The following is a 72,089-nucleotide window of genomic DNA, read 5'->3' as shown; positions in this document are numbered from 1 at the left end:
TGAGGGACAGGAGACACACCCAGTGAGGGACAGGAGTCATGTAGTGAGGGACAGGAGTCACACCCAGTGAGTGAGAGGAGTCACACCCAGTGAGGGACAGGGGTCACACCCAGTGAGGACAAGATTCACATGTAGTGAGGGACAGGAGTCACATGTAGTGAGGGACAGGAGACACACCCAGTGAGGGACAGGAGTCACACCCAGTGAGGGACAGGAGTCACATGTAGTGAGGGACAGGTGACACACACAGTGAAGGACAGGAGTCACACCCAGTGCGGGACTGGAGACACACCCAGTGAGGGACAGGAGTCACACCCAGTGAGGACAAGATTCACATGTAGTGAGGGACAGTTGTCACATGTAGTGAGCGACAGGAGACACACCCAGTGAGGGACAGGAGTCACACCCAGTGAGGGACAGGAGTCACGTAGTGAAGGACAGGAGACACACCCAGTGAGGGACAGAAGTCACACCCAGTGAGGGACAGGAGACACACCCAGTGAGGGACAGGAGTCAGACCCAGTGAGGGACAGGAGTCACACCCAGTGAGGGACAGGAGTCACACCCAGTGAGGACAATAGTCACATGTAGTGAGGGACAGGAGACACACCCAGTGAGGGACAGGAGTCACACCCAGTGAGGGACAGGAGACACACCCAGTGAAGGTCAGGAGTCACACCCAGTGAGGACAGGAGTCACATGTAGTGAGGGACAGGAGACACACCCAGTGAGGGACAGTAGACACACCCAGTGAGGGACAGGAGTCACACCCAGTGAGGGACAGGAGTCACATCGTGAGGGACAGGAGTCATGTAGTGAGGGACAAGAGTCACACCCAGTGAGGGACAGGAGTCACACCCAGTGATTGAGAGTAGTCACATGGAGTGAGGGACAGGTGACACACCTAGTGAGGGACAGGAGTCACACCCAGTGAGGGACAGGAGCCACACCCAGTGAGGGACAGGAGTAACAACCAGTGAGGGACAGGAGTCATACCCAGTGAGGGACAGGAGACACACCCAGTGAGGGACAGGAGTCATGTAGTGAGGGACAGGAATCACTCCCAGTCAGGACAGGAGTCACACCCAGTGAGGGACAGGTGACACACCCAGTGAGGGACAGGAGTCACACCCAGTGAGGGACAGGAGACACACCCAGTGAGGGACAGGAGATACACCCAGTGAGGACAGGAGTCACATGTAGTGAGGGACAGGAGTCATGTAGTGAGGGACAGGAGTCACACCCAGTGAGGGACAGTTGTCACACCCAGTGAGGGACAGGAGACACACCCAGTGAGGGACAGGTGACGCACCCAGTGAAGGACAGGAGTCACACCCAGTGAGGGACAGGAGACACACCCAGTGAGTGGACAGGAGTCACACCCAGTGAGGGACAGGAGTCACACCCAGTGAGGACAATAGTCACATGTAGTGAGGGACAGGAGACACACCCAGTGAGGGACAGGAGTCACACCCAGTGAGGGACAGGAGACACACCCAGTGAAGGTCAGGAGTCACACCCAGTGAGGACAGGAGTCACATGTAGTGAGGGACAGGAGACACACCCAGTGAGGGACAGTAGACACACCCAGTGAGGGACAGGAGTCACACCCAGTGAGGGACAGGAGTCACATCGTGAGGGACAGGAGTCATGTAGTGAGGGACAAGAGTCACACCCAGTGAGGGACAGGAGTCACACCCAGTGAGGGAGAGTAGTCACATGGAGTGAGGGACAGGTGACACACCTAGTGAGGGACAGGAGTCACACCCAGTGAGGGACAGGAGCCACACCCAGTGAGGGACAGGAGTAACAACCAGTGAGGGACAGGAGTCATACCCAGTGAGGGACAGGAGACACACCCAGTGAGGGACAGGAGTCATGTAGTGAGGGACAGGAGTCACACCCAGTGAGTGAGAGGAGTCACACCCAGTGAGGGACAGGGGTCACACCCAGTGAGGACAAGATTCACATGTAGTGAGGGACAGGAGTCACATGTAGTGAGGGACAGGAGACACACCCAGTGAGGGACAGGAGTCACACCCAGTGAGGGACAGGAGTCACATGTAGTGAGGGACAGGTGACACACACAGTGAAGGACAGGAGTCACACCCAGTGCGGGACTGGAGACACACCCAGTGAGGGACAGGAGTCACACCCAGTGAGGACAAGATTCACATGTAGTGAGGGACAGTTGTCACATGTAGTGAGCGACAGGAGACACACCCAGTGAGGGACAGGAGTCACACCCAGTGAGGGACAGGAGTCACGTAGTGAAGGACAGGAGACACACCCAGTGAGGGACAGAAGTCACACCCAGTGAGGGACAGGAGACACACCCAGTGAGGGACAGGAGTCAGACCCAGTGAGGGACAGGAGTCACACCCAGTGAGGGACAGGAGTCACACCCAGTGAGGACAATAGTCACATGTAGTGAGGGACAGGAGACACACCCAGTGAGGGACAGGAGTCACACCCAGTGAGGGACAGGAGACACACCCAGTGAAGGTCAGGAGTCACACCCAGTGAGGACAGGAGTCACATGTAGTGAGGGACAGGAGACACACCCAGTGAGGGACAGTAGACACACCCAGTGAGGGACAGGAGTCACACCCAGTGAGGGACAGGAGTCACATCGTGAGGGACAGGAGTCATGTAGTGAGGGACAAGAGTCACACCCAGTGAGGGACAGGAGTCACACCCAGTGATTGAGAGTAGTCACATGGAGTGAGGGACAGGTGACACACCTAGTGAGGGACAGGAGTCACACCCAGTGAGGGACAGGAGCCACACCCAGTGAGGGACAGGAGTAACAACCAGTGAGGGACAGGAGTCATACCCAGTGAGGGACAGGAGACACACCCAGTGAGGGACAGGAGTCATGTAGTGAGGGACAGGAGTCACACCCAGTGAGTGAGAGGAGTCACACCCAGTGAGGGACAGGGGTCACACCCAGTGAGGACAAGATTCACATGTAGTGAGGGACAGGAGTCACATGTAGTGAGGGACAGGAGACACACCCAGTGAGGGACAGGAGTCACACCCAGTGAGGGACAGGAGTCACATGTAGTGAGGGACAGGTGACACACACAGTGAAGGACAGGAGTCACACCCAGTGCGGGACTGGAGACACACCCAGTGAGGGACAGGAGTCACACCCAGTGAGGACAAGATTCACATGTAGTGAGGGACAGTTGTCACATGTAGTGAGCGACAGGAGACACACCCAGTGAGGGACAGGAGTCACACCCAGTGAGGGACAGGAGTCACGTAGTGAAGGACAGGAGACACACCCAGTGAGGGACAGAAGTCACACCCAGTGAGGGACAGGAGACACACCCAGTGAGGGACAGGAGTCAGACCCAGTGAGGGACAGGAGTCACACCCAGTGAGGGACAGGAGTCACACCCAGTGAGGACAGGAGTCACATGTAGTGAGGGACAGGAATCACTCCCAGTCAGGACAGGAGTCACACCCAGTGAGGGACAGGTGACACACCCAGTGAGGGACAGGAGTCACACCCAGTGAGGGACAGGGGTCACACCCAGTGAGGGACAGGAGATACACCCAGTGAGAACAGGAGTCACATGTAGTGAGGGACAGGAGTCATGTAGTGAGGGACAGGAGTCACACCCAGTGAGGGACAGGAGTCACACCCAGTGAGGGACAGGAGACACACCCAGTGAGGGACAGGTGACGCACCCAGTGAAGGACAGGAGTCACACCCAGTGAGGGACAGGAGACACACCCAGTGAGGGACAGGAGTCACACCCAGTGAGGGACAGGAGTCACACCCAGTGAGGCCAATAGTCACATGTAGTGAGGGACAGGAGACACACCCAGTGAGGGACAGGAGTCATACCCAGTGAGGGACAGGAGACACACCCAGTGAAGGTCAGGAGTCACACCCAGTGAGGACAGGAGTCACATGTAGTGAGGGTCAGGAGACACACCCAGTGAGGGACAGGAGTCACACCCAGTGAGGGACAGGAGTCACACCCAGTGAGGACAGGAGTCACATGTAGTGAGGGACAGGAATCACTCCCAGTCAGGACAGGAGTCACACCCAGTGAGGGACAGGTGACACACCCAGTGAGGGACAGGAGTCACACCCAGTGAGGGACAGGAGACACACCCAGTGAGGGACAGGAGATACACCCAGTGAGGACAGGAGTCACATGTAGTGAGGGACAGGAGTCATGTAGTGAGGGACAGGAGTCACACCCAGTGAGGGACAGTTGTCACACCCAGTGAGGGACAGGAGACACACCCAGTGAGGGACAGGTGACGCACCCAGTGAAGGACAGGAGTCACACCCAGTGAGGGACAGGAGACACACCCAGTGAGTGGACAGGAGTCACACCCAGTGAGGGACAGGAGTCACACCCAGTGAGGACAATAGTCACATGTAGTGAGGGACAGGAGACACACCCAGTGAGGGACAGGAGTCACACCCAGTGAGGGACAGGAGACACACCCAGTGAAGGTCAGGAGTCACACCCAGTGAGGACAGGAGTCACATGTAGTGAGGGACAGGAGACACACCCAGTGAGGGACAGTAGACACACCCAGTGAGGGACAGGAGTCACACCCAGTGAGGGACAGGAGTCACATCGTGAGGGACAGGAGTCATGTAGTGAGGGACAAGAGTCACACCCAGTGAGGGACAGGAGTCACACCCAGTGAGGGAGAGTAGTCACATGGAGTGAGGGACAGGTGACACACCTAGTGAGGGACAGGAGTCACACCCAGTGAGGGACAGGAGCCACACCCAGTGAGGGACAGGAGTAACAACCAGTGAGGGACAGGAGTCATACCCAGTGAGGGACAGGAGACACACCCAGTGAGGGACAGGAGTCATGTAGTGAGGGACAGGAGTCACACCCAGTGAGTGAGAGGAGTCACACCCAGTGAGGGACAGGGGTCACACCCAGTGAGGACAAGATTCACATGTAGTGAGGGACAGGAGTCACATGTAGTGAGGGACAGGAGACACACCCAGTGAGGGACAGGAGTCACACCCAGTGAGGGACAGGAGTCACATGTAGTGAGGGACAGGTGACACACACAGTGAAGGACAGGAGTCACACCCAGTGCGGGACTGGAGACACACCCAGTGAGGGACAGGAGTCACACCCAGTGAGGACAAGATTCACATGTAGTGAGGGACAGTTGTCACATGTAGTGAGCGACAGGAGACACACCCAGTGAGGGACAGGAGTCACACCCAGTGAGGGACAGGAGTCACGTAGTGAAGGACAGGAGACACACCCAGTGAGGGACAGAAGTCACACCCAGTGAGGGACAGGAGACACACCCAGTGAGGGACAGGAGTCAGACCCAGTGAGGGACAGGAGTCACACCCAGTGAGGGACAGGAGTCACACCCAGTGAGGACAATAGTCACATGTAGTGAGGGACAGGAGACACACCCAGTGAGGGACAGGAGTCACACCCAGTGAGGGACAGGAGACACACCCAGTGAAGGTCAGGAGTCACACCCAGTGAGGACAGGAGTCACATGTAGTGAGGGACAGGAGACACACCCAGTGAGGGACAGTAGACACACCCAGTGAGGGACAGGAGTCACACCCAGTGAGGGACAGGAGTCACATCGTGAGGGACAGGAGTCATGTAGTGAGGGACAAGAGTCACACCCAGTGAGGGACAGGAGTCACACCCAGTGATTGAGAGTAGTCACATGGAGTGAGGGACAGGTGACACACCTAGTGAGGGACAGGAGTCACACCCAGTGAGGGACAGGAGCCACACCCAGTGAGGGACAGGAGTAACAACCAGTGAGGGACAGGAGTCATACCCAGTGAGGGACAGGAGACACACCCAGTGAGGGACAGGAGTCATGTAGTGAGGGACAGGAGTCACACCCAGTGAGTGAGAGGAGTCACACCCAGTGAGGGACAGGGGTCACACCCAGTGAGGACAAGATTCACATGTAGTGAGGGACAGGAGTCACATGTAGTGAGGGACAGGAGACACACCCAGTGAGGGACAGGAGTCACACCCAGTGAGGGACAGGAGTCACATGTAGTGAGGGACAGGTGACACACACAGTGAAGGACAGGAGTCACACCCAGTGCGGGACTGGAGACACACCCAGTGAGGGACAGGAGTCACACCCAGTGAGGACAAGATTCACATGTAGTGAGGGACAGTTGTCACATGTAGTGAGCGACAGGAGACACACCCAGTGAGGGACAGGAGTCACACCCAGTGAGGGACAGGAGTCACGTAGTGAAGGACAGGAGACACACCCAGTGAGGGACAGAAGTCACACCCAGTGAGGGACAGGAGACACACCCAGTGAGGGACAGGAGTCAGACCCAGTGAGGGACAGGAGTCACACCCAGTGAGGACAAGATTCACATGTAGTGAGGGACAGTTGTCACATGTAGTGAGCGACAGGAGACACACCCAGTGAGGGACAGGAGTCACACCCAGTGAGGGACAGGAGTCACGTAGTGAAGGACAGGAGACACACCCAGTGAGGGACAGAAGTCACACCCAGTGAGGGACAGGAGACACACCCAGTGAGGGACAGGAGTCAGACCCAGTGAGGGACAGGAGTCACACCCAGTGAGGGACAGGAGTCACACCCAGTGAGGACAATAGTCACATGTAGTGAGGGACAGGAGACACACCCAGTGAGGGACAGGAGTCACACCCAGTGAGGGACAGGAGACACACCCAGTGAAGGTCAGGAGTCACACCCAGTGAGGACAGGAGTCACATGTAGTGAGGGACAGGAGACACACCCAGTGAGGGACAGTAGACACACCCAGTGAGGGACAGGAGTCACACCCAGTGAGGGACAGGAGTCACATCGTGAGGGACAGGAGTCATGTAGTGAGGGACAAGAGTCACACCCAGTGAGGGACAGGAGTCACACCCAGTGATTGAGAGTAGTCACATGGAGTGAGGGACAGGTGACACACCTAGTGAGGGACAGGAGTCACACCCAGTGAGGGACAGGAGCCACACCCAGTGAGGGACAGGAGTAACAACCAGTGAGGGACAGGAGTCATACCCAGTGAGGGACAGGAGACACACCCAGTGAGGGACAGGAGTCATGTAGTGAGGGACAGGAGTCACACCCAGTGAGTGAGAGGAGTCACACCCAGTGAGGGACAGGGGTCACACCCAGTGAGGACAAGATTCACATGTAGTGAGGGACAGGAGTCACATGTAGTGAGGGACAGGAGACACACCCAGTGAGGGACAGGAGTCACACCCAGTGAGGGACAGGAGTCACATGTAGTGAGGGACAGGTGACACACACAGTGAAGGACAGGAGTCACACCCAGTGCGGGACTGGAGACACACCCAGTGAGGGACAGGAGTCACACCCAGTGAGGACAAGATTCACATGTAGTGAGGGACAGTTGTCACATGTAGTGAGCGACAGGAGACACACCCAGTGAGGGACAGGAGTCACACCCAGTGAGGGACAGGAGTCACGTAGTGAAGGACAGGAGACACACCCAGTGAGGGACAGAAGTCACACCCAGTGAGGGACAGGAGACACACCCAGTGAGGGACAGGAGTCAGACCCAGTGAGGGACAGGAGTCACACCCAGTGAGGGACAGGAGTCACACCCAGTGAGGACAGGAGTCACATGTAGTGAGGGACAGGAATCACTCCCAGTCAGGACAGGAGTCACACCCAGTGAGGGACAGGTGACACACCCAGTGAGGGACAGGAGTCACACCCAGTGAGGGACAGGAGACACACCCAGTGAGGGACAGGAGATACACCCAGTGAGAACAGGAGTCACATGTAGTGAGGGACAGGAGTCATGTAGTGAGGGACAGGAGTCACACCCAGTGAGGGACAGGAGTCACACCCAGTGAGGGACAGGAGACACACCCAGTGAGGGACAGGAGTCATGTAGTGAGGGACAGGAGTCACACCCAGTGAGTGAGAGGAGTCACACCCAGTGAGGGACAGGGGTCACACCCAGTGAGGACAAGATTCACATGTAGTGAGGGACAGGAGTCACATGTAGTGAGGGACAGGAGACACACCCAGTGAGGGACAGGAGTCACACCCAGTGAGGGACAGGAGTCACATGTAGTGAGGGACAGGTGACACACACAGTGAAGGACAGGAGTCACACCCAGTGCGGGACTGGAGACACACCCAGTGAGGGACAGGAGTCACACCCAGTGAGGACAAGATTCACATGTAGTGAGGGACAGTTGTCACATGTAGTGAGCGACAGGAGACACACCCAGTGAGGGACAGGAGTCACACCCAGTGAGGGACAGGAGTCACGTAGTGAAGGACAGGAGACACACCCAGTGAGGGACAGAAGTCACACCCAGTGAGGGACAGGAGACACACCCAGTGAGGGACAGGAGTCAGACCCAGTGAGGGACAGGAGTCACACCCAGTGAGGGACAGGAGTCACACCCAGTGAGGACAGGAGTCACATGTAGTGAGGGACAGGAATCACTCCCAGTCAGGACAGGAGTCACACCCAGTGAGGGACAGGTGACACACCCAGTGAGGGACAGGAGTCACACCCAGTGAGGGACAGGAGACACACCCAGTGAGGGACAGGAGATACACCCAGTGAGAACAGGAGTCACATGTAGTGAGGGACAGGAGTCATGTAGTGAGGGACAGGAGTCACACCCAGTGAGGGACAGGAGTCACACCCAGTGAGGGACAGGAGACACACCCAGTGAGGGACAGGTGACGCACCCAGTGAAGGACAGGAGTCACACCCAGTGAGGGACAGGAGACACACCCAGTGAGGGACAGGAGTCACACCCAGTGAGGGACAGGAGTCACACCCAGTGAGGCCAATAGTCACATGTAGTGAGGGACAGGAGACACACCCAGTGAGGGACAGGAGTCATACCCAGTGAGGGACAGGAGACACACCCAGTGAAGGTCAGGAGTCACACCCAGTGAGGACAGGAGTCACATGTAGTGAGGGTCAGGAGACACACCCAGTGAGGGACAGGAGACACACCCAGTGAGGGACAGGAGTCACACCCAGTGAGGGACAGGAGTCACATCGTGAGGGACAGGAGTCACACCCAGTGAGGGACAGGAGTCACACCCAGTGATGGTCAGGAGTCACACCCAGTGAGGACAGGAGTCACATGTAGTGAGGACAGGAGACACACCCAGTGATGGACAGGAGACACACCCAGTGAGGGACAGGAGTCACACCCAGTGAGGGACAGGAGACACACCCAGTGAGGACAGGAGTCACATGTAGTGAGGGACAGGAGACACACCCAGTGAGGGACAGTAGACACACCCAGTGAGGGACAGGAGTCACACCCAGTGAGGGACAGGAGTCACATCGTGAGGGACAGGAGTCATGTAGTGAGGGACAAGAGTCACACCCAGTGAGGGACAGGAGTCACACCCAGTGAGGGACAGTAGTCACATGGAGTGAGGGACAGGTGACACACCTAGTGAGGGACAGGAGTCACACCCAGTGAGGGACAGGAGCCACACCCAGTGAGGGACAGGAGTAACAACCAGTGAGGGACAGGAGTCATACCCAGTGAGGGACAGGAGACACACCCAGTGAGGGACAGAAGTCATGTAGTGAGGGACAGGAGTCACACCCAGTGAGTGACAGGAGTCACACCCAGTGAGGGACAGGGGTCACACCCAGTGAGGACAAGTTTCACATGTAGTGAGGGACAGGAGTCACATGTAGTGAGGGACAGGAGACACACCCAGTGAGGGACAGGAGTCACACCCAGTGAGGGACAGGAGTCACATGTAGTGAGGGACAGGTGACACACCCAGTGAAGGACAGGAGTCACACCCAGTGCGGGACAGGAGACACACCCAGTGAGGGACAGGAGTCACACCCAGTGAGGACAAGATTCACATGTAGTGAGGGACAGTTGTCACATGTAGTGAGCGACAGGAGACACACCCAGTGAGGGACAGGAGTCACACCCAGTGAGGGACAGGAGTCACGTAGTGAAGGACAGGAGACACACCCAGTGAGGGACAGAAGTCACACCCAGTGAGGGACAGGAGACACACCCAGTGAGGGACAGGAGTCAGACCCAGTGAGGGACAGGAGTCACACCCAGTGAGGACAGGAGTCACATGTAGTGAGGGACAGGAATCACTCCCAGTCAGGACAGGAGTCACACCCAGTGAGGGACAGGTGACACACCCAGTGAGGGACAGGAGTCACACCCAGTGAGGGACAGGAGACACACCCAGTGAGGGACAGGAGATACACCCAGTGAGGACAGGAGTCACATGTAGTGAGGGACAGGAGTCATGTAATGAGGGACAGGAGACACACCCAGTGAGGGACAGGAGTCACACCCAGTGAGGGACAGGAGACACACCCAGTGAGGGACAGGAGACACATCCAGTGAGTCACAGGAGTCACATGTAGTGAGGGACAGGAGACACACCCAGTGAGGACAGGAGTCACATGTAGTGAGGGACAGTAGACACACCCAGTGAGGACAGGAGTCACTTGTAGTGAGGGACAGGTGACACATCCAGTGAAGGGCAGGAGTCACACCCAGTGAGGGACAGGAGTCACACCCAGTGAGGGACTGGAGTCACGTAGTGAGGGACAGGAGTCACACCCAGTGAGCGACAGGAGCCACACCCAGTGAGGGACAGGAGTCATGTAGTGAGGGACAAGAGTCACACCCAGTGAGGGACAGGAGTCACACCCAGTGAGGGACAGGAGTCACATGTAGTGAGGGACAGGTGACACACCCAGTGAGGGACAGGAGTAACAACCAGTGAGGGACAGGAGTCATACCCAGTGAGGGACAGGAGACACACCCAGTGAGGACAGGAGTCACATGTAGTGAGGGACAGGAGTCATGTAGTGAGGGACAGGAGTCACACCCAGTGAGGGACAGGAGTCACACCCAGTGAGGGACAGGAGAAACACCCAGTGAGGGACAGGAGTCACACCCAGTGAGGGACAAGAGTCACAGGTAGTGAGGGACAGGTGACACACCCAGTGAAGGACAGGAGTCACACCCAGTGCGGGACAGGAGTCACACCCAGTGAGGACAGGAGTCACATGTAGTGAGGGACAGGAGACACACCCAGTGAGGGACAGGAATCACACCCAGTGAGGGACAGGAGACACACCCAGTGAGGGACAGGACTCACACCCAGTGAGGACAGGAGTCACATGTAGTGAGGGACAGGAGACACACCCAGTGAGGGACAGGTGTCACACCCAGTGAGGGACGGGAGTCACACCCAGTGAGGGATACGAGTCACACCCAGTGAGGGACAGGAGATACACCCAGTGAGGACAGGAGTCACATGTCGTGAGGGACAGGAGTCATGTAGTGAGGGACAGGAGTCACACCCAGTGAGGGACAGGAGTCACACCCAGTGAGGGACAGGAGACACACCCAGTGAGGGACAGGTGACGCACCCAGTGAAGGACAGGAGTCACACCCAGTGAGGACAAGAGTCACACCCAGTGAGGGACAGGAGACACACCCAGTGAGGGACAGGAGTCACACCCAGTGAAGGACAGGAGTCACACCCAGTGAGGACAAGAGTCACACCCAGTGAGGGACAGGAGACACACCCAGTGAGGGACAGGAGTCACACCCAGTGAGGACAAGAGTCACACGTAGTGAGGGACAGGAGACACGCCCAGTGAGCACAGGAGTCACATGTAGTGAGGGACAGGAGACACACCCAATGCGGGACAGGAGTCACACCCAGTGAGGGACAGTAGTCACACCCAGTGAGGGATAGGAGACACACCCAGTGAGGACAGGAGTCACATGTAGTGAGGGACAGGAGTCACTCCCAGTGAGGACAGGAGCATCACCCAGTGAGGGACAGGAGTCACACTCAGTGAGGGACAGGAGACACACCCAGTGAGGGACAGGAGTCACACCCAGTGAGGGACAGGAGTTACATGTAGTGAGGGACAGGAGTCATGCCCAGTGAGGGACAGGAGTCACATGTAGTGAGGGACAGGAGTCACACACAGTGAGGGAGAGGAGTCACTTGTAGTGAGGGACAGGAGTCACACACAGTGAGGGACAGGAGTCACTTGTAGTGAGAGACAGGAGACACACCCAGTGAGGGACAGGAGGCACACCCAGTGAGGGTCAGGAGACACACCCAGTGAGGGACAGGAGTCACATGTAGTGAGGGACAGGAGACACACCCAGTGAAGGACAGAAGTCACACCCAGTGAGGGACAGGAGACACACCCAGTGAGGGACAGGAGTCACACTCAGTGAGGGACAGGAGACACACCCAGTGAGGGACAGTAGTCACACCCAGTGAGGGACAGGAGTCACATGTAGTGAGGGACAGGAGACACACCCAGTGAGGGACAGGAGACACACCCAGTGAGGGACAGGAGTCACACTCAGTGAGGGACAGGAGACACAGCCAGTGAGGGACAGTAGTCACACCCAGTGAGGGACAGGAGTCACAGTCAGTGAGGGGCAGGAGACACAAACAGTGAGGGACAGAAGTCACACCCAGTGAGGGACAGGAGACACACCCAGTTTGGGACAGGAGTCACACCCAGTGAGGGACAGGAGTCACGTAGTGAGGGGCAGGAGTCACACCCAGTGAGGGACAGGAGTAACACCCAGTGAGGGACAGGAGACACACCCAGTGAGGGACAGGAGTCACATAGTGAGGGACAGGAGACACACCCAGTGAGGGACAGGAGTCACACCCAGTGAGGGACAGGAGTCACGTAGTGAGGGGCAGGAGTCAGACCCAGTGAGGGACAGAGTCACACCCAGTGAGGGACAGGATACACACCCAGTGAGGGACAGGAGTCACACCCAGTGAGGGACAGGAGTCATACCCAGTGAGGACAGGAGTCACATGTAGTGAGGGTAAGGAGACACACTCAGTGAGGGACAGGAGTCACACCCAGTGAGGGACAGGAGTCACACTCAGTGAGGGACAGGAGTCACATGTAGTGAGAGACAGGAGACACACCCAGTGAGGACAGGAGTCACATGTAGTGAGGGACAGGTAACACACCCAGTGAAGGACAGAAGTCACACCCAGTGAGGGACAGGAGACACACCCAGTGGGGGACAGGAGACACACCCAGTGAGGGACTGGAGTCACACCCAGTGAGGACAGGAGTCACTTGTAGTGAGGGACAGGTGACACACCCAGTGAGGAGAGGAGTCACATGTAGTGAGGGACAGGAGTCACACTCAGTGAGGGACAGGAGACACACCCAGTGAGGACAGGAGTCACACCCAGTGAGGGACAGGAGTCACATGTATTGAGGGACATGAGACACACCCAGTGAGGGACAGGAGACACACCCACTGAGGGACACGAGTCACACTCAGTGAGGGACAGGAGACACAAGCAGTGAGGGACAGAAGTCACAACCAGTGAGGGACAGGAGACACACCCAATTTGGGACAGGAGTCACACCCAGTGAGGGACAGGAGTCACAACCAGTGAGGGACACGAGTAACACCCAGTGAGGGACAGGAGTCACACACACTGAGGACAGGAGTCACGTGTAGTGAGGGACAGGAAACACACCCAGTGAGGGACAGTAGACACACCCAGTGAGGGACAGGAGTCACATGTAGTGAGGAACAGGAGACACACCCAGTGAGGATAGGAGTCACATCTAGTGAGGGACAGGTGACACACACAGTGAAGGACAGGAGTCACACACAGTGAGGGACAGGAGACACACCCAGTGAGGGACAGTAGTCACACCCAGTGAGGACAGGAGTCACTTGTAGTGAGTGACAGGTGACACATCCAGTGAAGGGCAGGAGTCACACCCAGTGAGGGACAGGAGTCACACCCAGTGAGGGACAGGAGTCACGTAGTGAGGGACAGGAGTCAGACCCAGTGAGCGACAGGAGACACACCCAGTGATGGACAGGAGTCACGTAGTGAGGGACAGGAGTCAGACTCAGTGAGGGACAGAAGTCACACCCAGTGAGGGACAGGAGACGCACCCAGTGAGGGACAGGAGTCATGTAGTGAGGGACAGGAGTCACGTAGTGAGGGACAGGAGTCACTCCCAGCGAGGGACAGGAGACACACCCAGTGAGCACAGGAGTCACATGTAGTGAGGGACAGGAGACACACCCAGTGAGGGACAGGAGTCACACCCAGTGAGGGACAGGAATCACACCCAGTGAGGGATAGGAGACACACCCAGTGAGGGATAGGAGACACACCCAGTGAGGACAGGAGTCACATGTAGTGAGGGACAGGAGTCACTCCCAGTGAGGACAGGAGTCACACCCAGTGAGGGACAGGAGTCACACTCAGTGAGGGACAGGAGACACACCCAGTGAGGGACAGGAGTCATGTAGTGAGGGACAGGAGTCACACCCAGTGAGGGACAGGAGACACACCCAGTGAGGGACAGGAGTCATGTAGTGAGGGACAGGAGTCACACCCAGTGAGTGAGAGGAGTCACACCCAGTGAGGGACAGGGGTCACACCCAGTGAGGACAAGATTCACATGTAGTGAGGGACAGGAGTCACATGTAGTGAGGGACAGGAGACACACCCAGTGAGGGACAGGAGTCACACCCAGTGAGGGACAGGAGTCACATGTAGTGAGGGACAGGTGACACACACAGTGAAGGACAGGAGTCACACCCAGTGCGGGACTGGAGACACACCCAGTGAGGGACAGGAGTCACACCCAGTGAGGACAAGCTTCACATGTAGTGAGGGACAGTTGTCACATGTAGTGAGCCACAGGAGACACACCCAGTGAGGGACAGGAGTCACACCCAGTGAGGGACAGGAGTCACGTAGTGAAGGACAGGAGACACACCCAGTGAGGGACAGAAGTCACACCCAGTGAGGGACAGGAGACACACCCAGTGAGGGACAGGAGTCAGACCCAGTGAGGGACAGGAGTCACACCCAGTGAGGACAGGAGTCACATGTAGTGAGGGACAGGAATCACTCCCAGTCAGGACAGGAGTCACACCCAGTGAGGGACAGGTGACACACCCAGTGAGGGACAGGAGTCACACCCAGTGAGGGACAGGAGACACACCCAGTGAGGGACAGGAGATACACCCAGTGAGGACAGGAGTCACATGTAGTGAGGGACAGGAGTCATGTAATGAGGGACAGGAGACACACCCAGTGAGGGACAGGAGTCACACCCAGTGAGGGACAGGAGACACACCCAGTGAGGGACAGGAGACACATCCAGTGAGTCACAGGAGTCACATGTAGTGAGGGACAGGAGACACACCCAGTGAGGACAGGAGTCACATGTAGTGAGGGACAGTAGACACACCCAGTGAGGACAGGAGTCACTTGTAGTGAGGGACAGGTGACACATCCAGTGAAGGGCAGGAGTCACACCCAGTGAGGGACAGGAGTCACACCCAGTGAGGGACTGGAGTCACACCCAGTGAGGGACAGGAGTCATGTAGTGAGGGACAAGAGTCACACCCAGTGAGGGACAGGAGTCACACCCAGTGAGGGACAGGAGTCACATGTAGTGAGGGACAGGTGACACACCCAGTGAGGGACAGGAGTAACAACCAGTGAGGGACAGGAGTCATACCCAGTGAGGGACAGGAGACACACCCAGTGAGGACAGGAGTCACATGTAGTGAGGGACAGGAGTCATGTAGTGAGGGACAGGAGTCACACCCAGTGAGGGACAGGAGTCACACCCAGTGAGGGACAGGAGTCACATGTAGTGAGGGACAGGTGACACACACAGTGAAGGACAGGAGTCACACCCAGTGCGGGACTGGAGACACACCCAGTGAGGGACAGGAGTCACACCCAGTGAGGACAAGATTCACATGTAGTGAGGGACAGTTGTCACATGTAGTGAGCCACAGGAGACACACCCAGTGAGGGACAGGAGTCACACCCAGTGAGGGACAGGAGTCACACCCAGTGAGGGACAGGAGAAACACCCAGTGAGGGACAGGAGTCACACCCAGTGAGGGACAAGAGTCACAGGTAGTGAGGGACAGGTGACACACCCAGTGAAGGACAGGAGTCACACCCAGTGCGGGACAGGAGTCACACCCAGTGAGGACAGGAGTCACATGTAGTGAGTGACAGGAGTCACACCCAGTGAGGGACAGGGGTCACACCCAGTGAGGACAAGATTCACATGTAGTGAGGGACAGGAGTCACATGTAGTGAGGGACAGGAGACACACCCAGTGAGGGACAGGAGTCACACCCAGTGAGGGACAGGAGTCACATGTAGTGAGGGACAGGTGACACACACAGTGAAGGACAGGAGTCACACCCAGTGCGGGACTGGAGACACACCCAGTGAGGGACAGGAGTCACACCCAGTGAGGACAAGATTCACATGTAGTGAGGGACAGTTGTCACATGTAGTGAGCCACAGGAGACACACCCAGTGAGGGACAGGAGTCACACCCAGTGAGGGACAGGAGTCACGTAGTGAAGGACAGGAGACACACCCAGTGAGGGACAGAAGTCACACCCAGTGAGGGACAGGAGACACACCCAGTGAGGGACAGGAGTCAGACCCAGTGAGGGACAGGAGTCACACCCAGTGAGGACAGGAGTCACATGTAGTGAGGGACAGGAATCACTCCCAGTCAGGACAGGAGTCACACCCAGTGAGGGACAGGTGACACACCCAGTGAGGGACAGGAGTCACACCCAGTGAGGGACAGGAGACACACCCAGTGAGGGACAGGAGATACACCCAGTGAGGACAGGAGTCACATGTAGTGAGGGACAGGAGTCATGTAATGAGGGACAGGAGACACACCCAGTGAGGGACAGGAGTCACACCCAGTGAGGGACAGGAGACACACCCAGTGAGGGACAGGAGACACATCCAGTGAGTCACAGGAGTCACATGTAGTGAGGGACAGGAGACACACCCAGTGAGGACAGGAGTCACATGTAGTGAGGGACAGTAGACACACCCAGTGAGGACAGGAGTCACTTGTAGTGAGGGACAGGTGACACATCCAGTGAAGGGCAGGAGTCACACCCAGTGAGGGACAGGAGTCACACCCAGTGAGGGACTGGAGTCACACCCAGTGAGGGACAGGAGTCATGTAGTGAGGGACAAGAGTCACACCCAGTGAGGGACAGGAGTCACACCCAGTGAGGGACAGGAGTCACATGTAGTGAGGGACAGGTGACACACCCAGTGAGGGACAGGAGTAACAACCAGTGAGGGACAGGAGTCATACCCAGTGAGGGACAGGAGACACACCCAGTGAGGACAGGAGTCACATGTAGTGAGGGACAGGAGTCATGTAGTGAGGGACAGGAGTCACACCCAGTGAGGGACAGGAGTCACACCCAGTGAGGGACAGGAGAAACACCCAGTGAGGGACAGGAGTCACACCCAGTGAGGGACAAGAGTCACAGGTAGTGAGGGACAGGTGACACACCCAGTGAAGGACAGGAGTCACACCCAGTGCGGGACAGGAGTCACACCCAGTGAGGACAGGAGTCACATGTAGTGAGGGACAGGAGGCACACCCAGTGAGGGACAGGAATCACACCCAGTGAGGGACAGGAGACACACCCAGTGAGGGACAGGACTCACACCCAGTGAGGACAGGAGTCACATGTAGTGAGGGACAGGAGACACACCCAGTGAGGGACAGGTGTCACACCCAGTGAGGGACGGGAGTCACACCCAGTGAGGGATACGAGTCACACCCAGTGAGGGACAGGAGATACACCCAGTGAGGACAGGAGTCACATGTCGTGAGGGACAGGAGTCATGTAGTGAGGGACAGGAGTCACACCCAGTGAGGGACAGGAGTCACACCCAGTGAGGGACAGGAGACACACCCAGTGAGGGACAGGTGACGCACCCAGTGAAGGACAGGAGTCACACCCAGTGAGGACAAGAGTCACACCCAGTGAGGGACAGGAGACACACCCAGTGAGGGACAGGAGTCACACCCAGTGAAGGACAGGAGTCACACCCAGTGAGGACAAGAGTCACACCCAGTGAGGGACAGGAGACACACCCAGTGAGGGACAGGAGTCACACCCAGTGAGGACAAGAGTCACACGTAGTGAGGGACAGGAGACACGCCCAGTGAGCACAGGAGTCACATGTAGTGAGGGACAGGAGACACACCCAGTGCGGGACAGGAGTCACACCCAGTGAGGGACAGTAGTCACACCCAGTGAGGGATAGGAGACACACCCAGTGAGGACAGGAGTCACATGTAGTGAGGGACAGGAGTCACTCCCAGTGAGGACAGGAGCATCACCCAGTGAGGGACAGGAGTCACACTCAGTGAGGGACAGGAGACACACCCAGTGAGGGACAGGAGTCACACCCAGTGAGGGACAGGAGTTACATGTAGTGAGGGACAGGAGTCATGCCCAGTGAGGGACAGGAGTCACATGTAGTGAGGGACAGGAGTCACACACAGTGAGGGAGAGGAGTCACTTGTAGTGAGGGACAGGAGTCACACACAGTGAGGGACAGGAGTCACTTGTAGTGAGAGACAGGAGACACACCCAGTGAGGGACAGGAGGCACACCCAGTGAGGGTCAGGAGACACACCCAGTGAGGGACAGGAGTCACATGTAGTGAGGGACAGGAGACACACCCAGTGAAGGACAGAAGTCACACCCAGTGAGGGACAGGAGACACACCCAGTGAGGGACAGGAGTCACACTCAGTGAGGGACAGGAGACACACCCAGTGAGGGACAGTAGTCACACCCAGTGAGGGACAGGAGTCACATGTAGTGAGGGACAGGAGACACACCCAGTGAGGGACAGGAGACACACCCAGTGAGGGACAGGAGTCACACTCAGTGAGGGACAGGAGACACAGCCAGTGAGGGACAGTAGTCACACCCAGTGAGGGACAGGAGTCACAGTCAGTGAGGGGCAGGAGACACAAACAGTGAGGGACAGAAGTCACACCCAGTGAGGGACAGGAGACACACCCAGTTTGGGACAGGAGTCACACCCAGTGAGGGACAGGAGTCACGTAGTGAGGGGCAGGAGTCACACCCAGTGAGGGACAGGAGTAACACCCAGTGAGGGACAGGAGACACACCCAGTGAGGGACAGGAGTCACATAGTGAGGGACAGGAGACACACCCAGTGAGGGACAGGAGTCACACCCAGTGAGGGACAGGAGTCACGTAGTGAGGGGCAGGAGTCAGACCCAGTGAGGGACAGAGTCACACCCAGTGAGGGACAGGATACACACCCAGTGAGGGACAGGAGTCACACCCAGTGAGGGACAGGAGTCATACCCAGTGAGGACAGGAGTCACATGTAGTGAGGGTAAGGAGACACACTCAGTGAGGGACAGGAGTCACACCCAGTGAGGGACAGGAGTCACACTCAGTGAGGGACAGGAGTCACATGTAGTGAGAGACAGGAGACACACCCAGTGAGGACAGGAGTCACATGTAGTGAGGGACAGGTAACACACCCAGTGAAGGACAGAAGTCACACCCAGTGAGGGACAGGAGACACACCCAGTGGGGGACAGGAGACACACCCAGTGAGGGACTGGAGTCACACCCAGTGAGGACAGGAGTCACTTGTAGTGAGGGACAGGTGACACACCCAGTGAGGAGAGGAGTCACATGTAGTGAGGGACAGGAGTCACACTCAGTGAGGGACAGGAGACACACCCAGTGAGGACAGGAGTCACACCCAGTGAGGGACAGGAGTCACATGTATTGAGGGACATGAGACACACCCAGTGAGGGACAGGAGACACACCCACTGAGGGACACGAGTCACACTCAGTGAGGGACAGGAGACACAAGCAGTGAGGGACAGAAGTCACAACCAGTGAGGGACAGGAGACACACCCAATTTGGGACAGGAGTCACACCCAGTGAGGGACAGGAGTCACAACCAGTGAGGGACACGAGTAACACCCAGTGAGGGACAGGAGTCACACACACTGAGGACAGGAGTCACGTGTAGTGAGGGACAGGAAACACACCCAGTGAGGGACAGTAGACACACCCAGTGAGGGACAGGAGTCACATGTAGTGAGGAACAGGAGACACACCCAGTGAGGATAGGAGTCACATCTAGTGAGGGACAGGTGACACACACAGTGAAGGACAGGAGTCACACACAGTGAGGGACAGGAGACACACCCAGTGAGGGACAGTAGTCACACCCAGTGAGGACAGGAGTCACTTGTAGTGAGTGACAGGTGACACATCCAGTGAAGGGCAGGAGTCACACCCAGTGAGGGACAGGAGTCACACCCAGTGAGGGACAGGAGTCACGTAGTGAGGGACAGGAGTCAGACCCAGTGAGCGACAGGAGACACACCCAGTGATGGACAGGAGTCACGTAGTGAGGGACAGGAGTCAGACTCAGTGAGGGACAGAAGTCACACCCAGTGAGGGACAGGAGACGCACCCAGTGAGGGACAGGAGTCATGTAGTGAGGGACAGGAGTCACGTAGTGAGGGACAGGAGTCACTCCCAGCGAGGGACAGGAGACACACCCAGTGAGCACAGGAGTCACATGTAGTGAGGGACAGGAGACACACCCAGTGAGGGACAGGAGTCACACCCAGTGAGGGACAGGAATCACACCCAGTGAGGGATAGGAGACACACCCAGTGAGGGATAGGAGACACACCCAGTGAGGACAGGAGTCACATGTAGTGAGGGACAGGAGTCACTCCCAGTGAGGACAGGAGTCACACCCAGTGAGGGACAGGAGTCACACTCAGTGAGGGACAGGAGACACACCCAGTGAGGGACAGGAGTCACACACAGTGAGGGACAGGAGACACACCCAGTGAGGGACAGGAGTCACAAACAGTGAGGGACAGAAGTCACACCCAGTGAGGGACAGGAGACACACCCAGTTTGGGACAGGAGTCACACCCAGTGAGGGACAGGAGTCACGTAGTGAGGGGCAGGAGTCACACCCAGTGAGGGACAGGAGTAACACCCAGTGAGGGACAGGAGACACACCCAGTGAGGGACAGGTGTCACGTAGTGAGGGACAGGAGACACACCCAGTGAGGGACAGGAGTCACACCCAGTGAGGGACAAGAGTCACATAGTGAGGGGCAGGAGTCAGACCCAGTGAGGGACAGAAGTCACACCCAGTGAGGGACAGGAGACACACCCAGTGAGGGACAGGAGTCACACCCAGTGAGGGACAGGAGTCATACCCAGTGAGGACAGGAGTCACATGTAGTGAGGGTAAGGAGACACACTCAGTGAGGGACAGGAGTCACACCCAGTGAGGGACAGGAGTCACACTCAGTGAGGGACAGGAGTCACATGTAGTGAGCGACAGGAGACACACCCAGTGAGGACAGGAGTCACATGTAGTGAGGGACAGGTAACACACCCAGTGAAGGACAGAAGTCACACCCAGTGAGGGACAGGAGACACACCCAGTGAGGGACAGGAGACACACCCAGTGAGGGACTGGAGTCACACCCAGTGAGGACAGGAGTCACTTGTAGTGAGGGACAGGTGACACACCCAGTGAGGAGAGGAGTCACATGTAGTGAAGGACAGGAGTCACACTCAGTGAGGGACAGGAGTCACACCCAGTGAGGGACAGGAGTCACATGTATTGAGGGACATGAGACACACCCAGTGAGGGACAGGAGACACACCCACTGAGGGACACGAGTCACACTCAGTGAGGGACAGGAGACACAATCAGTGAGGGACAGAAGTCACAACCAGTGAGGGACAGGAGACACACCCAGTTTGGGACAGGAGTCACACCCAGTGAGGGACCGGAGTCACACCCAGTGAGGGACAGGAGTAACACCCAGTGAGGGACAGGAGTCACACACACTGAGGACAGGAGTCACATGTAGTGAGGGACAGGAGACACACCCAGTGAGGGACAGGAGACACACCCAGTGAGGGACAGGAGTCACATGTAGTGAGGGACAGGAGACACACCCAGTGAGGATAGGAGTCACATGTAGTGAGGGACAGGTGACACACACAGTGAAGGACAGGAGTCACACACAGTGAGGGACAGGAGACACACCCAGTGAGGGACAGTAGTCACACCCAGTGAGGACAGGAGTCACTTGTAGTGAGGCATAGGTGACACATCCAGTGAAGGGCAGGAGTCACACCCAGTGAGGGACAGGAGTCACACCCAGTGATGGACAGGAGTCACGTAGTGAGGGACAGGAGTCAGACCCAGTGAGCGACAGGAGACACACCCAGTGAGGGACAGGAGTCACGTAGTGAGGGACAGGTGTCAGACCCAGTGAGGGACAGAAGTCACACCCAGTGAGGGACAGGAGACGCACCCAGTGAGGGACAGGAGTCATGTAGTGAGGGACAGGAGTCACGTAGTGAGGGACAGGAGTCACTCCCAGCGAGGGACAGGAGACACACCCAGTGAGCACAGGAGTCACATGTAGTGAGGGACAGGAGACACACCCAGTGAGGGACAGGAGTCACACGCAGTGAGGGACAGGAATCACACCCAGTGAGGGATAGGAGACACACCCAGTGAGGATAGGAGTCACATGTAGTGAGGGACAGGAGTCACTCCCAGTGAGGACAGGAGTCACACCCAGTGAGGGACAGGAGTCACACTCAGTGAGGGACAGGAGACACACCCAGTGAGGGACAGGAGTCACACACAGTGAGGGACAGGAGACACACCCAGTGAGGGACAGGAGTCACACCCAGTGAGGGACAGGAGTCACATGTAGTGAGGGACAGGAGTCACACACAGTGAGGGACAGGAGTCACTTGTAGTGAGGGACAGGAGACACACCCAGTGAGGGACAGGAGTCACACCCAGTGAGGGTCATGAGACACACCCAGTGAGGGACAGAAGTCACATGTAGTGAGGGACAGGGACACACCCAGTGAGGACAGGAGTCACATGTAGTGAGGGACAGGTAACACACCCAGTGAAGGACAGAAGTCACACCCAGTGAGGGACAGGAGACACACCCAGTGAGGGACTGGAGTCACACCCAGTGAGGACAGGAGTCACTTGTAGTGAGGGACAGGTGACACACCCAGTGAGGACAGGAGTCACATGTAGTGAGGGACAGGAGTCACACTCAGTGAGGGACAGGAGTCACATGTAGTGAGGGACAGGTGACACACCCAGTGAGGGACAGGAGTCACACCCAGTGAGGGACAGGAGTCACACCCAGTGAGGGACAGGAGACACACCCAGTGAGGACAGGAGTCACATGTAGTGAGGGACAGGAGTCACACCCAGTGAGGGACAGAAGTCACACCCAGTGAGGGACAGGAGTCACATGTAGTGAGGGACAGGAGTCACACACAGTGAGGGACAGGAGTCACTTGTAGTGAGGGACAGGAGACACACCCAGTGAGGGACAGGAGTCACACCCGATGAGGGTCATGAGACACACCCAGTGAGGGACAGGAGTCACATGTAGTGAGGGACAGGAGACACACCCAGTGAGGCCACGAGTCACATGTACTGAGGGACAGGTAACACACCCAGTGAAGGACAGAAGTCACACCCAGTGAGGGACAGGAGCCACACCCAGTGAGGGACTGGAGTCACACCCAGTGTGGACAGGAGTCACTTGTAGTGAGGGATAGGTGACACACCCAGTGAGGACAGGAGTCACATGTAGTGAGGGACAGGAGTCACAATCAGTGAGGGACAGGAGACACACCCAGTGAGGGACAGGAGTCACACCCAGTTTGGGACAGGAGTCACACCCAGTGAGGGACAGGAGTCACACCCAGTGAGGGACAGGAGTAACACCCAGTGAGGGACAGGAGTCACACACAGTGAGGGACAGGAGTCACACACAGTGAGGGACAGGAGTCACACCCAGTGAGGGAGACGAGTAACACCCAGTGAGGGACAGGAGTCAGACACAGTGAGGGACAGGAGTCACACCCAGTGAGGGACAGGAGACACACCCAGTGAGGACAGGAGTCACATGTAGTGAGGGACAGGAGACACACCCAGTGAGGGACAGGAGACACACCCAGTGAGGGACAGGAGACACACCCAGTGAGGGACAGGAGTCACACCCAGTGAGGGACAGGAGACACACCCAGTGAAGGGCAGGAGTCACATGTAGTGAGGGACAGGAGACACACCCAGTGAGGACAGGAGTCACATGTAGTGAGGGACAGGTGACACACACAGTGAAGGACAGGAGTCACACCCAGTGAGGGACAGGAGACACACCCAGTTAGGGACAGTAGTCACACCCAGTGAGGACAGGAGTCACTTGTAGTGAGGGACAGGTGACACATCCAGTGAAGGGCAGGAGTCACACCCAGTGAGGGACAGGAGTCAGACCCAGTGAGGGACAGAAGTCAGACCCAGTGAGGGACAGGAGACACACCCAGTGAGGGACAGGAGTCATGTAGTGAGGGACAGGAGTCACGCAGTGAGGGACAGGAGTCACTCCCAGCGAGGGACAGGAGACACACCCAGTGAGCACAGGAGTCACATGTAGTGAGGGACAGGAGACATACCCAGTGAGGGACAGGAGTCACACCCAGTGAGGGACAGGAGCCACACCCAGTGAGGGACAGGAGTAACAACCAGTGAGGGACAGGAGTCATGTAGTGAGGGACAAGAGTCACACCCAGTGAGGGACAGGAGTCACACCCAGTGAGGGACAGGAGCCACACCCAGTGAGGGACAGGAGTAACAACCAGTGAGGGACAGGAGTCATACCCAGTGAGGGACAGGAGACACACCCAGTGAGGGACAGGAGTCATGTAGTGAGGGACAGGAGTCACACCCAGTGAGTGACAGGAGTCACACCCAGTGAGGGACAGGAGTCACACCCAGTGAGGACAAGATTCACATGTAGTGAGGGACAGGAGTCACATGTAGTGAGGGACAGGAGACACACCCAGTGAGGGACAGGAGTCACACCCAGTGAGGGACAGGAGTCACATGTAGTGAGGGACAGGTGACACAACCAGTGAAGGACAGGAGTCACACCCAGTGCGGGACAGGAGACACACCCAGTGAGGGACAGGAGTCACACCCAGTGAGGACAAGATTCACATGTAGTGAGGGACAGTTGTCACATGTAGTGAGCGACAGGAGTCACACCCAGTGAGGGACAGGAGTCACGTAGTGAAGGACAGGAGACACACCCAGTGAGGGACAGAAGTCACACCCAGTGAGGGACAGGAGACACACCCAGTGAGGGACAGGAGTCAGACCCAGTGAGGGACAGGAGTCACACCCAGTGAGGGACAGGAGTCACACCCAGTGAGGACAGGAGTCACATGTAGTGAGGGACAGGAATCACTCCCAGTCAGGACAGGAGTCACACCCAGTGAGGGACAGGTGACACACCCAGTGAGGGACAGGAGTCACACCCAGTGAGGGACAGGAGACACACCCAGTGAGGGACAGGAGATACACCCAGTGAGGACAGGAGTCACATGTAGTGAGGGACAGGAGTCATGTAGTGAGGGACAGGAGTCACACCCAGTGAGGGACAGGAGTCACACCCAGTGAGGGACAGGAGACACACCCAGTGAGGGACAGGTGACGCACCCAGTGAAGGACAGGAGTCACACCCAGTGAGGGACAGGAGACACACCCAGTGAGGACAGGAGTCACATGTAGTGAGGGACAGGAGACACACCCAGTGAGGGACAGTAGACACACCCAGTGAGGGACAGGAGTCACACCCAGTGAGGGACAGGAGTCACATCGTGAGGGACAGGAGTCATGTAGTGAGGGACAAGAGTCACACCCAGTGAGGGACAGGAGTCACACCCAGTGAGGGACAGTAGTCACATGGAGTGAGGGACAGGTGACACACCTAGTGAGGGACAGGAGTCACACCCAGTGAGGGACAGGAGCCACACCCAGTGAGGGACAGGAGTAACAACCAGTGAGGGACAGGAGTCATACCCAGTGAGGGACAGGAGACACACCCAGTGAGGGACAGGAGTCATGTAGTGAGGGACAGGAGTCACACCCAGTGAGTGACAGGAGTCACACCCAGTGAGGGACAGGGGTCACACCCAGTGAGGACAAGTTTCACATGTAGTGAGGGACAGGAGTCACATGTAGTGAGGGACAGGAGACACACCCAGTGAGGGACAGGAGTCACACCCAGTGAGGGACAGGAGTCACATGTAGTGAGGGACAGGTGACACACCCAGTGAAGGACAGGAGTCACACCCAGTGCGGGACAGGAGACACACCCAGTGAGGGACAGGAGTCACACCCAGTGAGGACAAGATTCACATGTAGTGAGGGACAGTTGTCACATGTAGTGAGCGACAGGAGACACACCCAGTGAGGGACAGGAGTCACACCCAGTGAGGGACAGGAGTCACGTAGTGAAGGACAGGAGACACACCCAGTGAGGGACAGAAGTCACACCCAGTGAGGGACAGGAGACACACCCAGTGAGGGACAGGAGTCAGACCCAGTGAGGGACAGGAGTCACACCCAGTGAGGACAGGAGTCACATGTAGTGAGGGACAGGAATCACTCCCAGTCAGGACAGGAGTCACACCCAGTGAGGGACAGGTGACACACCCAGTGAGGGACAGGAGTCACACCCAGTGAGGGACAGGAGACACACCCAGTGAGGGACAGGAGATACACCCAGTGAGGACAGGAGTCACATGTAGTGAGGGACAGGAGTCATGTAATGAGGGACAGGAGACACACCCAGTGAGGGACAGGAGTCACACCCAGTGAGGGACAGGAGACACACCCAGTGAGGGACAGGAGACACATCCAGTGAGTCACAGGAGTCACATGTAGTGAGGGACAGGAGACACACCCAGTGAGGACAGGAGTCACATGTAGTGAGGGACAGTAGACACACCCAGTGAGGACAGGAGTCACTTGTAGTGAGGGACAGGTGACACATCCAGTGAAGGGCAGGAGTCACACCCAGTGAGGGACAGGAGTCACACCCAGTGAGGGACTGGAGTCACGTAGTGAGGGACAGGAGTCACACCCAGTGAGCGACAGGAGCCACACCCAGTGAGGGACAGGAGTCATGTAGTGAGGGACAAGAGTCACACCCAGTGAGGGACAGGAGTCACACCCAGTGAGGGACAGGAGTCACATGTAGTGAGGGACAGGTGACACACCCAGTGAGGGACAGGAGTAACAACCAGTGAGGGACAGGAGTCATACCCAGTGAGGGACAGGAGACACACCCAGTGAGGACAGGAGTCACATGTAGTGAGGGACAGGAGTCATGTAGTGAGGGACAGGAGTCACACCCAGTGAGGGACAGGAGTCACACCCAGTGAGGGACAGGAGAAACACCCAGTGAGGGACAGGAGTCACACCCAGTGAGGGACAAGAGTCACAGGTAGTGAGGGACAGGTGACACACCCAGTGAAGGACAGGAGTCACACCCAGTGCGGGACAGGAGTCACACCCAGTGAGGACAGGAGTCACATGTAGCGAGGGACAGGAGACACACCCAGTGAGGGACAGGAATCACACCCAGTGAGGGACAGGAGACACACCCAGTGAGGGACAGGACTCACACCCAGTGAGGACAGGAGTCACATGTAGTGAGGGACAGGAGACACACCCAGTGAGGGACAGGAGACACACCCAGTGAGGCACAGGAGTCACATGTAGTGAGGGACAGTAGACACACCCAGTGAGGACAGGAGTCACTTGTAGTGAGGGACAGGTGACACATCCAGTGAAGGGCAGGAGTCACACCCAGTGAGGGACAGGAGTCACACCCAGTGAGGGACTGGAGTCACACCCAGTGAGGGACAGGAGTCATGTAGTGAGGGACAAGAGTCACACCCAGTGAGGGACAGGAGTCACACCCAGTGAGGGACAGGAGTCACATGTAGTGAGGGACAGGTGACACACCCAGTGAGGGACAGGAGTAACAACCAGTGAGGGACAGGAGTCATACCCAGTGAGGGACAGGAGACACACCCAGTGAGGACAGGAGTCACATGTAGTGAGGGACAGGAGTCATGTAGTGAGGGACAGGAGTCACACCCAGTGAGGGACAGGAGTCACACCCAGTGAGGGACAGGAGAAACACCCAGTGAGGGACAGGAGTCACACCCAGTGAGGGACAAGAGTCACAGGTAGTGAGGGACAGGTGACACACCCAGTGAAGGACAGGAGTCACACCCAGTGCGGGACAGGAGTCACACCCAGTGAGGACAGGAGTCACATGTAGTGAGGGACAGGAGACACACCCAGTGAGGGACAGGAATCACACCCAGTGAGGGACAGGAGACACACCCAGTGAGGGACAGGACTCACACCCAGTGAGGACAGGAGTCACATGTAGTGAGGGACAGGAGACACACCCAGTGAGGGACAGGTGTCACACCCAGTGAGGGACGGGAGTCACACCCAGTGAGGGATACGAGTCACACCCAGTGAGGGACAGGAGATACACCCAGTGAGGACAGGAGTCACATGTCGTGAGGGACAGGAGTCATGTAGTGAGGGACAGGAGTCACACCCAGTGAGGGACAGGAGTCACACCCAGTGAGGGACAGGAGACACACCCAGTGAGGGACAGGTGACGCACCCAGTGAAGGACAGGAGTCACACCCAGTGAGGACAAGAGTCACACCCAGTGAGGGACAGGAGACACACCCAGTGAGGGACAGGAGTCACACCCAGTGAAGGACAGGAGTCACACCCAGTGAGGACAAGAGTCACACCCAGTGAGGGACAGGAGACACACCCAGTGAGGGACAGGAGTCACACCCAGTGAGGACAAGAGTCACACGTAGTGAGGGACAGGAGACACGCCCAGTGAGCACAGGAGTCACATGTAGTGAGGGACAGGAGACACACCCAGTGCGGGACAGGAGTCACACCCAGTGAGGGACAGTAGTCACACCCAGTGAGGGATAGGAGACACACCCAGTGAGGACAGGAGTCACATGTAGTGAGGGACAGGAGTCACTCCCAGTGAGGACAGGAGCATCACCCAGTGAGGGACAGGAGTCACACTCAGTGAGGGACAGGAGACACACCCAGTGAGGGACAGGAGTCACACCCAGTGAGGGACAGGAGTTACATGTAGTGAGGGACAGGAGTCATGCCCAGTGAGGGACAGGAGTCACATGTAGTGAGGGACAGGAGTCACACACAGTGAGGGAGAGGAGTCACTTGTAGTGAGGGACAGGAGTCACACACAGTGAGGGACAGGAGTCACTTGTAGTGAGAGACAGGAGACACACCCAGTGAGGGACAGGAGGCACACCCAGTGAGGGTCAGGAGACACACCCAGTGAGGGACAGGAGTCACATGTAGTGAGGGACAGGAGACACACCCAGTGAAGGACAGAAGTCACACCCAGTGAGGGACAGGAGACACACCCAGTGAGGGACAGGAGTCACACTCAGTGAGGGACAGGAGACACACCCAGTGAGGGACAGTAGTCACACCCAGTGAGGGACAGGAGTCACATGTAGTGAGGGACAGGAGACACACCCAGTGAGGGACAGGAGACACACCCAGTGAGGGACAGGAGTCACACTCAGTGAGGGACAGGAGACACAGCCAGTGAGGGACAGTAGTCACACGCAGTGAGGGACAGGAGTCACAGTCAGTGAGGGGCAGGAGACACAAACAGTGAGGGACAGAAGTCACACCCAGTGAGGGACAGGAGACACACCCAGTTTGGGACAGGAGTCACACCCAGTGAGGGACAGGAGTCACGTAGTGAGGGGCAGGAGTCACACCCAGTGAGGGACAGGAGTAACACCCAGTGAGGGACAGGAGACACACCCAGTGAGGGACAGGAGTCACATAGTGAGGGACAGGAGACACACCCAGTGAGGGACAGGAGTCACACCCAGTGAGGGACAGGAGTCACGTAGTGAGGGGCAGGAGTCAGACCCAGTGAGGGACAGAGTCACACCCAGTGAGGGACAGGATACACACCCAGTGAGGGACAGGAGTCACACCCAGTGAGGGACAGGAGTCATACCCAGTGAGGACAGGAGTCACATGTAGTGAGGGTAAGGAGACACACTCAGTGAGGGACAGGAGTCACACCCAGTGAGGGACAGGAGTCACACTCAGTGAGGGACAGGAGTCACATGTAGTGAGAGACAGGAGACACACCCAGTGAGGACAGGAGTCACATGTAGTGAGGGACAGGTAACACACCCAGTGAAGGACAGAAGTCACACCCAGTGAGGGACAGGAGACACACCCAGTGGGGGACAGGAGACACACCCAGTGAGGGACTGGAGTCACACCCAGTGAGGACAGGAGTCACTTGTAGTGAGGGACAGGTGACACACCCAGTGAGGAGAGGAGTCACATGTAGTGAGGGACAGGAGTCACACTCAGTGAGGGACAGGAGACACACCCAGTGAGGACAGGAGTCACACCCAGTGAGGGACAGGAGTCACATGTATTGAGGGACATGAGACACACCCAGTGAGGGACAGGAGACACACCCACTGAGGGACACGAGTCACACTCAGTGAGGGACAGGAGACACAAGCAGTGAGGGACAGAAGTCACAACCAGTGAGGGACAGGAGACACACCCAATTTGGGACAGGAGTCACACCCAGTGAGGGACAGGAGTCACAACCAGTGAGGGACACGAGTAACACCCAGTGAGGGACAGGAGTCACACACACTGAGGACAGGAGTCACGTGTAGTGAGGGACAGGAAACACACCCAGTGAGGAACAGGAGACACACCCAGTGAGGATAGGAGTCACATCTAGTGAGGGACAGGTGACACACACAGTGAAGGACAGGAGTCACACACAGTGAGGGACAGGAGACACACCCAGTGAGGGACAGTAGTCACACCCAGTGAGGACAGGAGTCACTTGTAGTGAGTGACAGGTGACACATCCAGTGAAGGGCAGGAGTCACACCCAGTGAGGGACAGGAGTCACACCCAGTGAGGGACAGGAGTCACGTAGTGAGGGACAGGAGTCAGACCCAGTGAGCGACAGGAGACACACCCAGTGATGGACAGGAGTCACGTAGTGAGGGACAGGAGTCAGACTCAGTGAGGGACAGAAGTCACACCCAGTGAGGGACAGGAGACGCACCCAGTGAGGGACAGGAGTCATGTAGTGAGGGACAGGAGTCACGTAGTGAGGGACAGGAGTCACTCCCAGCGAGGGACAGGAGACACACCCAGTGAGCACAGGAGTCACATGTAGTGAGGGACAGGAGACACACCCAGTGAGGGACAGGAGTCACACCCAGTGAGGGACAGGAATCACACCCAGTGAGGGATAGGAGACACACCCAGTGAGGGATAGGAGACACACCCAGTGAGGACAGGAGTCACATGTAGTGAGGGACAGGAGTCACTCCCAGTGAGGACAGGAGTCACACCCAGTGAGGGACAGGAGTCACACTCAGTGAGGGACAGGAGACACACCCAGTGAGGGACAGGAGTCACACACAGTGAGGGACAGGAGACACACCCAGTGAGGGACAGGAGTCACAAACAGTGAGGGACAGAAGTCACACCCAGTGAGGGACAGGAGACACACCCAGTTTGGGACAGGAGTCACACCCAGTGAGGGACAGGAGTCACGTAGTGAGGGGCAGGAGTCACACCCAGTGAGGGACAGGAGTAACACCCAGTGAGGGACAGGAGACACACCCAGTGAGGGACAGGTGTCACGTAGTGAGGGACAGGAGACACACCCAGTGAGGGACAGGAGTCACACCCAGTGAGGGACAAGAGTCACATAGTGAGGGGCAGGAGTCAGACCCAGTGAGGGACAGAAGTCACACCCAGTGAGGGACAGGAGACACACCCAGTGAGGGACAGGAGTCACACCCAGTGAGGGACAGGAGTCATACCCAGTGAGGACAGGAGTCACATGTAGTGAGGGTAAGGAGACACACTCAGTGAGGGACAGGAGTCACACCCAGTGAGGGACAGGAGTCACACTCAGTGAGGGACAGGAGTCACATGTAGTGAGCGACAGGAGACACACCCAGTGAGGACAGGAGTCACATGTAGTGAGGGACAGGTAACACACCCAGTGAAGGACAGAAGTCACACCCAGTGAGGGACAGGAGACACACCCAGTGAGGGACAGGAGACACACCCAGTGAGGGACTGGAGTCACACCCAGTGAGGACAGGAGTCACTTGTAGTGAGGGACAGGTGACACACCCAGTGAGGAGAGGAGTCACATGTAGTGAAGGACAGGAGTCACACTCAGTGAGGGACAGGAGTCACACCCAGTGAGGGACAGGAGTCACATGTATTGAGGGACATGAGACACACCCAGTGAGGGACAGGAGACACACCCACTGAGGGACACGAGTCACACTCAGTGAGGGACAGGAGACACAATCAGTGAGGGACAGAAGTCACAACCAGTGAGGGACAGGAGACACACCCAGTTTGGGACAGGAGTCACACCCAGTGAGGGACCGGAGTCACACCCAGTGAGGGACAGGAGTAACACCCAGTGAGGGACAGGAGTCACACACACTGAGGACAGGAGTCACATGTAGTGAGGGACAGGAGACACACCCAGTGAGGGACAGGAGACACACCCAGTGAGGGACAGGAGTCACATGTAGTGAGGGACAGGAGACACACCCAGTGAGGATAGGAGTCACATGTAGTGAGGGACAGGTGACACACACAGTGAAGGACAGGAGTCACACACAGTGAGGGACAGGAGACACACCCAGTGAGGGACAGTAGTCACACCCAGTGAGGACAGGAGTCACTTGTAGTGAGGCATAGGTGACACATCCAGTGAAGGGCAGGAGTCACACCCAGTGAGGGACAGGAGTCACACCCAGTGATGGACAGGAGTCACGTAGTGAGGGACAGGAGTCAGACCCAGTGAGCGACAGGAGACACACCCAGTGAGGGACAGGAGTCACGTAGTGAGGGACAGGTGTCAGACCCAGTGAGGGACAGAAGTCACACCCAGTGAGGGACAGGAGACGCACCCAGTGAGGGACAGGAGTCATGTAGTGAGGGACAGGAGTCACGTAGTGAGGGACAGGAGTCACTCCCAGCGAGGGACAGGAGACACACCCAGTGAGCACAGGAGTCACATGTAGTGAGGGACAGGAGACACACCCAGTGAGGGACAGGAGTCACACGCAGTGAGGGACAGGAATCACACCCAGTGAGGGATAGGAGACACACCCAGTGAGGATAGGAGTCACATGTAGTGAGGGACAGGAGTCACTCCCAGTGAGGACAGGAGTCACACCCAGTGAGGGACAGGAGTCACACTCAGTGAGGGACAGGAGACACACCCAGTGAGGGACAGGAGTCACACACAGTGAGGGACAGGAGACACACCCAGTGAGGGACAGGAGTCACACCCAGTGAGGGACAGGAGTCACATGTAGTGAGGGACAGGAGTCACACACAGTGAGGGACAGGAGTCACTTGTAGTGAGGGACAGGAGACACACCCAGTGAGGGACAGGAGTCACACCCAGTGAGGGTCATGAGACACACACAGTGAGGGACAGAAGTCACATGTAGTGAGGGACAGGGACACACCCAGTGAGGACAGGAGTCACATGTAGTGAGGGACAGGTAACACACCCAGTGAAGGACAGAAGTCACACCCAGTGAGGGACAGGAGACACACCCAGTGAGGGACTGGAGTCACACCCAGTGAGGACAGGAGTCACTTGTAGTGAGGGACAGGTGACACACCCAGTGAGGACAGGAGTCACATGTAGTGAGGGACAGGAGTCACACTCAGTGAGGGACAGGAGTCACATGTAGTGAGGGACAGGTGACACACCCAGTGAGGGACAGGAGTCACACCCAGTGAGGGACAGGAGTCACACCCAGTGAGGGACAGGAGACACACCCAGTGAGGACAGGAGTCACATGTAGTGAGGGACAGGAGTCACACCCAGTGAGGGACAGAAGTCACACCCAGTGAGGGACAGGAGTCACATGTAGTGAGGGACAGGAGTCACACACAGTGAGGGACAGGAGTCACTTGTAGTGAGGGACAGGAGACACACCCAGTGAGGGACAGGAGTCACACCCGATGAGGGTCATGAGACACACCCAGTGAGGGACAGGAGTCACATGTAGTGAGGGACAGGAGACACACCCAGTGAGGCCACGAGTCACATGTACTGAGGGACAGGTAACACACCCAGTGAAGGACAGAAGTCACACCCAGTGAGGGACAGGAGCCACACCCAGTGAGGGACTGGAGTCACACCCAGTGTGGACAGGAGTCACTTGTAGTGAGGGATAGGTGACACACCCAGTGAGGACAGGAGTCACATGTAGTGAGGGACAGGAGTCACAATCAGTGAGGGACAGGAGACACACCCAGTGAGGGACAGGAGTCACACCCAGTTTGGGACAGGAGTCACACCCAGTGAGGGACAGGAGTCACACCCAGTGAGGGACAGGAGTAACACCCAGTGAGGGACAGGAGTCACACACAGTGAGGGACAGGAGTCACACACAGTGAGGGACAGGAGTCACACCCAGTGAGGGAGACGAGTAACACCCAGTGAGGGACAGGAGTCAGACACAGTGAGGGACAGGAGTCACACCCAGTGAGGGACAGGAGACACACCCAGTGAGGACAGGAGTCACATGTAGTGAGGGACAGGAGACACACCCAGTGAGGGACAGGAGACACACCCAGTGAGGGACAGGAGACACACCCAGTGAGGGACAGGAGTCACACCCAGTGAGGGACAGGAGACACACCCAGTGAAGGGCAGGAGTCACATGTAGTGAGGGACAGGAGACACACCCAGTGAGGACAGGAGTCACATGTAGTGAGGGACAGGTGACACACACAGTGAAGGACAGGAGTCACACCCAGTGAGGGACAGGAGACACACCCAGTTAGGGACAGTAGTCACACCCAGTGAGGACAGGAGTCACTTGTAGTGAGGGACAGGTGACACATCCAGTGAAGGGCAGGAGTCACACCCAGTGAGGGACAGGAGTCAGACCCAGTGAGGGACAGAAGTCAGACCCAGTGAGGGACAGGAGACACACCCAGTGAGGGACAGGAGTCATGTAGTGAGGGACAGGAGTCACGCAGTGAGGGACAGGAGTCACTCCCAGCGAGGGACAGGAGACACACCCAGTGAGCACAGGAGTCACATGTAGTGAGGGACAGGAGACATACCCAGTGAGGGACAGGAGTCACACCCAGTGAGGGACAGGAGCCACACCCAGTGAGGGACAGGAGTAACAACCAGTGAGGGACAGGAGTCATGTAGTGAGGGACAAGAGTCACACCCAGTGAGGGACAGGAGTCACACCCAGTGAGGGACAGGAGCCACACCCAGTGAGGGACAGGAGTAACAACCAGTGAGGGACAGGAGTCATACCCAGTGAGGGACAGGAGACACACCCAGTGAGGGACAGGAGTCATGTAGTGAGGGACAGGAGTCACACCCAGTGAGTGACAGGAGTCACACCCAGTGAGGGACAGGAGTCACACCCAGTGAGGACAAGATTCACATGTAGTGAGGGACAGGAGTCACATGTAGTGAGGGACAGGAGACACACCCAGTGAGGGACAGGAGTCACACCCAGTGAGGGACAGGAGTCACATGTAGTGAGGGACAGGTGACACAACCAGTGAAGGACAGGAGTCACACCCAGTGCGGGACAGGAGACACACCCAGTGAGGGACAGGAGTCACACCCAGTGAGGACAAGATTCACATGTAGTGAGGGACAGTTGTCACATGTAGTGAGCGACAGGAGTCACACCCAGTGAGGGACAGGAGTCACGTAGTGAAGGACAGGAGACACACCCAGTGAGGGACAGAAGTCACACCCAGTGAGGGACAGGAGACACACCCAGTGAGGGACAGGAGTCAGACCCAGTGAGGGACAGGAGTCACACCCAGTGAGGGACAGGAGTCACACCCAGTGAGGACAGGAGTCACATGTAGTGAGGGACAGGAATCACTCCCAGTCAGGACAGGAGTCACACCCAGTGAGGGACAGGTGACACACCCAGTGAGGGACAGGAGTCACACCCAGTGAGGGACAGGAGACACACCCAGTGAGGGACAGGAGATACACCCAGTGAGGACAGGAGTCACATGTAGTGAGGGACAGGAGTCATGTAGTGAGGGACAGGAGTCACACCCAGTGAGGGACAGGAGTCACACCCAGTGAGGGACAGGAGACACACCCAGTGAGGGACAGGTGACGCACCCAGTGAAGGACAGGAGTCACACCCAGTGAGGGACAGGAGACACACCCAGTGAGGGACAGGAGTCACACCCAGTGAGGCCAATAGTCACATGTAGTGAGGGACAGGAGACACACCCAGTGAGGGACAGGAGTCACACCCAGTGAGGGACAGGAGACACACCCAGTGAAGGTCAGGAGTCACACCCAGTGAGGACAGGAGTCACATGTAGTGAGGGACAGGAGACACACCCAGTGAGGGACAGTAGACACACCCAGTGAGGGACAGGAGTCACACCCAGTGAGGGACAGGAGTCACATCGTGAGGGACAGGAGTCATGTAGTGAGGGACAAGAGTCACACCCAGTGAGGGACAGGAGTCACACCCAGTGAGGGACAGTAGTCACATGGAGTGAGGGACAGGTGACACACCTAGTGAGGGACAGGAGTCACACCCAGTGAGGGACAGGAGCCACACCCAGTGAGGGACAGGAGTAACAACCAGTGAGGGACAGGAGTCATACCCAGTGAGGGACAGGAGACACACCCAGTGAGGGACAGGAGTCACACGCAGTGAGGACAGGAGTCACATGTAGTGAGGGACAGGAGACACACCCAGTGAGGGACAGGAGTCACACCCAGTGAGGGACAGGGGTCACACCCAGTGAGGACAAGATTCACATGTAGTGAGGGACAGGAGTCACATGTAGTGAGGGACAGGAGACACACCCAATGAGGGACAGGAGTCACACCCAGTGAGGGACAGGAGTCACATGTAGTGAGGGACAGGTGACACACACAGTGAAGGACAGGAGTCACACCCAGTGCGGGACAGGAGACACACCCAGTGAGGGACAGGAGTCACACCCAGTGAGGACAAGATTCACATGTAGTGAGGGACAGTTGTCACATGTAGTGAGCGACAGGAGACACACCCAGTGAGGGACAGGAGTCACACCCAGTGAGGGACAGGAGTCACGTAGTGAAGGACAGGAGACACACCCAGTGAGGGACAGAAGTCACACCCAGTGAGGGACAGGAGACACACCCAGTGAGGGACAGGAGTCACACCCAGTGAGGGACAGGAGTCACACCCAGTGAGGACAGGAGTCACATGTAGTGAGGGACAGGAATCACTCCCAGTCAGGACAGGAGTCACACCCAGTGAGGGACAGGTGACACACCCAGTGAGGGACAGGAGTCACACCCAGTGAGGGATAGGAGACACACCCAGTGAGGGACAGGAGATACACCCAGTGAGGGCAGGAGTCACATGTAGTGAGGGACAGGAGTCATGTAGTGAGGGACAGGAGACACACCCAGTGAGGGACAGTTGTCACACCCAGTGAGGGACAGGAGACACACCCAGTGAAGGTCAGGAGTCACACCCAGTGAGGACAGGAGTCACATGTAGTGAGGGACAGGAGACACACCCAGTGAGGGACAGGAGACACACCCAGTGAGGGACAGGAGTCACACCCAGTGAGGGACAGGAGTCACATCGTGAGGGACAGGAGTCACACCCAGTGAGGGACAGGAGTCACACCCAGTGATGGTCAGGAGTCTCACCCAGTGAGGACAGGAGTCACATGTAGTGAGGACAGGAGACACACCCAGTGATGGACAGGAGACACACCCAGTGAGGGACAGGAGTCACACCCAGTGAGGGACAGGAGACACACCCAATGAGTGACAGGAGTCACATGTAGTGAAGGACAGGAGACACACCCAGTGAGAACAGGAGTCACACCCAGTAAGGACAGGAGTCACTTGTAGTGAGGGACAGTTGACACATCCAGTGAAGGGCAGGAGTCACACCCAGTGAGAGACAGGAGTCACACCCAGTGAGGGACAGGAGTCACGTAGTGAGGGACAGGAGTCAGACCCAGTGAGGGACAGAAGTCACAACCAGTGAGTGACAGGAGACACACCCAGTGAGGGACAGGAGTCATGTAGTGAGGGACAGGAGTCACGTAGTGAGGGACAGGAGTCACTCCCAGCGATGGACAGGAGACACACTCAGTGAGGGATAGGAGACACAACCAGTGAGGACAGGAGTCACATGTAGTGAGGGACAGGAGACACTCCCAGTGAGGGACAGGAGTCACACCCAGTGAGGGATAGGAGACACAACCAGTCAGGACAGGAGTCACATGTAGTGAGGGACAGGAGTCACTCCCAGTGAGGACAGGAGTCACACCCAGCGAGGAACAGGAGTCACACCCAGTGAGGGACAGGAGTCACATGTAGTGAGGGACAGGAGTCACACCCAGTGAGGGACAGGAGTCACATGTAGTGAGGGACAGGAGTCACACACAGTGACGGACAGGAGTCACTTGTAGTGAGGGACAGGAGTCACACACAGTGAGGGACAGGAGTCACTTGTAGTGAGGGACAGGAGACACACCCAGTGAGGGACAGGAGTCACACCCAGTGAGGGTCAGGAATCACACCCAGTGAGGGATAGGAGACACACCCAGTGAGGATAGGAGTCACATGTAGTGAGGGACAGGAGTCACTCCCAGTGAGGACAGGAGTCACACCCAGTGAGGGACAGGAGTCACACTCAGTGAGGGACAGGAGACACACCCAGTGAGGGACAGGAGTCACACACAGTGAGGGACAGGAGACACACCCAGTGAGGGACAGGAGTCACACCCAGTGAGGGACAGGAGTCACATGTAGTGAGGGACAGGGACACACCCAGTGAGGACAGGAGTCACATGTAGTGAGGGACAGGCAACACACCCAGTGAAGGACAGAAGTCACACCCAGTGAGGGACAGGAGATACACCCATTGAGGGACTGGAGTCACACCCAGTGAGGACAGGAGTCACTTGTAGTGAGGGACAGGTGACACACCCAGTGAGGACAGGAGTCACATGTAGTGAGGGACAGGAGTCACACTCAGTGAGGGACAGGAGTCACATGTAGTGAGGGACAGGTGACACACCCAGTGAGGGACAGGAGTCACACCCAGTGAGGGACAGGAGTCACACCCAGTGAGGGACAGGAGACACACCCAGTGAGGACAGGAGTCACATGTAGTGAGGGACAGGAGTCACACCCAGTGAGGGACAGAAGTCACACCCAGTGAGGGACAGGAGTCACATGTAGTGAGGGACAGGAGTCACACACAGTGAGGGACAGGAGTCACTTGTAGTGAGGGACAGGAGACACACCCAGTGAGGGACAGGAGTCACACCCGATGAGGGTCATGAGACACACCCAGTGAGGGACAGGAGTCACATGTAGTGAGGGACAGGAGACACACCCAGTGAGGCCACGAGTCACATGTACTGAGGGACAGGTAACACACCCAGTGAAGGACAGAAGTCACACCCAGTGAGGGACAGGAGCCACACCCAGTGAGGGACTGGAGTCACACCCAGTGAGGACAGGAGTCACTTGTAGTGAGGGATAGGTGACACACCCAGTGAGGACAGGAGTCACATGTAGTGAGGGACAGGAGTCACAATCAGTGAGGGACAGGAGACACACCCAGTGAGGGACAGGAGTCACACCCAGTTTGGGACAGGAGTCACACCCAGTGAGGGACAGGAGTCACACCCAGTGAGGGACAGGAGTAACACCCAGTGAGGGACAGGAGTCACACACAGTGAGGGACAGGAGTCACACACAGTGAGGGACAGGAGTCACACCCAGTGAGGGACAGGAGTAACACCCAGTGAGGGACAGGAGTCAGACACAGTGAGGGACAGGAGTCACACCCAGTGAGGGACAGGAGACACACCCAGTGAGGACAGGAGTCACATGTAGTGAGGGACAGGAGACACACCCAGTGAGGGACAGGAGACACACCCAGTGAGGGACAGGAGACACACCCAGTGAGGGACAGGAGTCACACCCAGTGAGGGACAGGAGACACACCCAGTGAAGGGCAGGAGTCACATGTAGTGAGGGACAGGAGACACACCCAGTGAGGACAGGAGTCACATGTAGTGAGGGACAGGTGACACACACAGTGAAGGACAGGAGTCACACCCAGTGAGGGACAGGAGACACACCCAGTGAGGGACAGTAGTCACACCCAGTGAGGACAGGAGTCACTTGTAATGAGGGACAGGTGACACATCCAGTGAAGGGCAGGAGTCACACCCAGTGAGGGACAGGAGTCACACCCAGTGAGGGACAGGAGTCACGTAGTGAGGGACAGGAGTCAGACCCAGTGAGGGACAGAAGTCACACCCAGTGAGCGACAGGAGACACACCCAGTGAGGGACAGGAGTCACGTAGTGAGGGACAGGAGTCAGACCCAGTGAGGGACAGAAGTCACACCCAGTGAGGGACAGGAGACACACCCAGTGAGGGACAGGAGTCATGTAGTGAGGGACAGGAGTCACGCAGTGAGGGACAGGAGTCACTCCCAGCGAGGGACAGGAGACACACCCAGTGAGCACAGGAGTCACATGTAGTGAGGGACAGGAGACATACCCAGTGAGGGACAGGAGTCACACCCAGTGAGGGACAGGAGCCACACCCAGTGAGGGACAGGAGTAACAACCAGTGAGGGACAGGAGTCATACCCAGTGAGGGACAGGAGTCATGTAGTAAGGGACAAGAGTCACACCCAGTGAGGGACAGGAGTCACACCCAGTGAGGGACAGGAGCCACACCCAGTGAGGGACAGGAGTAACAACCAGTGAGGGACAGGAGTCATACCCAGTGAGGGACAGGAGACACACCCAGTGAGGGACAGGGGTCACACCCAGTGAGTGACAGGAGTCACACCCAGTGAGTGACAGGAGTCACACCCAGTGAGGGACAGGAGTCACACCCAGTGAGGACAAGATTCACATGTAGTGAGGGACAGGAGTCACATGTAGTGAGGGACAGGAGACACACCCAGTGAGGGACAGGAGTCACACCCAGTGAGGGACAGGAGTCACATGTAGTGAGGGACAGGTGACACAACCAGTGAAGGACAGGAGTCACACCCAGTGCGGGACAGGAGACACACCCAGTGAGGGACAGGAGTCACACCCAGTGAGGACAAGATTCACATGTAGTGAGGGACAGTTGTCACATGTAGTGAGCGACAGGAGACACACCCAGTGAGGGACAGGAGTCACACCCAGTGAGGGACAGGAGTCACGTAGTGAAGGACAGGAGACACACCCAGTGAGGGACAGAAGTCACACCCAGTGAGGGACAGGAGACACACCCAGTGAGGGACAGGAGTCAGACCCAGTGAGGGACAGGAGTCACACCCAGTGAGGGACAGGAGTCACACCCAGTGAGGACAGGAGTCACATGTAGTGAGGGACAGGAATCACTCCCAGTCAGGACAGGAGTCACACCCAGTGAGGGACAGGTGACACACCCAGTGAGGGACAGGAGTCACACCCAGTGAGGGACAGGAGACACACCCAGTGAGGGACAGGAGACACACCCAGTGAGGACAGGAGTCACATGTAGTGAGGGACAGGAGTCATGTAGTGAGGGACAGGAGTCACACCCAGTGAGGGACAGTTGTCACACCCAGTGAGGGACAGGAGACACACCCAGTGAGGGACAGGTGACGCACCCAGTGAAGGACAGGAGTCACACCCAGTGAGGGACAGGAGACACACCCAGTGAGTGGACAGGAGTCACACCCAGTGAGGGACAGGAGTCACACGCAGTGAGGACAATAGTCACATGTAGTGAGGGACAGGAGACACACCCAGTGAGGGACAGGAGTCACACCCAGTGAGGGACAGGAGACACACCCAGTGAAGGTCAGGAGTCACATGTAGTGAGGGACAGGAGACACACCCAGTGAGGCCACGAGTCACATGTACTGAGGGACAGGTAACACACCCAGTGAAGGACAGAAGTCACACCCAGTGAGGGACAGGAGCCACACCCAGTGAGGGACTGGAGTCACACCCAGTGTGGACAGGAGTCACTTGTAGTGAGGGATAGGTGACACACCCAGTGAGGACAGGAGTCACATGTAGTGAGGGACAGGAGTCACAATCAGTGAGGGACAGGAGACACACCCAGTGAGGGACAGGAGTCACACCCAGTTTGGGACAGGAGTCACACCCAGTGAGGGACAGGAGTCACACCCAGTGAGGGACAGGAGTAACACCCAGTGAGGGACAGGAGTCACACACAGTGAGGGACAGGAGTCACACACAGTGAGGGACAGGAGTCACACCCAGTGAGGGAGACGAGTAACACCCAGTGAGGGACAGGAGTCAGACACAGTGAGGGACAGGAGTCACACCCAGTGAGGGACAGGAGACACACCCAGTGAGGACAGGAGTCACATGTAGTGAGGGACAGGAGACACACCCAGTGAGGGACAGGAGACACACCCAGTGAGGGACAGGAGACACACCCAGTGAGGGACAGGAGTCACACCCAGTGAGGGACAGGAGACACACCCAGTGAAGGGCAGGAGTCACATGTAGTGAGGGACAGGAGACACACCCAGTGAGGACAGGAGTCACATGTAGTGAGGGACAGGTGACACACACAGTGAAGGACAGGAGTCACACCCAGTGAGGGACAGGAGACACACCCAGTTAGGGACAGTAGTCACACCCAGTGAGGACAGGAGTCACTTGTAGTGAGGGACAGGTGACACATCCAGTGAAGGGCAGGAGTCACACCCAGTGAGGGACAGGAGTCACACCCAGTGAGGGACAGGAGTCACGTAGTGAGGGACAGGAGTCAGACCCAGTGAGGGACAGAAGTCACACCCAGTGAGCGACAGGAGACACACCCAGTGAGGGACAGGAGTCACGTAGTGAGGGACAGGAGTCAGACCCAGTGAGGGACAGGAGTCACTCCCAGCGAGGGACAGGAGACACACCCAGTGAGTACAGGAGTCACATGTAGTGAGGGACAGGAGACATACCCAGTGAGGGACAGGAGTCACACCCAGTGAGGGACAGGAGCCACACCCAGTGAGGGACAGGAGTAACAACCAGTGAGGGACAGGAGTCATGTAGTGAGGGACAAGAGTCACACCCAGTGAGGGACAGGAGTCACACCCAGTGAGGGACAGGAGCCACACCCAGTGAGGGACAGGGGTAACAACCAGTGAGGGACAGGAGTCATACCCAGTGAGGGACAGGAGACACACCCAGTGAGGGACAGGAGTCATGTAGTGAGGGACAGGAGTCACACCCAGTGAGTGACAGGAGTCACACCCAGTGAGGGACAGGAGTCACACCCAGTGAGGACAAGATTCACATGTAGTGAGGGACAGGAGTCACATGTAGTGAGGGACAGGAGACACACCCAGTGAGGGACAGGAGTCACACCCAGTGAGGGACAGGAGTCACATGTAGTGAGGGACAGGTGACACACCCAGTGAAGGACAGGAGTCACACCCAGTGCGGGACAGGAGACACACCCAGTGAGGGACAGGAGTCACACCCAGTGAGGACAACATTCACATGTAGTGAGGGACAGTTGTCACATGTAGTGAGCGACAGGAGACACACCCAGTGAGGGACAGGAGTCACACCCAGTGAGGGACAGGAGTCACGTAGTGAAGGACAGGAGACACACCCAGTGAGGGACAGAAGTCACACCCAGTGAGGGACAGGAGACACACCCAGTGAGGGACAGGAGTCAGACCCAGTGAGGGACAGGAGTCACACCCAGTGAGGGACAGGAGTCACACCCAGTGAGGACAGGAGTCACATGTAGTGAGGGACAGGAATCACTCCCAGTTAGGACAGGAGTCACACCCAGTGAGGGACAGGTGACACACCCAGTGAGGGACAGGAGTCACACCCAGTGAGGGACAGGAGACACACCCAGTGAGGGACAGGAGATACACCCAGTGAGGACAGGAGTCACATGTAGTGAGGGACAGGAGTCATGTAGTGAGGGACAGGAGTCACACCCAGTGAGGGACAGGAGTCACACCCAGTGAGGGACAGGAGACACACCCAGTGAGGGACAGGTGACGCACCCAGTGAAGGACAGGAGTCACACCCAGTGAGGGACAGGAGACACACCCAGTGAGGGACAGGAGTCACACCCAGTGAGGGACAGGAGTCACACGCAGTGAGGACAATAGTCACATGTAGTGAGGGACAGGAGACACACCCAGTGAGGGACAGGAGTCACACCCAGTGAGGGACAGGAGACACACCCAGTGAAGGTCAGGAGTCACACCCAGTGAGGACAGGAGTCACATGTAGTGAGGGACAGGAGACACACCCAGTGAGGGACAGTAGACACACCCAGTGAGGGACAGGAGTCACACCCAGTGAGGGACAGGAGTCACATCGTGAGGGACAGGAGTCATGTAGTGAGGGACAAGAGTCACACCCAGTGAGGGACAGGAGTCACACCCAGTGAGGGACAGTAGTCACATGGAGTGAGGGACAGGTGACACACCTAGTGAGGGACAGGAGTCACACCCAGTGAGGGACAGGAGCCACACCCAGTGAGGGACAGGAGTAACAACCAGTGAGGGACAGGAGTCATACCCAGTGAGGGACAGGAGACACACCCAGTGAGGGACAGGAGTCATGTAGTGAGGGACAGGAGTCACACCCAGTGAGTGACAGGAGTCACACCCAGTGAGGGACAGGGGTCACACCCAGTGAGGACAAGATTCACATGTAGTGAGGGACAGGAGTCACATGTAGTGAGGGACAGGAGACACACCCAGTGAGGGACAGGAGTCACACCCAGTGAGGGACAGGAGTCACATGTAGTGAGGGACAGGTGACACACACAGTGAAGGACAGGAGTCACACCCAGTGCGGGACAGGAGACACACCCAGTGAGGGACAGGAGTCACACCCAGTGAGGACAAGATTCACATGTAGTGAGGGACAGTTGTCACATGTAGTGAGCGACAGGAGACACACCCAGTGAGGGACAGGAGTCACACCCAGTGAGGGACAGGAGTCACGTAGTGAAGGACAGGAGACACACCCAGTGAGGGACAGAAGTCACACCCAGTGAGGGACAGGAGACACACCCAGTGAGGGACAGGAGTCAGACCCAGTGAGGGACAGGAGTCACACCCAGTGAGGGACAGGAGTCACACCCAGTGAGGACAGGAGTCACATGTAGTGAGGGACAGGAATCACTCCCAGTCAGGACAGGAGTCACACCCAGTGAGGGACAGGTGACACACCCAGTGAGGGACAGGAGTCACACCCAGTGAGGGACAGGAGACACACCCAGTGAGGGACAGGAGATACACCCAGTGAGGACAGGAGTCACATGTAGTGAGGGACAGGAGTCATGTAGTGAGGGACAGGAGACACACCCAGTGAGGGACAGTTGTCACACCCAGTGAGGGACAGGAGACACACCCAGTGAAGGTCAGGAGTCACACCCAGTGAGGACAGGAGTCACATGTAGTGAGGGACAGGAGACACACCCAGTGAGGGACAGGAGACACACCCAGTGAGGGACAGGAGTCACACCCAGTGAGGGACAGGAGTCACATCGTGAGGGACAGGAGTCACACCCAGTGAGGGACAGGAGTCACACCCAGTGATGGTCAGGAGTCACACCCAGTGAGGACAGGAGTCACATGTAGTGAGGACAGGAGACACACCCAGTGATGGACAGGAGACACACCCAGTGAGGGACAGGAGTCACACCCAGTGAGGGACAGGAGACACACCCAATGAGTGACAGGAGTCACATGTAGTGAAGGACAGGAGACACACCCAGTGAGAACAGGAGTCACACCCAGTAAGGACAGGAGTCACTTGTAGTGAGGGACAGTTGACACATCCAGTGAAGGGCAGGAGTCACACCCAGTGAGAGACAGGAGTCACACCCAGTGAGGGACAGGAGTCACGTAGTGAGGGACAGGAGTCAGACCCAGTGAGGGACAGAAGTCACAACCAGTGAGTGACAGGAGACACACCCAGTGAGGGACAGGAGTCATGTAGTGAGGGACAGGAGTCACGTAGTGAGGGACAGGAGTCACTCCCAGCGATGGACAGGAGACACACTCAGTGAGGGATAGGAGACACAACCAGTGAGGACAGGAGTCACATGTAGTGAGGGACAGGAGACACTCCCAGTGAGGGACAGGAGTCACACCCAGTGAGGGATAGGAGACACAACCAGTAAGGACAGGAGTCACATGTAGTGAGGGACAGGAGTCACTCCCAGTGAGGACAGGAGTCACACCCAGCGAGGGACAGGAGTCACACCCAGTGAGGGACAGGAGTCACATGTAGTGAGGGACAGGAGTCACACCCAGTGAGGGACAGGAGTCACATGTAGTGAGGGACAGGAGTCACACACAGTGACGGACAGGAGTCACTTGTAGTGAGGGACAGGAGTCACACACAGTGAGGGACAGGAGTCACTTGTAGTGAGGGACAGGAGACACACCCAGTGAGGGACAGGAGTCACACCCAGTGAGGGACAGGAGTCACACTCAGTGAGGGACAGGAGACACACCCAGTGAGGGACAGGAGTCACACACAGTGAGGGACAGGAGACACACCCAGTGAGGGACAGGAGTCACACCCAGTGAGGGACAGGAGTCACATGTAGTGAGGGACAGGGACACACCCAGTGAGGACAGGAGTCACATGTAGTGAGGGACAGGTAACACACCCAGTGAAGGACAGAAGTCACACCCAGTGAGGGACAGGAGACACACCCATTGAGGGACTGGAGTCACACCCAGTGAGGACAGGAGTCACTTGTAGTGAGGGACAGGTGACACACCCAGTGAGGACAGGAGTCACATGTAGTGAGGGACAGGAGTCACACTCAGTGAGGGACAGGAGTCACATGTAGTGAGGGACAGGTGACACACCCAGTGAGGGACAGGAGTCACACCCAGTGAGGGACAGGAGTCACACCCAGTGAGGGACAGGAGACACACCCAGTGAGGACAGGAGTCACATGTAGTGAGGGACAGGAGTCACACCCAGTGAGGGACAGAAGTCACACCCAGTGAGGGACAGGAGTCACATGTAGTGAGGGACAGGAGTCACACACAGTGAGGGACAGGAGTCACTTGTAGTGAGGGACAGGAGACACACCCAGTGAGGGACAGGAGTCACACCCGATGAGGGTCATGAGACACACCCAGTGAGGGACAGGAGTCACATGTAGTGAGGGACAGGAGACACACCCAGTGAGGCCACGAGTCACATGTACTGAGGGACAGGTAACACACCCAGTGAAGGACAGAAGTCACACCCAGTGAGGGACAGGAGCCACACCCAGTGAGGGACTGGAGTCACACCCAGTGAGGACAGGAGTCACTTGTAGTGAGGGATAGGTGACACACCCAGTGAGGACAGGAGTCACATGTAGTGAGGGACAGGAGTCACAATCAGTGAGGGACAGGAGACACACCCAGTGAGGGACAGGAGTCACACCCAGTTTGGGACAGGAGTCACACCCAGTTTGGGACAGGAGTCACACCCAGTGAGGGACAGGAGTAACACCCAGTGAGGGACAGGAGTCACACACAGTGAGGGACAGGAGTCACACACAGTGAGGGACAGGAGTCACACCCAGTGAGGGACAGGAGTAACACCCAGTGAGGGACAGGAGTCAGACACAGTGAGGGACAGGAGTCACACCCAGTGAGGGACAGGAGACACACCCAGTGAGGACAGGAGTCACATGTAGTGAGGGACAGGAGACACACCCAGTGAGGGACAGGAGACACACCCAGTGAGGGACAGGAGACACACCCAGTGAGGGACAGGAGTCACACCCAGTGAGGGACAGGAGACACACCCAGTGAAGGGCAGGAGTCACATGTAGTGAGGGACAGGAGACACACCCAGTGAGGACAGGAGTCACATGTAGTGAGGGACAGGTGACACACACAGTGAAGGACAGGAGTCACACCCAGTGAGGGACAGGAGACACACCCAGTGAGGGACAGTAGTCACACCCAGTGAGGACAGGAGTCACTTGTAATGAGGGACAGGTGACACATCCAGTGAAGGGCAGGAGTCACACCCAGTGAGGGACAGGAGTCACACCCAGTGAGGGACAGGAGTCACGTAGTGAGGGACAGGAGTCAGACCCAGTGAGGGACAGAAGTCACACCCAGTGAGCGACAGGAGACACACCCAGTGAGGGACAGGAGTCACGTAGTGAGGGACAGGAGTCAGACCCAGTGAGGGACAGAAGTCACACCCTGTGAGGGACAGGAGACACACCCAGTGAGGGACAGGAGTCATGTAGTGAGGGACAGGAGTCACGGAGTGAGGGACAGGAGTCACTCCCAGCGAGGGACAGGAGACACACCCAGTGAGCACAGGAGTCACATGTAGTGAGGGACAGGAGACATACCCAGTGAGGGACAGGAGTCACACCCAGTGAGGGACAGGAGCCACACCCAGTGAGGGACAGGAGTAACAACCAGTGAGGGACAGGAGTCATACCCAGTGAGGGACAGGAGTCATGTAGTGAGGGACAAGAGTCACACCCAGTGAGGGACAGGAGTCACACCCAGTGAGGGACAGGAGCCACACCCAGTGAGGGACAGGAGTAACAACCAGTGAGGGACAGGAGTCATACCCAGTGAGGGACAGGAGACACACCCAGTGAGGGACAGGGGTCACACCCAGTGAGTGACAGGAGTCACACCCAGTGAGTGACAGGAGTCACACCCAGTGAGGGACAGGAGTCACACCCAGTGAGGACAAGATTCACATGTAGTGAGGGACAGGAGTCACATGTAGTGAGGGACAGGAGACACACCCAGTGAGGGACAGGAGTCACACCCAGTGAGGGACAGGAGTCACACCCAGTGAGGGACAGGAGTCACACCCAGTGAGGCACAGGAGTCACACCCAGTGAGGCACAGGAGTCACACCCAGTGAGGGACAGGAGTCACACCCAGTGAGGGACAGGAGACACACCCAGTGAGCGACAAGAGTCACACACAGTGAGGGACAGGAGTAACACCCAGTGAGGGACAGGAGTCACACACAGTGAGGGACAGGAGTCACACACAGTGAGGGACAGGAGTCACACCCAGTGAGGGACAGGAGTAACACCCAGTGAGGGACAGGAGTCAGACACAGTGAGGGACAGGAGTCACACCCAGTGAGAGACAGGAGACACACCCAGTGAGGACAGGAGTCACATGTAGTGAGGGACAGGAGACACACCCAGTGAGGGACAGGAGACACACCCAGTGAGGGACAGGAGACACACCCAGTGAGGGACAGGAGTCACACCCAGTGAGGGACAGGAGACACACCCAGTGAAGGGCAGGAGTCACATGTAGTGAGGGACAGGAGACACACCCAGTGAGGACAGGAGTCACATGTAGTGAGGGACAGGTGACACACACAGTGAAGGACAGGAGTCACACCCAGTGAGGGACAGGAGACACACCCAGTGAGGGACAGTAGTCACACCCAGTGAGGACAGGAGTCACTTGTAATGAGGGACAGGTGACACATCCAGTGAAGGGCAGGAGTCACACCCAGTGAGGGACAGGAGTCACACCCAGTGAGGGACAGGAGTCACGTAGTGAGGGACAGGAGTCAGACACAGTGAGGGACAGAAGTCACACCCAGTGAGCGACAGGAGACACACCCAGTGAGGGACAGGAGTCACGTAGTGAGGGACAGGAGTCAGACCCAGTGAGGGACAGAAGTCACACCCAGTGAGGGACAGGAGACACACCCAGTGAGGGACAGGAGTCATGTAGTGAGGGACAGGAGTCACGGAGTGAGGGACAGGAGTCACTCCCAGCGAGGGACAGGAGACACACCCAGTGAGCACAGGAGTCACATGTAGTGAGGGACAGGAGACATACCCAGTGAGGGACAGGAGTCACACCCAGTGAGGGACAGGAGCCACACCCAGTGAGGGACAGGAGTAACAACCAGTGAGGGACAGGAGTCATACCCAGTGAGGGACAGGAGTCATGTAGTGAGGGACAAGAGTCACACCCAGTGAGGGACAGGAGTCACACCCAGTGAGGGACAGGAGCCACACCCAGTGAGGGACAGGAGTAACAACCAGTGAGGGACAGGAGTCATACCCAGTGAGGGACAGGAGACACACCCAGTGAGGGACAGGGGTCACACCCAGTGAGTGACAGGAGTCACACCCAGTGAGTGACAGGAGTCACACCCAGTGAGGGACAGGAGTCACACCCAGTGAGGACAAGATTCACATGTAGTGAGGGACAGGAGTCACATGTAGTGAGGGACAGGAGACACACCCAGTGAGGGACAGGAGTCACACCCAGTGAGGGACAGGAGTCACATGTAGTGAGGGACAGGTGACACAACCAGTGAAGGACAGGAGTCACACCCAGTGCGGGACAGGAGACACACCCAGTGAGGGACAGGAGTCACACCCAGTGAGGACAAGATTCACATGTAGTGAGGGACAGTTGTCACATGTAGTGAGCGACAGGAGACACACCCAGTGAGGGACAGGAGTCACACCCAGTGAGGCACAGGAGTCACGTAGTGAAGGACAGGAGACACACCCAGTGAGGGACAGAAGTCACACCCAGTGAGGGACAGGAGACACACCCAGTGAGGGACAGGAGTCAGACCCAGTGAGGGACAGGAGTCACACCCAGTGAGGGACAGGAGTCACACCCAGTGAGGACAGGAGTCACATGTAGTGAGGGACAGGAATCACTCCCAGTCAGGACAGGAGTCACACCCAGTGAGGGACAGGTGACACACCCAGTGAGGGACAGGAGTCACACCCAGTGAGGGACAGGAGACACACCCAGTGAGGGACAGGAGATACACCCAGTGAGGACAGGAGTCACATGTAGTGAGGGACAGGAGTCATGTAGTGAGGGACAGGAGTCACACCCAGTGAGGGACAGTTGTCACACCCAGTGAGGGACAGGAGACACACCCAGTGAGGGACAGGTGACGCACCCAGTGAAGGACAGGAGTCACACCCAGTGAGGGACAGGAGACACACCCAGTGAGTGGACAGGAGTCACACCCAGTGAGGGACAGGAGTCACACCCAGTGAGGACAATAGTCACATGTAGTGAGGGACAGGAGACACACCCAGTGAGGGACAGGAGTCACACCCAGTGAGGGACAGGAGACACACCCAGTGAAGGTCAGGAGTCACACCCAGTGAGGACAGGAGTCACATGTAGTGAGGGACAGGAGACACACCCAGTGAGGGACAGTAGACACACCCAGTGAGGGACAGGAGTCACACCCAGTGAGGGACAGGAGTCACATCGTGAGGGACAGGAGTCATGTAGTGAGGGACAAGAGTCACACCCAGTGAGGGACAGGAGTCACACCCAGTGAGGGAGAGTAGTCACATGGAGTGAGGGACAGGTGACACACCTAGTGAGGGACAGGAGTCACACCCAGTGAGGGACAGGAGCCACACACAGTGAGGGACAGGAGTAACAACCAGTGAGGGACAGGAGTCATACCCAGTGAGGGACAGGAGACACACCCAGTGAGGGACAGGAGTCATGTAGTGAGGGACAGGAGTCACACCCAGTGAGTGAGAGGAGTCACACCCAGTGAGGGACAGGGGTCACACCCAGTGAGGACAAGATTCACATGTAGTGAGGGACAGGAGTCACATGTAGTGAGGGACAGGAGACACACCCAGTGAGGGACAGGAGTCACACCCAGTGAGGGACAGGAGTCACATGTAGTGAGGGCAGGTGACACACACAGTGAAGGACAGGAGTCACACCCAGTGCGGGACTGGAGACACACCCAGTGAGGGACAGGAGTCACACCCAGTGAGGACAAGATTCACATGTAGTGAGGGACAGTTGTCACATGTAGTGAGCGACAGGAGACACACCCAGTGAGGGACAGGAGTCACACCCAGTGAGGGACAGGAGTCACGTAGTGAAGGACAGGAGACACACCCAGTGAGGGACAGAAGTCACACCCAGTGAGGGACAGGAGACACACCCAGTGAGGGACAGGAGTCAGACCCAGTGAGGGACAGGAGTCACACCCAGTGAGGGACAGGAGTCACACCCAGTGAGGACAATAGTCACATGTAGTGAGGGACAGGAGACACACCCAGTGAGGGACAGGAGTCACACCCAGTGAAGGTCAGGAGTCACACCCAGTGAGGACGGGAGTCACATGTAGTGAGGGACAGGAGACACACCCAGTGAGGGACAGGAGTCAGACCCAGTGAGGGACAGGAGTCACACCCAGTGAGGGACAGGAGTCACACCCAGTGAGGACAGGAGTCACATGTAGTGAGGGACAGGAATCACTCCCAGTCAGGACAGGAGTCACACCCAGTGAGGGACAGGTGACACACCCAGTGAGGGACAGGAGTCACACCCAGTGAGGGACAGGAGACACACCCAGTGAGGGACAGGAGATACACCCAGTGAGAACAGGAGTCACATGTAGTGAGGGACAGGAGTCATGTAGTGAGGGACAGGAGTCACACCCAGTGAGGGACAGGAGTCACACCCAGTGAGGGACAGGAGACACACCCAGTGAGGGACAGGTGACGCACCCAGTGAAGGACAGGAGTCACACCCAGTGAGGGACAGGAGACACACCCAGTGAGGGACAGGAGTCACACCCAGTGAGGGACAGGAGTCACACCCAGTGAGGCCAATAGTCACATGTAGTGAGGGACAGGAGACACACCCAGTGAGGGACAGGAGTCATACCCAGTGAGGGACAGGAGACACACCCAGTGAAGGTCAGGAGTCACACCCAGTGAGGACAGGAGTCACATGTAGTGAGGGTCAGGAGACACACCCAGTGAGGGACAGGAGACACACCCAGTGAGGGACAGGAGTCACACCCAGTGAGGGACAGGAGTCACATCGTGAGGGACAGGAGTCACACCCAGTGAGGGACAGGAGTCACACCCAGTGATGGTCAGGAGTCACACCCAGTGAGGACAGGAGTCACATGTAGTGAGGACAGGAGACACACCCAGTGATGGACAGGAGACACACCCAGTGAGGGACAGGAGTCACACCCAGTGAGGGACAGGAGACACACCCAGTGAGGACAGGAGTCACATGTAGTGAGGGACAGGAGACACACCCAGTGAGGGACAGTAGACACACCCAGTGAGGGACAGGAGTCACACCCAGTGAGGGACAGGAGTCACATCGTGAGGGACAGGAGTCATGTAGTGAGGGACAAGAGTCACACCCAGTGAGGGACAGGAGTCACACCCAGTGAGGGACAGTAGTCACATGGAGTGAGGGACAGGTGACACACCTAGTGAGGGACAGGAGTCACACCCAGTGAGGGACAGGAGCCACACCCAGTGAGGGACAGGAGTAACAACCAGTGAGGGACAGGAGTCATACCCAGTGAGGGACAGGAGACACACCCAGTGAGGGACAGGAGTCATGTAGTGAGGGACAGGAGTCACACCCAGTGAGTGACAGGAGTCACACCCAGTGAGGGACAGGGGTCACACCCAGTGAGGACAAGTTTCACATGTAGTGAGGGACAGGAGTCACATGTAGTGAGGGACAGGAGACACACCCAGTGAGGGACAGGAGTCACACCCAGTGAGGGACAGGAGTCACATGTAGTGAGGGACAGGTGACACACCCAGTGAAGGACAGGAGTCACACCCAGTGCGGGACAGGAGACACACCCAGTGAGGGACAGGAGTCACACCCAGTGAGGACAAGATTCACATGTAGTGAGGGACAGTTGTCACATGTAGTGAGCGACAGGAGACACACCCAGTGAGGGACAGGAGTCACACCCAGTGAGGGACAGGAGTCACGTAGTGAAGGACAGGAGACACACCCAGTGAGGGACAGAAGTCACACCCAGTGAGGGACAGGAGACACACCCAGTGAGGGACAGGAGTCAGACCCAGTGAGGGACAGGAGTCACACCCAGTGAGGACAGGAGTCACATGTAGTGAGGGACAGGAATCACTCCCAGTCAGGACAGGAGTCACACCCAGTGAGGGACAGGTGACACACCCAGTGAGGGACAGGAGTCACACCCAGTGAGGGACAGGAGACACACCCAGTGAGGGACAGGAGATACACCCAGTGAGGACAGGAGTCACATGTAGTGAGGGACAGGAGTCATGTAATGAGGGACAGGAGACACACCCAGTGAGGGACAGGAGTCACACCCAGTGAGGGACAGGAGACACACCCAGTGAGGGACAGGAGACACATCCAGTGAGTCACAGGAGTCACATGTAGTGAGGGACAGGAGACACACCCAGTGAGGACAGGAGTCACATGTAGTGAGGGACAGTAGACACACCCAGTGAGGACAGGAGTCACTTGTAGTGAGGGACAGGTGACACATCCAGTGAAGGGCAGGAGTCACACCCAGTGAGGGACAGGAGTCACACCCAGTGAGGGACTGGAGTCACGTAGTGAGGGACAGGAGTCACACCCAGTGAGCGACAGGAGCCACACCCAGTGAGGGACAGGAGTCATGTAGTGAGGGACAAGAGTCACACCCAGTGAGGGACAGGAGTCACACCCAGTGAGGGACAGGAGTCACATGTAGTGAGGGACAGGTGACACACCCAGTGAGGGACAGGAGTAACAACCAGTGAGGGACAGGAGTCATACCCAGTGAGGGACAGGAGACACACCCAGTGAGGACAGGAGTCACATGTAGTGAGGGACAGGAGTCATGTAGTGAGGGACAGGAGTCACACCCAGTGAGGGACAGGAGTCACACCCAGTGAGGGACAGGAGAAACACCCAGTGAGGGACAGGAGTCACACCCAGTGAGGGACAAGAGTCACAGGTAGTGAGGGACAGGTGACACACCCAGTGAAGGACAGGAGTCACACCCAGTGCGGGACAGGAGTCACACCCAGTGAGGACAGGAGTCACATGTAGCGAGGGACAGGAGACACACCCAGTGAGGGACAGGAATCACACCCAGTGAGGGACAGGAGACACACCCAGTGAGGGACAGGACTCACACCCAGTGAGGACAGGAGTCACATGTAGTGAGGGACAGGAGACACACCCAGTGAGGGACAGGAGACACACCCAGTGAGGCACAGGAGTCACATGTAGTGAGGGACAGTAGACACACCCAGTGAGGACAGGAGTCACTTGTAGTGAGGGACAGGTGACACATCCAGTGAAGGGCAGGAGTCACACCCAGTGAGGGACAGGAGTCACACCCAGTGAGGGACTGGAGTCACACCCAGTGAGGGACAGGAGTCATGTAGTGAGGGACAAGAGTCACACCCAGTGAGGGACAGGAGTCACACCCAGTGAGGGACAGGAGTCACATGTAGTGAGGGACAGGTGACACACCCAGTGAGGGACAGGAGTAACAACCAGTGAGGGACAGGAGTCATACCCAGTGAGGGACAGGAGACACACCCAGTGAGGACAGGAGTCACATGTAGTGAGGGACAGGAGTCATGTAGTGAGGGACAGGAGTCACACCCAGTGAGGGACAGGAGTCACACCCAGTGAGGGACAGGAGAAACACCCAGTGAGGGACAGGAGTCACACCCAGTGAGGGACAAGAGTCACAGGTAGTGAGGGACAGGTGACACACCCAGTGAAGGACAGGAGTCACACCCAGTGCGGGACAGGAGTCACACCCAGTGAGGACAGGAGTCACATGTAGTGAGGGACAGGAGACACACCCAGTGAGGGACAGGAATCACACCCAGTGAGGGACAGGAGACACACCCAGTGAGGGACAGGACTCACACCCAGTGAGGACAGGAGTCACATGTAGTGAGGGACAGGAGACACACCCAGTGAGGGACAGGTGTCACACCCAGTGAGGGACGGGAGTCACACCCAGTGAGGGATACGAGTCACACCCAGTGAGGGACAGGAGATACACCCAGTGAGGACAGGAGTCACATGTCGTGAGGGACAGGAGTCATGTAGTGAGGGACAGGAGTCACACCCAGTGAGGGACAGGAGTCACACCCAGTGAGGGACAGGAGACACACCCAGTGAGGGACAGGTGACGCACCCAGTGAAGGACAGGAGTCACACCCAGTGAGGACAAGAGTCACACCCAGTGAGGGACAGGAGACACACCCAGTGAGGGACAGGAGTCACACCCAGTGAAGGACAGGAGTCACACCCAGTGAGGACAAGAGTCACACCCAGTGAGGGACAGGAGACACACCCAGTGAGGGACAGGAGTCACACCCAGTGAGGACAAGAGTCACACGTAGTGAGGGACAGGAGACACGCCCAGTGAGCACAGGAGTCACATGTAGTGAGGGACAGGAGACACACCCAGTGCGGGACAGGAGTCACACCCAGTGAGGGACAGTAGTCACACCCAGTGAGGGATAGGAGACACACCCAGTGAGGACAGGAGTCACATGTAGTGAGGGACAGGAGTCACTCCCAGTGAGGACAGGAGCATCACCCAGTGAGGGACAGGAGTCACACTCAGTGAGGGACAGGAGACACACCCAGTGAGGGACAGGAGTCACACCCAGTGAGGGACAGGAGTTACATGTAGTGAGGGACAGGAGTCATGCCCAGTGAGGGACAGGAGTCACATGTAGTGAGGGACAGGAATCACACACAGTGAGGGAGAGGAGTCACTTGTAGTGAGGGACAGGAGTCACACACAGTGAGGGACAGGAGTCACTTGTAGTGAGAGACAGGAGACACACCCAGTGAGGGACAGGAGGCACACCCAGTGAGGGTCAGGAGACACACCCAGTGAGGGACAGGAGTCACATGTAGTGAGGGACAGGAGACACACCCAGTGAAGGACAGAAGTCACACCCAGTGAGGGACAGGAGACACACCCAGTGAGGGACAGGAGTCACACTCAGTGAGGGACAGGAGACACACCCAGTGAGGGACAGTAGTCACACCCAGTGAGGGACAGGAGTCACATGTAGTGAGGGACAGGAGACACACCCAGTGAGGGACAGGAGACACACCCAGTGAGGGACAGGAGTCACACTCAGTGAGGGACAGGAGACACAGCCAGTGAGGGACAGTAGTCACACGCAGTGAGGGACAGGAGTCACAGTCAGTGAGGGGCAGGAGACACAAACAGTGAGGGACAGAAGTCACACCCAGTGAGGGACAGGAGACACACCCAGTTTGGGACAGGAGTCACACCCAGTGAGGGACAGGAGTCACGTAGTGAGGGGCAGGAGTCACACCCAGTGAGGGACAGGAGTAACACCCAGTGAGGGACAGGAGACACACCCAGTGAGGGACAGGAGTCACATAGTGAGGGACAGGAGACACACCCAGTGAGGGACAGGAGTCACACCCAGTGAGGGACAGGAGTCACGTAGTGAGGGGCAGGAGTCAGACCCAGTGAGGGACAGAGTCACACCCAGTGAGGGACAGGATACACACCCAGTGAGGGACAGGAGTCACACCCAGTGAGGGACAGGAGTCATACCCAGTGAGGACAGGAGTCACATGTAGTGAGGGTAAGGAGACACACTCAGTGAGGGACAGGAGTCACACCCAGTGAGGGACAGGAGTCACACTCAGTGAGGGACAGGAGTCACATGTAGTGAGAGACAGGAGACACACCCAGTGAGGACAGGAGTCACATGTAGTGAGGGACAGGTAACACACCCAGTGAAGGACAGAAGTCACACCCAGTGAGGGACAGGAGACACACCCAGTGGGGGACAGGAGACACACCCAGTGAGGGACTGGAGTCACACCCAGTGAGGACAGGAGTCACTTGTAGTGAGGGACAGGTGACACACCCAGTGAGGAGAGGAGTCACATGTAGTGAGGGACAGGAGTCACACTCAGTGAGGGACAGGAGACACACCCAGTGAGGACAGGAGTCACACCCAGTGAGGGACAGGAGTCACATGTATTGAGGGACATGAGACACACCCAGTGAGGGACAGGAGACACACCCACTGAGGGACACGAGTCACACTCAGTGAGGGACAGGAGACACAAGCAGTGAGGGACAGAAGTCACAACCAGTGAGGGACAGGAGACACACCCAATTTGGGACAGGAGTCACACCCAGTGAGGGACAGGAGTCACAACCAGTGAGGGACACGAGTAACACCCAGTGAGGGACAGGAGTCACACACACTGAGGACAGGAGTCACATGTAGTGAGGGACAGGAAACACACCCAGTGAGGGACAGTAGACACACCCAGTGAGGGACAGGAGTCACATGTAGTGAGGAACAGGAGACACACCCAGTGAGGATAGGAGTCACATCTAGTGAGGGACAGGTGACACACACAGTGAAGGACAGGAGTCACACACAGTGAGGGACAGGAGACACACCCAGTGAGGACAGGAGTCACTTGTAGTGAGTGACAGGTGACACATCCAGTGAAGGGCAGGAGTCACACCCAGTGAGGGACAGGAGTCACACCCAGTGAGGGACAGGAGTCACGTAGTGAGGGACAGGAGTCAGACCCAGTGAGCGACAGGAGACACACCCAGTGATGGACAGGAGTCACGTAGTGAGGGACAGGAGTCAGACTCAGTGAGGGACAGAAGTCACACCCAGTGAGGGACAGGAGACGCACCCAGTGAGGGACAGGAGTCATGTAGTGAGGGACAGGAGTCACGTAGTGAGGGACAGGAGTCACTCCCAGCGAGGGACAGGAGACACACCCAGTGAGCACAGGAGTCACATGTAGTGAGGGACAGGAGACACACCCAGTGAGGGACAGGAGTCACACCCAGTGAGGGACAGGAATCACACCCAGTGAGGGATAGGAGACACACCCAGTGAGGGATAGGAGACACACCCAGTGAGGACAGGAGTCACATGTAGTGAGGGACAGGAGTCACTCCCAGTGAGGACAGGAGTCACACCCAGTGAGGGACAGGAGTCACACTCAGTGAGGGACAGGAGACACACCCAGTGAGGGACAGGAGTCACACACAGTGAGGGACAGGAGACACACCCAGTGAGGGACAGGAGTCACAAACAGTGAGGGACAGAAGTCACACCCAGTGAGGGACAGGAGACACACCCAGTTTGGGACAGGAGTCACACCCAGTGAGGGTCAGGAGTCACGTAGTGAGGGGCAGGAGTCACACCCAGTGAGGGACAGGAGTAACACCCAGTGAGGGACAGGAGACACACCCAGTGAGGGACAGGTGTCACGTAGTGAGGGACAGGAGACACACCCAGTGAGGGACAGGAGTCACACCCAGTGAGGGACAGGAGTCACATAGTGAGGGGCAGGAGTCAGACCCAGTGAGGGACAGAAGTCACACCCAGTGAGGGACAGGAGACACACCCAGTGAGGGACAGGAGTCACACCCAGTGAGGGACAGGAGTCATACCCAGTGAGGACAGGAGTCACATGTAGTGAGGGTAAGGAGACACACTCAGTGAGGGACAGGAGTCACACCCAGTGAGGGACAGGAGTCACACTCAGTGAGGGACAGGAGTCACATGTAGTGAGCGACAGGAGACACACCCAGTGAGGACAGGAGTCACATGTAGTGAGGGACAGGTAACACACCCAGTGAAGGACAGAAGTCACACCCAGTGAGGGACAGGAGACACACCCAGTGAGGGACAGGAGACACACCCAGTGAGGGACTGGAGTCACACCCAGTGAGGACAGGAGTCACTTGTAGTGAGGGACAGGTGACACACCCAGTGAGGAGAGGAGTCACATGTAGTGAAGGACAGGAGTCACACTCAGTGAGGGACAGGAGTCACACCCAGTGAGGGACAGGAGTCACATGTATTGAGGGACATGAGACACACCCAGTGAGGGACAGGAGACACACCCACTGAGGGACACGAGTCACACTCAGTGAGGGACAGGAGACACAATCAGTGAGGGACAGAAGTCACAACCAGTGAGGGACAGGAGACACACCCAGTTTGGGACAGGAGTCACACCCAGTGAGGGACCGGAGTCACACCCAGTGAGGGACAGGAGTAACACCCAGTGAGGGACAGGAGTCACACACACTGAGGACAGGAGTCACATGTAGTGAGGGACAGGAGACACACCCAGTGAGGGACAGGAGACACACCCAGTGAGGGACAGGAGTCACATGTAGTGAGGGACAGGAGACACACCCAGTGAGGATAGGAGTCACATGTAGTGAGGGACAGGTGACACACACAGTGAAGGACAGGAGTCACACACAGTGAGGGACAGGAGACACACCCAGTGAGGGACAGTAGTCACACCCAGTGAGGACAGGAGTCACTTGTAGTGAGGCATAGGTGACACATCCAGTGAAGGGCAGGAGTCACACCCAGTGAGGGACAGGAGTCACACCCAGTGATGGACAGGAGTCACATAGTGAGGGACAGGAGTCAGACCCAGTGAGCAACAGGAGACACACCCAGTGAGGGACAGGAGTCACGTAGTGAGGGACAGGTGTCAGACCCAGTGAGGGACAGAAGTCACACCCAGTGAGGGACAGGAGACGCACCCAGTGAGGGACAGGAGTCATGTAGTGAGGGACAGGAGTCACGTAGTGAGGGACAGGAGTCACTCCCAGCGAGGGACAGGAGACACACCCAGTGAGCACAGGAGTCACATGTAGTGAGGGACAGGAGACACACCCAGTGAGGGACAGGAGTCACACGCAGTGAGGGACAGGAATCACACCCAGTGAGGGATAGGAGACACACCCAGTGAGGATAGGAGTCACATGTAGTGAGGGACAGGAGTCACTCCCAGTGAGGACAGGAGTCACACCCAGTGAGGGACAGGAGTCACACTCAGTGAGGGACAGGAGACACACCCAGTGAGGGACAGGAGTCACACACAGTGAGGGACAGGAGACACACCCAGTGAGGGACAGGAGTCACACCCAGTGAGGGACAGGAGTCACATGTAGTGAGGGACAGGAGTCACACACAGTGAGGGACAGGAGTCACTTGTAGTGAGGGACAGGAGACACACCCAGTGAGGGACAGGAGTCACACCCAGTGAGGGTCATGAGACACACCCAGTGAGGGACAGAAGTCACATGTAGTGAGGGACAGGGACACACCCAGTGAGGACAGGAGTCACATGTAGTGAGGGACAGGTAACACACCCAGTGAAGGACAGAAGTCACACCCAGTGAGGGACAGGAGACACACCCAGTGAGGGACTGGAGTCACACCCAGTGAGGACAGGAGTCACTTGTAGTGAGGGACAGGTGACACACCCAGTGAGGACAGGAGTCACATGTAGTGAGGGACAGGAGTCACACTCAGTGAGGGACAGGAGTCACATGTAGTGAGGGACAGGTGACACACCCAGTGAGGGACAGGAGTCACACCCAGTGAGGGACAGGAGTCACATGTAGTGAGGGACAGGAGACACACCCAGTGAGGACAGGAGTCACATGTAGTGAGGGACAGGAGTCACACCCAGTGAGGGACAGAAGTCACACCCAGTGAGGGACAGGAGTCACATGTAGTGAGGGACAGGAGTCACACACAGTGAGGGACAGGAGTCACTTGTAGTGAGGGACAGGAGACACACCCAGTGAGGGACAGGAGTCACACCCGATGAGGGTCATGAGACACACCCAGTGAGGGACAGGAGTCACATGTAGTGAGGGACAGGAGACACACCCAGTGAGGCCACGAGTCACATGTACTGAGGGACAGGTAACACACCCAGTGAAGGACAGAAGTCACACCCAGTGAGGGACAGGAGCCACACCCAGTGAGGGACTGGAGTCACACCCAGTGTGGACAGGAGTCACTTGTAGTGAGGGATAGGTGACACACCCAGTGAGGACAGGAGTCACATGTAGTGAGGGACAGGAGTCACAATCAGTGAGGGACAGGAGACACACCCAGTGAGGGACAGGAGTCACACCCAGTTTGGGACAGGAGTCACACCCAGTGAGGGACAGGAGTCACACCCAGTGAGGGACAGGAGTAACACCCAGTGAGGGACAGGAGTCACACACAGTGAGGGACAGGAGTCACACACAGTGAGGGACAGGAGTCACACCCAGTGAGGGAGACGAGTAACACCCAGTGAGGGACAGGAGACACACCCAGTGAGGGACAGGAGACACACCCAGTGAGGGACAGGAGTCACACCCAGTGAGGGACAGGAGACACACCCAGTGAAGGGCAGGAGTCACATGTAGTGAGGGACAGGAGACACACCCAGTGAGGACAGGAGTCACATGTAGTGAGGGACAGGTGACACACACAGTGAAGGACAGGAGTCACACCCAGTGAGGGACAGGAGACACACCCAGTTAGGGACAGTAGTCACACCCAGTGAGGACAGGAGTCACTTGTAGTGAGGGACAGGTGACACATCCAGTGAAGGGCAGGAGTCACACCCAGTGAGGGACAGGAGTCAGACCCAGTGAGGGACAGAAGTCAGACCCAGTGAGGGACAGGAGACACACCCAGTGAGGGACAGGAGTCATGTAGTGAGGGACAGGAGTCACGCAGTGAGGGACAGGAGTCACTCCCAGCGAGGGACAGGAGACACACCCAGTGAGCACAGGAGTCACATGTAGTGAGGGACAGGAGACATACCCAGTGAGGGACAGGAGTCACACCCAGTGAGGGACAGGAGCCACACCCAGTGAGGGACAGGAGTAACAACCAGTGAGGGACAGGAGTCATGTAGTGAGGGACAAGAGTCACACCCAGTGAGGGACAGGAGTCACACCCAGTGAGGGACAGGAGCCACACCCAGTGAGGGACAGGAGTAACAACCAGTGAGGGACAGGAGTCATACCCAGTGAGGGACAGGAGACACACCCAGTGAGGGACAGGAGTCATGTAGTGAGGGACAGGAGTCACACCCAGTGAGGGACAGGAGTCACACCCAGTGAGGGACAGTAGTCACATGGAGTGAGGGACAGGTGACACACCTAGTGAGGGACAGGAGTCACACCCAGTGAGGGACAGGAGCCACACCCAGTGAGGGACAGGAGTAACAACCAGTGAGGGACAGGGGTCATACCCAGTGAGGGACAGGAGACACACCCAGTGAGGGACAGGAGTCATGTAGTGAGGGACAGGAGTCACACCCAGTGAGGGACAGGGGTCACACCCAGTGAGGACAAGATTCACATGTAGTGAGGGACAGGAGTCACATGTAGTGAGGGACAGGAGACACACCCAATGAGGGACAGGAGTCACACCCAGTGAGGGACAGGAGTCACATGTAGTGAGGGACAGGTGACACACACATTAAAGGACAGGAGTCACACCCAGTGCGGGACAGGAGACACACCCAGTGAGGGACAGGAGTCACACCCAGTGAGGACAAGATTCACATGTAGTGAGGGACAGTTGTCACATGTAGTGAGCGACAGGAGACACACCCAGTGAGGGACAGGAGTCACACCCAGTGAGGGACAGGAGTCACGTAGTGAAGGACAGGAGACACACCCAGTGAGGGACAGAAGTCACACCCAGTGAGGGACAGGAGACACACCCAGTGAGGGACAGGAGTCACACCCAGTGAGGGACAGGAGTCACACCCAGTGAGGACAGGAGTCACACCCAGTGAGGACAGGAGTCACATGTAGTGAGGGACAGGAGTCATGTAGTGAGGGACAGGAGACACACCCAGTGAGGGACAGTTGTCACACCCAGTGAGGGACAGGAGACACACCCAGTGAAGGTCAGGAGTCACACCCAGTGAGGACAGGAGTCACATGTAGTGAGGGACAGGAGACACACCCAGTGAGGGACAGGAGACACACCCAGTGAGGGACAGGAGTCACACCCAGTGAGGGACAGGAGTCACATCGTGAGGGACAGGAGTCACACCCAGTGAGGGACAGGAGTCACACCCAGTGATGGTCAGGAGTCACACCCAGTGAGGACAGGAGTCACATGTAGTGAGGACAGGAGACACACCCAGTGATGGACAGGAGACACACCCAGTGAGGGACAGGAGTCACACCCAGTGAGGGACAGGAGACACACCCAATGAGTGACAGGAGTCACATGTAGTGAAGGACAGGAGACACACCCAGTGAGAACAGGAGTCACACCCAGTAAGGACAGGAGTCACTTGTAGTGAGGGACAGTTGACACATCCAGTGAAGGGCAGGAGTCACACCCAGTGAGGGACAGAAGTCACAACCAGTGAGTGACAGGAGACACACCCAGTGAGGGACAGGAGTCATGTAGTGAGGGACAGGAGTCACGTAGTGAGGGACAGGAGTCACTCCCAGCGATGGACAGGAGACACACTCAGTGAGGGATAGGAGACACAACCAGTGAGGACAGGAGTCACATGTAGTGAGGGACAGGAGACACTCCCAGTGAGGGACAGGAGTCACACCCAGTGAGGGATAGGAGACACAACCAGTCAGGACAGGAGTCACATGTAGTGAGGGACAGGAGTCACTCCCAGTGAGGACAGGAGTCACACCCAGCGAGGGACAGGAGTCACACCCAGTGAGGGACAGGAGTCACATGTAGTGAGGGACAGGAGTCACACCCAGTGAGGGACAGGAGTCACATGTAGTGAGGGACAGGAGTCACACACAGTGACGGACAGGAGTCACTTGTAGTGAGGGACAGGAGTCACACACAGTGAGGGACAGGAGTCACTTGTAGTGAGGGACAGGAGACACACCCAGTGAGGGACAGGAGTCACACCCAGTGAGGGTCAGGAATCACACCCAGTGAGGGATAGGAGACACACCCAGTGAGGATAGGAGTCACATGTAGTGAGGGACAGGAGTCACTCCCAGTGAGGACAGGAGTCACACCCAGTGAGGGACAGGAGTCACACTCAGTGAGGGACAGGAGACACACCCAGTGAGGGACAGGAGTCACACACAGTGAGGGACAGGAGACACACCCAGTGAGGGACAGGAGTCACACCCAGTGAGGGACAGGAGTCACATGTAGTGAGGGACAGGGACACACCCAGTGAGGACAGGAGTCACATGTAGTGAGGGACAGGTAACACACCCAGTGAAGGACAGAAGTCACACCCAGTGAGGGACAGGAGACACACCCATTGAGGGACTGGAGTCACACCCAGTGAGGACAGGAGTCACTTGTAGTGAGGGACAGGTGACACACCCAGTGAGGACAGGAGTCACATGTAGTGAGGGACAGGAGTCACACTCAGTGAGGGACAGGAGTCACATGTAGTGAGGGACAGGTGACACACCCAGTGAGGGACAGGAGTCACACCCAGTGAGGGACAGGAGTCACACCCAGTGAGGGACAGGAGACACACCCAGTGAGGACAGGAGTCACATGTAGTGAGGGACAGGAGTCACACCCAGTGAGGGACAGAAGTCACACCCAGTGAGGGACAGGAGTCACATGTAGTGAGGGACAGGAGTCACACACAGTGAGGGACAGGAGTCACTTGTAGTGAGGGACAGGAGACACACCCAGTGAGGGACAGGAGTCACACCCGATGAGGGTCATGAGACACACCCAGTGAGGGACAGGAGTCACATGTAGTGAGGGACAGGAGACACACCCAGTGAGGCCACGAGTCACATGTACTGAGGGACAGGTAACACACCCAGTGAAGGACAGAAGTCACACCCAGTGAGGGACAGGAGCCACACCCAGTGAGGGACTGGAGTCACACCCAGTGAGGACAGGAGTCACATGTAGTGAGGGACAGGAGTCACACACAGTGAGGGACAGGAGTCACACACAGTGAGGGACAGGAGTCACACCCAGTGAGGGACAGGAGTAACACCCAGTGAGGGACAGGAGTCAGACACAGTGAGGGACAGGAGTCACACCCAGTGAGGGACAGGAGACACACCCAGTGAGGGACAGGAGTCACACCCAGTGAGGACAGGAGTCACTTGTAATGAGGGACAGGTGACACATCCAGTGAAGGGCAGGAGTCACACCCAGTGAGGGACAGGAGTCACACCCAGTGAGGGACAGGAGTCACACCCAGTGAGGGACAGGAGACACACCCAGTGAAGGGCAGGAGTCACATGTAGTGAGGGACAGGAGACACACCCAGTGAGGACAGGAGTCACATGTAGTGAGGGACAGGTGACACACACAGTGAAGGACAGGAGTCACACCCAGTGAGGGACAGGAGACACACCCAGTGAGGGACAGTAGTCACACCCAGTGAGGACAGGAGTCACTTGTAATGAGGGACAGGTGACACATCCAGTGAAGGGCAGGAGTCACACCCAGTGAGGGACAGGAGTCACACCCAGTGAGGGACAGGAGTCACGTAGTGAGGGACAGGAGTCAGACCCAGTGAGGGACAGAAGTCACACCCAGTGAGCGACAGGAGACACACCCAGTGAGGGACAGGAGTCACGTAGTGAGGGACAGGAGTCAGACCCAGTGAGGGACAGAAGTCACACCCAGTGAGGGACAGGAGACACACCCAGTGAGGGACAGGAGTCATGTAGTGAGGGACAGGAGTCACGCAGTGAGGGACAGGAGTCACTCCCAGCGAGGGACAGGAGACACACCCAGTGAGCACAGGAGTCACATGTAGTGAGGGACAGGAGACATACCCAGTGAGGGACAGGAGTCACACCCAGTGAGGGACAGGAGCCACACCCAGTGAGGGACAGGAGTAACAACCAGTGAGGGACAGGAGTCATACCCAGTGAGGGACAGGAGTCATGTAGTGAGGGACAAGAGTCACACCCAGTGAGGGACAGGAGTCACACCCAGTGAGGGACAGGAGCCACACCCAGTGAGGGACAGGAGTAACAACCAGTGAGGGACAGGAGTCATACCCAGTGAGGGACAGGAGACACACCCAGTGAGGGACAGGGGTCACACCCAGTGAGTGACAGGAGTCACACCCAGTGAGGGACAGGAGTCACACCCAGTGAGGACAAGATTCACATGTAGTGAGGGACAGGAGTCACATGTAGTGAGGGACAGGAGACACACCCAGTGAGGGACAGGAGTCACACCCAGTGAGGGACAGGAGTCACATGTAGTGAGGGACAGGTGACACAACCAGTGAAGGACAGGAGTCACACCCAGTGCGGGACAGGAGACACACCCAGTGAGGGACAGGAGTCACACCCAGTGAGGACAAGATTCACATGTAGTGAGGGACAGTTGTCACATGTAGTGAGCGACAGGAGACACACCCAGTGAGGGACAGGAGTCACACCCAGTGAGGGACAGGAGTCACGTAGTGAAGGACAGGAGACACACCCAGTGAGGGACAGAAGTCACACCCAGTGAGGGACAGGAGACACACCCAGTGAGGGACAGGAGTCAGACCCAGTGAGGGACAGGAGTCACACCCAGTGAGGGACAGGAGTCACACCCAGTGAGGACAGGAGTCACATGTAGTGAGGGACAGGAATCACTCCCAGTCAGGACAGGAGTCACACCCAGTGAGGGACAGGTGACACACCCAGTGAGGGACAGGAGTCACACCCAGTGAGGGACAGGAGACACACCCAGTGAGGGACAGGAGATACACCCAGTGAGGACAGGAGTCACATGTAGTGAGGGACAGGAGTCATGTAGTGAGGGACAGGAGTCACACCCAGTGAGGGACAGTTGTCACACCCAGTGAGGGACAGGAGACACACCCAGTGAGGGACAGGTGACGCACCCAGTGAAGGACAGGAGTCACACCCAGTGAGGGACAGGAGACACACCCAGTGAGTGGACAGGAGTCACACCCAGTGAGGGACAGGAGTCACACGCAGTGAGGACAATAGTCACATGTAGTGAGGGACAGGAGACACACCCAGTGAGGGACAGGAGTCACACCCAGTGAGGGACAGGAGACACACCCAGTGAAGGTCAGGAGTCACATGTAGTGAGGGACAGGAGACACACCCAGTGAGGCCACGAGTCACATGTACTGAGGGACAGGTAACACACCCAGTGAAGGACAGAAGTCACACCCAGTGAGGGACAGGAGCCACACCCAGTGAGGGACTGGAGTCACACCCAGTGTGGACAGGAGTCACTTGTAGTGAGGGATAGGTGACACACCCAGTGAGGACAGGAGTCACATGTAGTGAGGGACAGGAGTCACAATCAGTGAGGGACAGGAGACACACCCAGTGAGGGACAGGAGTCACACCCAGTTTGGGACAGGAGTCACACCCAGTGAGGGACAGGAGTCACACCCAGTGAGGGACAGGAGTAACACCCAGTGAGGGACAGGAGTCACACACAGTGAGGGACAGGAGTCACACACAGTGAGGGACAGGAGTCACACCCAGTGAGGGAGACGAGTAACACCCAGTGAGGGACAGGAGTCAGACACAGTGAGGCACAGGAGTCACACCCGGTGAGGGACAGGAGACACACCCAGTGAGGACAGGAGTCACATGTAGTGAGGGACAGGAGACACACCCAGTGAGGGACAGGAGACACACCCAGTGAAGGGCAGGAGTCACATGTAGTGAGGGACAGGAGACACACCCAGTGAGGACAGGAGTCACATGTAGTGAGGGACAGGTGACACACACAGTGAAGGACAGGAGTCACACCCAGTGAGGGACAGGAGACACACCCAGTTAGGGACAGTAGTCACACCCAGTGAGGACAGGAGTCACATGTAGTGAGGGACAGGAGTCAGACCCAGTGAGGGACAGAAGTCACACCCAGTGAGCGACAGGAGACACACCCAGTGAGGGACAGGAGTCACGTAGTGAGGGACAGGAGTCAGACCCAGTGAAGGGCAGGAGTCACACCCAGTGAGGGACAGGAGTCACACCCAGTGAGGGACAGGAGTCACGTAGTGAGGGACAGGAGTCAGACCCAGTGAGGGACAGAAGTCACACCCAGTGAGCGACAGGAGACACACCCAGTGAGGGACAGGAGTCACGTAGTGAGGGACAGGAGTCAGACCCAGTGAGGGACAGGAGTCACTCCCAGCGAGGGACAGGAGACACACCCAGTGAGCACAGGAGTCACATGTAGTGAGGGACAGGAGACATACCCAGTGAGGGACAGGAGTCACACCCAGTGAGGGACAGGAGCCACACCCAGTGAGGGACAGGAGTAACAACCAGTGAGGGACAGGAGTCATGTAGTGAGGGACAAGAGTCACACCCAGTGAGGGACAGGAGTCACACCCAGTGAGGGACAGGAGCCACACCCAGTGAGGGACAGGAGTAACAACCAGTGAGGGACAGGAGTCATACCCAGTGAGGGACAGGAGACACACCCAGTGAGGGACAGGAGTCATGTAGTGAGGGACAGGAGTCACACCCAGTGAGTGACAGGAGTCACACCCAGTGAGGGACAGGAGTCACACCCAGTGAGGACAAGATTCACATGTAGTGAGGGACAGGAGTCACATGTAGTGAGGGACAGGAGACACACCCAGTGAGGGACAGGAGTCACACCCAGTGAGGGACAGGAGTCACATGTAGTGAGGGACAGGTGACACACCCAGTGAAGGACAGGAGTCACACCCAGTGCGGGACAGGAGACACACCCAGTGAGGGACAGGAGTCACACCCAGTGAGGACAACATTCACATGTAGTGAGGGACAGTTGTCACATGTAGTGAGCGACAGGAGACACACCCAGTGAGGGACAGGAGTCACACCCAGTGAGGGACAGGAGTCACGTAGTGAAGGACAGGAGACACACCCAGTGAGGGACAGAAGTCACACCCAGTGAGGGACAGGAGACACACCCAGTGAGGGACAGGAGTCAGACCCAGTGAGGGACAGGAGTCACACCCAGTGAGGGACAGGAGTCACACCCAGTGAGGACAGGAGTCACATGTAGTGAGGGACAGGAATCACTCCCAGTTAGGACAGGAGTCACACCCAGTGAGGGACAGGTGACACACCCAGTGAGGGACAGGAGTCACACCCAGTGAGGGACAGGAGACACACCCAGTGAGGGACAGGAGATACACCCAGTGAGGACAGGAGTCACATGTAGTGAGGGACAGGAGTCATGTAGTGAGGGACAGGAGTCACACCCAGTGAGGGACAGGAGTCACACCCAGTGAGGGACAGGAGACACACCCAGTGAGGGACAGGTGACGCACCCAGTGAAGGACAGGAGTCACACCCAGTGAGGGACAGGAGACACACCCAGTGAGGGACAGGAGTCACACCCAGTGAGGGACAGGAGTCACACCCAGTGAGGACAATAGTCACATGTAGTGAGGGACAGGAGACACACCCAGTGAGGGACAGGAGTCACACCCAGTGAGGGACAGGAGACACACCCAGTGAAGGTCAGGAGTCACACCCAGTGAGGACAGGAGTCACATGTAGTGAGGGACAGGAGACACACCCAGTGAGGGACAGTAGACACACCCAGTGAGGGACAGGAGTCACACCCAGTGAGGGACAGGAGTCACATCGTGAGGGACAGGAGTCATGTAGTGAGGGACAAGAGTCACACCCAGTGAGGGACAGGAGTCACACCCAGTGAGGGACAGTAGTCACATGGAGTGAGGGACAGGTGACACACCTAGTGAGGGACAGGAGTCACACCCAGTGAGGGACAGGAGCCACACCCAGTGAGGGACAGGAGTAACAACCAGTGAGGGACAGGAGTCATACCCAGTGAGGGACAGGAGACACACCCAGTGAGGGACAGGAGTCATGTAGTGAGGGACAGGAGTCACACCCAGTGAGTGACAGGAGTCACACCCAGTGAGGGACAGGGGTCACACCCAGTGAGGACAAGATTCACATGTAGTGAGGGACAGGAGTCACATGTAGTGAGGGACAGGAGACACACCCAGTGAGGGACAGGAGTCACACCCAGTGAGGGACAGGAGTCACATGTAGTGAGGGACAGGTGACACACACAGTGAAGGACAGGAGTCACACCCAGTGCGGGACAGGAGACACACCCAGTGAGGGACAGGAGTCACACCCAGTGAGGACAAGATTCACATGTAGTGAGGGACAGTTGTCACATGTAGTGAGCGACAGGAGACACACCCAGTGAGGGACAGGAGTCACACCCAGTGAGGGACAGGAGTCACGTAGTGAAGGACAGGAGACACACCCAGTGAGGGACAGAAGTCACACCCAGTGAGGGACAGGAGACACACCCAGTGAGGGACAGGAGTCAGACCCAGTGAGGGACAGGAGTCACACCCAGTGAGGGACAGGAGTCACACCCAGTGAGGACAGGAGTCACATGTAGTGAGGGACAGGAATCACTCCCAGTCAGGACAGGAGTCACACCCAGTGAGGGACAGGTGACACACCCAGTGAGGGACAGGAGTCACACCCAGTGAGGGACAGGAGACACACCCAGTGAGGGACAGGAGATACACCCAGTGAGGACAGGAGTCACATGTAGTGAGGGACAGGAGTCATGTAGTGAGGGACAGGAGACACACCCAGTGAGGGACAGTTGTCACACCCAGTGAGGGACAGGAGACACACCCAGTGAAGGTCAGGAGTCACACCCAGTGAGGACAGGAGTCACATGTAGTGAGGGACAGGAGACACACCCAGTGAGGGACAGGAGACACACCCAGTGAGGGACAGGAGTCACACCCAGTGAGGGACAGGAGTCACATCGTGAGGGACAGGAGTCACACCCAGTGAGGGACAGGAGTCACACCCAGTGATGGTCAGGAGTCACACCCAGTGAGGACAGGAGTCACATGTAGTGAGGACAGGAGACACACCCAGTGATGGACAGGAGACACACCCAGTGAGGGACAGGAGTCACACCCAGTGAGGGACAGGAGACACACCCAATGAGTGACAGGAGTCACATGTAGTGAAGGACAGGAGACACACCCAGTGAGAACAGGAGTCACACCCAGTAAGGACAGGAGTCACTTGTAGTGAGGGACAGTTGACACATCCAGTGAAGGGCAGGAGTCACACCCAGTGAGAGACAGGAGTCACACCCAGTGAGGGACAGGAGTCACGTAGTGAGGGACAGGAGTCAGACCCAGTGAGGGACAGAAGTCACAACCAGTGAGTGACAGGAGACACACCCAGTGAGGGACAGGAGTCACGTAGTGAGGGACAGGAGTCACTCCCAGCGATGGACAGGAGACACACTCAGTGAGGGATAGGAGACACAACCAGTGAGGACAGGAGTCACATGTAGTGAGGGACAGGAGACACTCCCAGTGAGGGACAGGAGTCACACCCAGTGAGGGATAGGAGACACAACCAGTAAGGACAGGAGTCACATGTAGTGAGGGACAGGAGTCACTCCCAGTGAGGACAGGAGTCACACCCAGC

This window comes from Pristiophorus japonicus, unplaced genomic scaffold (genome assembly GCF_044704955.1).
Source record: "Pristiophorus japonicus isolate sPriJap1 unplaced genomic scaffold, sPriJap1.hap1 HAP1_SCAFFOLD_435, whole genome shotgun sequence".
Lineage (NCBI taxonomy): Eukaryota > Metazoa > Chordata > Chondrichthyes > Pristiophoridae > Pristiophorus > Pristiophorus japonicus.
The sequence above is the reverse complement of the archived record's forward strand: the minus strand, read 5'-3'. Positions refer to the sequence as shown.